This window comes from Cupressus sempervirens, chromosome 5, assembly GCF_028749045.1.
Source record: "Cupressus sempervirens isolate cs-2001-9-10 chromosome 5, ASM2874904v1, whole genome shotgun sequence".
Classification (NCBI taxonomy): Eukaryota; Viridiplantae; Streptophyta; class Pinopsida; order Cupressales; family Cupressaceae; genus Cupressus; species Cupressus sempervirens.
In genome coordinates, this window is record NC_143122.1 from 554,966,353 (window position 1) to 555,038,441 (window position 72,089).

At 35.0% G+C, this 72,089-nt stretch overlaps 1 protein-coding gene across 1 annotated transcript; it reads right to left on the reverse strand.

The window, feature by feature from the left end:
- Positions 1–10,453: 10,453 nt before the first annotated feature.
- Positions 10,454–53,279, reverse strand: LOC149557138 (ATP-dependent Clp protease ATP-binding subunit CLPT1, chloroplastic-like). Its single transcript, XM_089831854.1, has 6 exons — positions 52,873–53,279; positions 52,756–52,791; positions 43,489–43,598; positions 18,277–18,459; positions 10,937–11,064; positions 10,454–10,784 (listed from the first exon to the last, which is right to left on the reverse strand). Exons 1-6 carry the CDS (start codon positions 53,052–53,054, stop codon positions 10,722–10,724), a joined length of 702 nt encoding a protein of 233 aa, XP_089687980.1. The 5' UTR covers positions 53,055–53,279; the 3' UTR covers positions 10,454–10,721.
- Positions 53,280–72,089: the final 18,810 nt, after the last annotated feature.

A 72,089-nucleotide genomic window follows, 5' to 3' on the forward strand; every position in this document is an offset into this window, starting at 1 on the left:
TGATAGGGAACAAGTTTTTATTAGGTAGCCAGATACCATGGGTGACAGAAAAGAGTGTAGCCCACCAAGAGACAATAGGAATGAGGATTAGGAAACAAGAGAATTTTTTAGAGTAATGGTTATTAGACAAGAGCGAATGGCACAGGCTTTGCAAGCACTCACCACATGGTTGAGTGCATGAACCCACAGGACAGAAAAATTAGGAATAATGGGATAACAAGAGTGTAGTGGGATCACCTAAAGCTCATAGAACTCTTTCTAGAACAACAGATAGGCCCACACATCCTTCCTTTATTAGAGAAGATCTAGTACAAGAACCAATAGAGGAAGTTGAGGATGAGACATTTGCAGATATCTTTATGGCTGCAAATGATGAATAGGAATTATTGGCACTGTAGGTTTGGGAGAGGATGACCTTTGAACACTTTGTAAATTGGAGAAGAGAACATTATAGGTCACTAAGATGGGATAGGAGGCCTAGGGTCAAAATAGTGAGCTAAAGAGGGCTATAGGCAAGCTTACTATGCCTACATTTGATGGGAGTGGTAAGATGATAGCTCAAGCTTGGATTCATAAGCTTGAAATATTTTTGGTACTAAGGCCAATGACAAAGATTGAAGCTATCAAATACGCCACTTTACATTTGGAGGGAGTAGCACGTGATTGGTGGTACTATGGTATGGTAACACCTCAGCATAATCAGGTGACAAAGCACCAAGATTTTGTGGATAGGTTGGTTGAAAGATTTGACAAGAAAAATCCAAAGGTTTACTTATGGGAATTAGCACAATTGAAACAAAAAGGCAACTTGGAGTATTTCATTGGTGAATTTCAATGGTTTGCAGTCATGGTGCCAAACATTTCAGAGCATAGATTGATAGTTCTTTTCACTGAAGGCCTATCTGAACCATTGAAAGGTTGGATAAAATCATTTGATCCCATTTCTTTACAAGAAGCTATGAAAAAGGCAAGAAGTATGGAGCATGTAGTTCCAACAAACAAATTTTAGTCCAAAGGAGCATCTTCTAGTAAGGATAACAAACCATTTTTTTAAAAAACTAGAGAGGATTGATTTTTAAAATGATTTTAAAGATAAAACTCCAGCACCTTTTGACAGGGAAATATTAAATGATTTGAGAAAGAAAAGATTATGTTTCTACTATAAGGGACCCTATGATGCAAACCATGATTGTCCTCTTAGACCAAAGGGCAAAGCTAACAGAGTTATGTGGGCATACTATGAGGAATCAGAATAAGATAATTCAGACCAACAATCTGATATAGAGGAAATAGATGGTGAAGAAAAGGAAGACAAGGCTGAAAACTTGTCTAAAATGGACTTCAAGGATGGGGAAGGAGATGGGCAACTTAGGGAAGCTCTTCTCATTAGTATTAAGCAAGAAGGATCATTTCGAATGAGAGGAGTACTTGTTGGACAACGGGTTATAACTTTGGTTGATACCGATGCTACTCATAATTTCATTGATGTTGGGTTGGTGGAAAGGCATGGCATACAAATGGAGGAGTTTGGGGAAATTAGAGTGAGGGTGGTTGATGGCTATGTCCTTAATTCTGATCATAAGATCACTGGACTCCCATTGGAAGTTAATAACTATGCCTTTAAGATAGATTTCTATGTTGTGCCTATGGGAGATACAGATATAATCCTTGGGATGAGTTGGTTGCATGATATTGGTGAGTTCACTCTTAATCTCAAGGAGATGGAGATGAGGTTTAAAGTAAATGGGAAGAAATAGATTCTTAAGGCAATTAGGAACAATGATTTCAGAATGGTCTCTTTCTAGAAGATGGCTAGATTGATTCGACATGATTAGGTAGAGTGGGTAGTAGAGTGCATGTTAATGCCATCACAAGAGGGGTGGTAGAAAACTAAATATCCTTCTAATATTCAAAAGCTTAGAGTTAAACACTCTAAGGTTTTTAGTGACATTCCACCAAGTAGACCACCAGACAGGGGTATTGAGCACATCATTGAGTTAGAGGAGGGGCTAAGCCCATCATGATTACACCTTACAAGCATCCGAAGAGGTTGAAGGATGAAATTGAAAAAACTATAAAGGAGTTACTTGTTATGGGTCACATTAGACCAAGTAAGTCTCCTTTTGCTTCTTCAGTGGTGTTGGTGAAGAAGAAGGATGGGACATTAAGGATGTGCATTGATTAGAAGGTGCTTAATAGGAAGACAATTAAAAATAGGTACCCCATTCCCAGGATCAATGAGTTGATAGATAAGCTTCATGGAACTTGCTTCTTCTCAAAAATAGATTTGAGATTAGGTTATCACTAGATTAGAGTTAGAGAATAGAACATCGAGAAGACAACCTTTAGATGTTATTATGGCCATTTTGAGTTTTTAGTTATGCCATTTGGGCTAACTAACACTCCTGCTACTTTTAAGGCAATAATGAATAGGGTTTTCCATCCTCAATTGAGGAAATTTGTAATTGTCTTCTTCGATGATATCTTGGTGTGCAGTAGATCTTGGGAGGAGCACTTCGTTCACCTTGACACGGTGTTGGAAATATTGGGCAGAGAGTCCTTGTATGCAAAGGAGTCAAAATGTGATTTGGGTATGACAGAGTTGTTGTATTTGGGTCACATCATTACTGTAGAAGGCGTATGCATGGATCTTGAAAAGATTTGTGCCATTGTGGATTGGCCTTCACTGGTGAACCTTACAAATTTGAGGGGCTTTCTTGGATTATGTGGTTTCTACAGGAGGTTTGTGGATTGATATTCTAAACATGCACCACCCTTGACAAATTTGATGAGAAAGGGAGCTTTCTTGTGGACTCCTAAGGCATGGGAGTGTTTTGAAAAATTTAAGGAGTTGATGAATTCCTATCAAGTGTTAGCATTACCAGATTTCAGCAAACCTTTTGAGCTACACTGTGATGCTTCCAGAGAGGGCATTGGAGTGGTGCTTATGTAGGAGAAGCACCCTATTTCTTATGAGAGCAAGAAATTAAGAGGGCCAGAGCAGAGCTTCAGCATATATGATAAGGAGATGTTAGCCATTATGCATGCTTTGGCTAAATTCAAGCAATATTTGGTGGGTAGCAAATTTTGTATCAAAACTGACCATAATAGCTTAAAACACTCTTTGGGGCATCGAGATCTCAATGATAGGCAGCAAAAGTGGGTGACCAAGTTATAGTTCTATGACTTTGCTATTACATATTTTGAAGGGACACAGAATGTAGTTGTTGATGCTTTATCACATAAGCCCCATTTGAGCTTATTGACAGATATATCAGAGGATTAGAGACACTTGATCCGTGTAGAGTATGCAAAGGATGTGTGGATTGTCGGATTCATAGATGGAACTATTTAGGATAGCAGGTACACCCTTTTGAATGAGCTCATCATTTACAAAGGGCAAATATTTTTGGTTCTAGGATCAATAGTGAAGAGAATGGTTCTAAAATCTTTTCATGATTCACCTATGGTAGGACATCCTAATTTCTACAAGACATACCGGTAGATTAGACAGTGCTTCACATGGAAAGGGCTCAAAGAAGAAGTACTTCAATATATTAGGGAGTGTCCCATCTGCCAGCAAAACAAGTAGGAACACTTCTATCTTAACAATTTACTACAGCCACTTCTGATTCCTAATAGGAAGTGGGAGTGTTTATCTATGGACTTCATCACAGGATTGCCTCGAGCCTAAGGTAGGGATTGCATATATGTAGTTGTGGATCACCTTATGAAGTTTGCACACTTATTTCCAATCACTGCTACATACACTACTACATAGGTGGAAGAGTTGCTCTTCAAGGAGATATTCAGACTACATGGCTTACCTCGGAGCATTGTGAGTGACAGAGATAGCAGGTTTATGAGTCATTTTGGGCAGGAGCTATTCAAGTTGTCTGTAAGAGAGCTCACTTCGAGTACTAGCTACCATCCTCAGACAGATGGTCAGACAAAGATAGTGAATAAATGGGTGGAGGGATATCTCATAAATTATATAGCAGGGCAATAGAAGGCATGGGTAAAGTGGATTTATCTCTGTGAGTATTGCTACAATACCACTTATCACATGTCTATTTAGATGTCACTGTTTATGGCCCTGTATGGCTATGAGGCACCCAATTTTATGGATCTACTTTTGAGTGATAGTAGAGTGCCCAATGCAGGTGATTTGTTATAGGAGAGTCAAGACATTGTTAAGACTCTCGAGGATAATATAACCAAGGCACATAATCAGCAGAAGCAATATGCAGACCAGAAGAGGACAGAGTGGACTTTTGAGGTTGGAGATATGGTGTATCTTATGTTGCAGCCTTACCGTCAATCCACTCTCAAGAAGATTGGTGCTAAGAAACTTAAGCCATGATACTATGGTCCATTCAGGTTCATTAGGAAAGTGGGAGAGGTGGCTTATGAGTTAGAATCTCCAGCAAAGAGCATGGTGCACAACATTTTTCATGTGTCATGCCTCAAGAAGGCGCTAGGACATCATATTGTTCCTTCTACAGTGCTCCAATCCTTGGATGATGAGAGAAAATTGATATTGGTGCCAGAGGCTATCATTGATTTCAAGGAAAGGAAGTTGAGGCGACACACTATAAGGGAGTATTTGGTGAAATGGAAGGACCTTCCAGTAGAGGATGCGACATGGGAAAATGAGGAGATTTTGCAGCATCTAGACTTGAAGTTGCTTGAGGATAAGCAATTTCAAGGAGGGCAAACCGTAATGTCCCCATCTCTTTAGCATCTCAGTGGAGTTCTTAGCTTTGACATTCTCCGAAGGCTAAGTGGAGAAATAAGGAGAAATTGATTAAATTAATTTCTTATAAAGTCATTAAATAAATTAAAATAAAAAGGTGACTTTATATTTTAATTAATTTAATTAATTGAGAGTGCATTAATTATTGCAAAGGGGAAACTTCTAGTAATTTAATTTTATAGAATCGCAATTAATTATTGTATTGCAAGAGAGAAGCTTCTAACGAGTGCATTAATTATTGGAAGGGGGAAACTTCTAGTAATTTAATTTCCTAAAAGCACATTAATTATTGGAAAGGGAGAAACTTCTAGAGAATGCAATTATTAAATATTTTATTTCCTTCTAGAAGGGTGAAGGAAAAATATAAATAGAGGTGAGAGCTTCATTGTTTATCATCCAATTATTGTGAATTGCATTGATATTAAGTTGGGAGAAGAAACTTAGGTTTTCGATTTCAATCAGCCATTGGAGAATGTCAACTCTTCAGTGTTGCAACCATTTGAGGTGGTGAAATATCCATTGAATTTGGTATTAAGGAGAGCTTCAATTCAAGAGTTCTATTTGTGCTTAAATTGAAGAATAGATTTTGGCTGCTACAGTATGCATGCACAATGTTGCGTTGTAGTATCTATGTTTGATTCATTTCCATTCTTGGGCATCACTATTATCTGGTTCCTCTTGTAACTATTAGTATTTATCATTGTATTTTATAAGCATATGATTTTTTTGTGATAATTTAAAATCAAATTTTGGCATTACTGTAGTCATTATTGTATGTCAATTGTTTTGCATTTCATATCTAGTTTCCATGTATTTGAATTGAAAATACCAAAAGAATTGCACTTGCATATTAGTTCCTTGTAAGAGGATATTACATCGGTATCAGAGCTTTCTTGAAAAGTGTTTGACAAAATGTCAAACAATTGAATTAGTAAAGAGTTTGGTATTTATTGAAGTTATAACCCATTGGAGTTATTACATTGGTATCAGATCTTGCTTGAAAAGTGTTCGACAAAATGTCGAACTAAACTAGAGAAGATTTTGGTGTTTGAAGAAGTTATAACCTGTTGGGGTTATTACATATTATCATTTGTAACAATCAAAGTTGTATCAAGCTTTCAATGAATCTAGTATTGCTTGATAGATCAAAACAAATTGAGATTCCTTATCATGATGTTGGACACATGGTAGAAAGGAATGTGATTCAATTGGCGCATATTAGTACATGTGATCAGACAATAGACATTCTCAGCAAACCTCTCTCTAGGGTAAAAGTTGAACACTTTCAGGATAAACTTGGTATGGTTGAAAATGTAAGTTAAATTTGAGATTAAGTCTCAAATGTTATTTATTTGTACTAATATCTAAGCAAGTTTAATGCTTAAGCTCTTTTCTTTAGGTGTGTTTGTTCATCCACATTGTTTGGGAATTTGATCAACTTGAGAAAGGTAAGAACATATCTCTAATGTGTTGTCAAAGATTCCAAATATATATATATATATAAAAGCTAGATTTTCAAATAAATTGCCACAATTAATTTAAGCAATATAAACTTGTTTAGGTGCTCACCTCAATTCGATGTCATCATAGGATAGGCACATTTTGCATTTAGATTTTACAATTCATGCTTACCTCAACAATAAGCTCTCACTCCTTAGCATCCCCTTCCACAAATGCTAGCTTAACACACTCCAAGAAAAGTTATGGAAATTAAAATTGAAAGGAAAATGCAACCTTGCAACTTTGAAAAACTAAGTAAAAATCCAATTTAATGATGGATATTTGGACTAGTAGGCTTATATTACTCTAAGGGAATGAAAAATAGTCATTTCATCCTCTAAAAGTTCCTCTAGTAAATTAGCATCAAAAAAAATTTGTGCATACCATCCTAATTATTTCCTCTCCATCTCTTTGTAATGTCCTAGTAGTTTAAGTCTCAATTTATATACCTTTTCAGGACTTGTCATATGTAAACAAATTTAAAATTGACATCAAATTTTGCAAATTTTATTGTTTCACAAAATTTGTGTAGAAGTGCTATTAGAAAATTTAAATGAGTTGTAAATAATTGAAAATGCGCTATAAAGAAAATAAAATGCAGGATAAGAAAAATCAAAGGTGTTAAAAGATGATAAAGTGCACTAATTGATTTTCAACTAAAGGAATTTGATAGAAAAAGAAAAGACCAGAAGAGAATATTCTCCAAAAATGCATAGTAAAGTCATTGTAAAGGAGTTGAAAGGAAATTCAAATCTGATGTAGGAAATTTCAGATGCATCATAAGACAATGTAAATGCGCCAAAAGAATAATCAAACGCATTGTCAGGTTTGTAAATGTTAGTTCTACAGCAAATTGTGATGCAAGAATTCTATTTAAATATACAATTATGAATTAATTATTTGGGGCCTAAGGCCCCATGGTGGGTGTTATTTTGTAGTCAATTGAATGTACCTTCATGAAACATTAACTTGAAATGCAATTTGACAAAAAATGATGAACAATGAAGCAATTATAAAATTGAAAGCTTCAAAATTGCCTCATGGGTTCCTAACTAAAAGGACTAATGATGCTCTCATATTAGCACACTAGTGACAACCTCTAGAATCAAAATTTAATGAATTAGTATGATTATAGATGCAAACTTGAGCTAAAATGCACTACTTACGCTAAGAAATCACAATTACTCTAAAGAATTTAATGCAATCAAAATGCCTATAGTTATGATGCTAATGAGAATGGATGGTTTGTTGTAGAAATGCTTAATATTTATATATTTTCCCAAGCCTTAGGGGTATGGTCAAGGTTAAGTCAATTGGTAGAGTAACTTTTATTTAAATGGTTTCAAATAAGGGGACAACCATTTAAAATGAGTGATCAAGATTGCAAAGCCAATATGAGTGGGTAAGATTGCAAATATTTTGATGATCCATATGAGCAATGTCCTTAATTCTTGTTGGTTGATCAAATTTTATCCCATGTGGTTGGTGAGGGAAATTAGGATTTATAAATTCATGTAATTGATTTATTTTAGCAATGTGTACCCATGAATTGGTTTGGAATTATATTTAACTAATTAAGTGAAGTATGTGATTAATTAAAATCAATTACTTAATTACTTAATAGCTTTGATTTTCTTTAATTTATTTTTCTTTAATGATCAATAAATCTTATTTTTCTCATAATAATTTTATATTTTATTTATTTGATCACTTTGAAATGATTTATCTTAATTAAATGTCCTTGGTTTAATCCTTTATGATTTGATAATGTCTCAATTTAATATTTCTGACAGTTTTAGGGTGGATATAGTATCACACTGATTTTTTTAGTTAGAACCTTTAATATACCATATGCGATACATGGAGAAAGAATGAAAATGTTCAAATTGTTTATTCAATTCTTCATGGTGCACTTGGTTCTTCATGGTGTGTGGAGATGGTACTTCATGGTGTGTGGAGATACTTGCATGTATATATCTAAAAAGAACATGATGTTTGATGACATCATATCATTATTATCGAGAATGTCATTCATATGTGCATATACACTATGATTGTTCAATGTATAAAAATGTACTTATGGAATATTATAGTAAAAAACAAGTTCATTTTCAAACTGACATTGTCCATTTGATTGTAGACTAGAAATTACAAGGCATTACTTCCCTTATTAGTTAACATTGATCTTATTTGATGTGTTGTGTGTGCTAATCAATGGTTTATGTTCATGGGATCAAACACCACAAATTGTAATATAAGGCTTTGAGATCATTGTATAGATCAAGAACATGATATGATCATATTGATAATTGTTTCCCATTAGTAAAATCACTATAGTTGAAGAACATGATGTAATTATATTGAAAATAGTTTCCTAATAGTAAATTTCTTATTGGTTGATATTTTTAGGATGGCTCTACAAATGTGAAGTATAGGTACCCATTCTTTATTGTTGGATTTAGTTTATCACTATGTTTTTTATTAAGAAAATAGGTTTGAAGGGCCCTTGAAACCATATACAAAAGATCCTAAAGATTAAACATTAAGCTCATAACACAAAACATGATAGAAAAGAGACAGAGTCAGCATACGATCAAAGCTAGCAACAAAAAGACAACACCCCAACCACTAACAAACAACACAAAATAAACAAATAGAACAAGGACAACAACTAGGAACTAGCCCATTTTCTTCAACACCTCTACTACTTGCTCCTCGAGTTGGTCCATCTTCTCAGCAACGTCCTTAATTTGACTCATGGTTGAAGTGGCAGTCACGGCCATCTTCCTAGTGTTAGATATGGTCCTTCTCCCAGTCCTTTCCTTTCTCTCAATGGCACAACCATGATCCTCGGGAACAACTACAATAGCCTTCTCCCAAGCAAAATTTTCCAGCTTGTTGATTAGAATCTTAATGTGCTCGTTGGAAGCTTTAAGAATCTTGTAACTCTTATCAACAATGTTTTTTAGAGCATTCTCAATGTCATTTACCTTATTGTCTAGTTCCAGCACCTTTGCCTCCATCCTATAGAAAGCCACCATGTCCATCACAAAACCCATCATGGAATTCTCCTTATCAACAACCTCAAGAAACCGTTTTTCGTCACTCCTTTCCTCCACAGAGCCCACCCTATCCTTTAGATCCATGATTTGATGATTAGCCACTAAATAGACTCGAAATTATCCAACAAAGTGTTAGTGGCATTATTGAGCATGTTTGTGTTCTCCTCTTTACTATTATCACTAAAGACAAAAGCATCCATGTACCTTCTATATTGTCTATTTTCTTAAGTATGGTCAATGTACTTTTATTTAACTAATATTTTTAATGATACTATTCTCCACTGTTTTATGTATGATATTTACAATGTTCTTACGTTATTTCATCTGTATTATTGGTAATAATAAGTAGTTTTCTACAATCCATGATAAATAAGTATTATTGGTCAATTACAATATTTAAAATCTCAATCGTTACAAATGAATTTGTATTGGTGCTCTTATAAAGTCCTGATAAATATCATTTCCACTGTCTAAATTCGTTGTTGCAGAAATTAGAACTTTGTTTAACATTTGAGATATCAGGCCAAAATTAATCACGTTTCCACCTGGTGTAAGCTCGAATCACCTGTGGTAAACACAAATTCTTGGTTAGTGACTCGAAATAATAAGATGGTTGTTTGCTGCTTAAAATATTAGGCTACTGGTTGGAAACCTTTTCAATATGGAATGGGTATGGTTGTCTGTCGCAAGACAACTGTCAGTTGGCTTTAAAAACGCATATTAGTATATATCCATGACGTATACGTATCCACCTCTATTTTTCATTGACCAGCTAGCACACAAGCCCGAGACTTCCTATTAGGATGCTAAACTGAACTACTGAGCACCTATACTATCCAATCGAAACTGTAGAATATCCTTTCAACACCCAACTTCAAGGCACATTTGTCCGCTCAAGACTCCTAGTCTGCCTTTGATGACCATATTACTTACATGGTTCAGCGAGGAGTCAAACCTTCTATCTCCCATTAGCATGATAGCATCAACAATGGGGTATTGACGCCTCTGCAGTCCCAAGCATAATATGTCTTTCCAACAAATACAAGTGCATTATGGGCTTGATATGCTCTCATTGTAGCTACTACCAAACAAATGAAGAAAAACTTACAATAAATCTAATTGATTACTTTGCATGTAGTCAGAAATATTTATTGTGATTTACTTTTTTATAAAATGGCCATTGCATGTACGTAATGAAGTTTTATTTCAGCAGTTCTGAGTCACTTATTCTTTTCGCAATAAAGACGGGGATTTCCACATATTTGAAAAAAGCAAAATTCTTTGAATGGAAAAAATACACCGTACAATACTTTCTTCTAGGATCAACAAACTGTGCTGAAAGAGCATTTACTTCCGAACAAGCTAAAGTTTGCACACTTGCAAAAACCTTATTTCTTGTGACCTTATCTGGATAGGGCAGGCAAAGAAACAATTCGCTTTGGTCCTACACCCATTTCCTCCCCCATCTGCAATAAAGTCGTCAATGTTTATACAGGATTAGTGCTCCAGAAAGTAAATGATTGTCCAAAGCTATCACAACAAAAAGAGATCAGTTTAAAATTGGAATGTTTTAACATAAAAGAAATGCCTTCCAAGATGTAGAGTTATTGATACTCACAGACTCAAGTTCTTTTAGTTTCTCATCGTCAAAGCCAAAATCAGCCAATACAAGTTCACCAGCAGAACCCTTTTGAGCCCAGATTGCAAGTACCATATCAGTAGGTGTTATTACTTCACCACTTTTCCCTGTATATCGGTTGAGTTTTCTGAAGATTAACATACTTCACTCCGAAAGATGATCGCTATTCAATTCCAAAAACCATTAATATATTAATTACAAACAGAAAAAATGTGATGAAAAAACCCAAAGATAATGGAACATTTAATAACTACTGGCCTGCCTTTTTCCAGTTCTGCTTGAACAGAGACTTCTTCCCTACTTTTCTTTGATTTTGGATGTTCTTTGTTCATATGTTGTGTCATATGGAACTCCAACTTCTGTTTTTTTCCAGGTGGAGGAAGTTGAGGGTTATATGTTATTGTCATTAAATGTTGGTGCCAGCTTTGTTACGTCATTATAACTTTTAGCTTAGGTAGCATATATTATATGGTTTCAATCTACCATTATTTTGATATCAAAAACAGTATACATCTTACAAAACAAGATGGAATACAACTACAAGCAAATCTGGGTTAGTACAAAGAGATTCATTGTTGATCATCTAAAGTCTTAGCTACCACTTCAGGTATATGGTTACTAGAATACAGTACATGTATATGTGGAATTTAGCTACTGCTTCAGGTGTACGGCTACTAGAATACGGTACATTATATGTGGAATTCTTTTTTGAGTATGCGTGAAAAAAATTAAGAAATTTAAAGATTTGTAATACTAAATCATTTGATAGCATGATATTTCTGTGCTGTCTTAAAAAGTGTACACTCACTTTGTAAGACCTTTTAACCCTCCTTAGTCTGGTTTGGTACATTAGGACCTCCTTTTGCATTTAATAACATAATCTAGGTCCTTTCTTCTCCAATCTTGCTCCAATCTCTAAGTTGCCATCAATTTTTATGCATGTCTTCCCATTTATTCCCCCAACCACATAACTCATGCTTTAAATGCATTTCAAACTATTTTCCCTGCGTGTCATCATTTTTGTCCAACCCCACAACATTTCTCAGGTCTAGAACCTATTTCAAGGGCTATACACTTCCAGGTCAGGGACAAGATCATCCCTTACCCAAGTGCTTTACCCCATGACATCTCGGGCCCAATGTCAAATATTGATGTTTCTTGCCTTATGCAGTCGGCTCTTCCAATTTTGGTGCTAGAAATTGGTATAAAAGGAGGCCTTCTCACTTCGTTACATTATCCATTATTTACGCAAGCAATCTATGCTCAATCTCTCATGGTGCATTCAAGGAGTTCTCAAGCAAGGCAAGCATTTTTCTTCATCCATCCAAGTATTCAAAATCTTCATCCATCATGCATTTCTTCTCTTAGACCTACCTTCTTTCTTCGTTGGAGATAGTGGAGTTTGGCTGTCAAGAAGAAGATCCACTTCCATACAAGCATTCATCATTGAGGCATATGGCATGCACAAACACACATGAGGTTTTGTTGTACATGATTTCCTTTTGATTTTGTGTTGAGTCAAGGCGATTGCATTAGCATGCTTGATCACATATCAAGCATAATTGCATCATCATTGCTATTGTATTCTTCATTGTTGCATTTACTTCTACTACATGTTACCATTCTTTCTATCAATATTTATCTCAATTTAAGGTTGATTCCTCAAGCGGGGCTTGATCGAGGGAAACCCCTTTCCACCAACAAATATTCCCTCTCTATTGTGTGTAGCTGTCGATTTACTGGTGCTCAGATCGGATTTGCAGATCTAGGGTTTCAGCTTCCGATAGAATTTTCGAGTTTCAAAATTCTGTGCAAAACAGGTCAAGGATGACTTATAACAGGTCAAGGTTGACCTAAGTCATCCTTGACCTTGGAAGTCATCCCTGTCCTCAGGCCTCCAATTTTTTTGGGTTTGCAGACCAAGGCCAATATAGTGCAAATCTCAGATAGTTTCAGTTTCCGCTTCAATTTGGCAGGAAATTTTCAAGTTTGTATCTTGGTAAGTGTTCTTCCCATTTTGTCAGTTCATGCTTCTTTCACAAAATCAAATTACATAATTAGTCTCATAGCACTCATTTTCATCATAACATTATGATTCCGTATCTTAGGGAAAGGAGGAACAAAACACAGGTTATTCCTTACACCTAGGGAGATCACATGTTGGTACTTTCCCCTTGTACCAATCTGGTTTCCCTTGTGGAGGGATCTTTGTATTCCTCCCACATTTGTAATGGTGGATCCCATTTTCACAATTACATTTTGGTGACCCCGTCACTCTTACATTACATACCTTCTTGATTGCGTAGACGGATCCTCCTTGTGTGGTCTTTCTTTACATGCATTCTTGCACATCATTGTTTCCGCTTCAAATTTTGGTAATAGATATCCTTTTGCATTTAGATATGCTTTTATGCACTTTGTAATGTTGTGTCTCAATTTATAGGTTCTACTTTTCATTTAGATTACATTAATTGCATTCTTTCATTAACTATATTCACATTGTGAAAAAAACAAAAAAAAAAATGCATCCTACATCTAATTTATTCTTATATATTGCAATGCATTTTGTTTAAAACAATCCAAAAACACAGACATATTTCATTCATAGTCATTATATTACATTTTCAATGGAGTTTTTATCTTCATTTGCTAGTTCAATTTCAAGTTTTCTTCACGATCTTCAAGATGTTCCATTTCATTCATATGATGACACTTTTGTTCTTCCTTTAATTGATCCCCATAATGTTCACCTTCTCAACCTCACTCACACACATGAAAACATTTCAGCACAACACGAGTTCATTCCTTCAAAGCATCTCCCTCCAAAGGGTGAGATCTTGAAAAGTGATATGTTGACCTTTCTCCTCGAATGTATCTACCTCATGAAGTCAGTTTTAGTAATGATTATTCCTCTGCTAAAGTGTCCCCTGTCTAGCACAATCTACCTTTGATGATCCTATTTAGGATGAACCCTTCGATAAGGATATGGAATATTCCTTTCCTCCGGAGGCTGCTTTGATACAAGAGGTCGATAATATGATCCTTTCTCCTCATGATCAACAACTTCCTATGAATTTCATTGATGTTCCTTCTATAGTTGAGGCTTTTATGAGTTATGTTTGTCCTCCTACGAGTACCTTAAAAGTGGAGGATCACATCCTCGATGTTTTTTCTTTTTCCTTTCAAGATACGTCTCAAATCAAATTAGGGCTTTTTCAAAAAGGTGACCATGATAACTTTCTTTTCACAAATCCAACCTTAGAGCATAAGGCTCTTTATCAAATTGACCCTATTCCATCTTTGTTTCCTTCTCTCAATCTTTCTCCAATACATATAGGTGGCCTATCAACTCTTCAAGATGATTGAAGAACCTTAGATTTCACACCAACATTTTATAGCAAGACCAAGATCCTTGAATTTGAAACTCACACACCTTCATTCGATGAATGTATGCATGCAAGTTGAATGGTTCTCATTATATTTTAATCCACTTCCACCTAAAGGATCCTCTTATTTTACTAATGTGACCAACATTCCCACTGAACATCTAGTTCCACAACCCTCTTAATAAAACAATTCTTCCATTTGTATGTTTCATCAAGTTTATAGCCATAAGACTAGTGAATGTTATCATTTGCAATGTAAAATTCAAAAATTCATTGATTATGGTATACTTCAAATGAATTGTGATGATGAATGGTATCTTTTTCATGATCATTCTATTTAATATATCTACATTCCTATTATGTTGCTCATCATCATGTGACATTGCTAGCTTATTCTTTGTGAGCTCCTTGTCATCATTTCTGAGCAACATTATAAACCTTTCCCTTGTCTCCTCACTTGGGGGGCAAGGACTCTATTTCATTCTCCTATCTATATTGCATGATCCATTTTCTCCCTTTGTTGACTTGTTTTCCTTTTATATGATGACATCCTTTCCTGCACGAAGTTATTGTGTTACAAAAGGATTAACATCCCGAGTGCAATCTTATGTTTGCTTGTAGTCAAATGTCTAGTATAAACTGAAACCACGTAGGGAGGCATAGTGTGTCCTCTTCTTTTCTTCTTCAATACATCCAATATCACTTATGAACTTGCATTATTTTATAGTTTGATGTTCAATCTTACATGGATTTATGTTTAACACAAAGATATTTATATCCCATGTTGCAACCTTATGTTTGCCCGAAAGTACATCTTTGTTATGAAAGATCTCTCATTTAGGGCATATATTGGATATTCTTTCTCATTTCTCTCAAGAATCCATTCTCTTTGTTGTTCCTCTCTTGTATACTATGATGTCCTTACGTGGAAGTGCTTATCTTGTATTGAGACGATCACCAAGTAGGTATAACATGGTAGCATTTAATCTTGCTTTTCAGTTTCATATAGCTTTGCATTATTTTATGATACATTCTTATTTTTGGCATGTCATACTTTGTTTCATGCAAGATAGGATTGTCTTTGCTTCACAAATTATTCCCATGTCTTGCATTCATACGCTTATCATTTAATAATAATGGATAGTATCATCCTTTCTGTATCGTCTACTTCATATGTGATATTTTTTCTAGCATATATTGTTGTGAGTTGCATATTTTATGAGGTATCCTACCCTTACACCTGGGGGGCAGGGTTGCTTGTAAATTCTCTCGCTTTTGTCTAAGGATCTACTTTCCTTAGTATAGTTGCATTTGTTTATCATGTGACATTATTTTCCTACAAGGAATTGTTGTCTTGATTGGGATTCTCTCTTACATACAAGAGGTGTATGTCCCTAATCCCTCTTTCCTATTTGCAAAACTATGTTCATATTAAACATTTACCCTTACTAGGTGATTCAAAGTTTGTCATCCTTCATCAAAAAATTCTATTTCACATGGGAACAGGGAGCTAAATAGATGCATTCTTGTTCTCATTTCCCTTTTTGTCTTGAAGATGTCATCCTTGTTCAACCATTCCTCTTGAAAGTAGGTGTCTTATCAAGATCTTCCAGTCAAGGATCTCTTCTCATAAGAAAAATATCCTTTCACAATTATGTATTTTCTTAGCTTGTAAGAGTCGACACTCTTAGCTGAGTTTGTGGCATATATTGTTGTTTAAGGATATCTCCTTGTTGCTAGAAGTAGGTATCCTTAAATCTCTTCGTGATAATGCCTATAGATAAATAGTCAGCATAAGGAGGGGGCATACATAAGGCCTCCTTTGTATTATACTTGTGCATTTTTTCTTTTATTTTTGTTGCAGCTAATCCCTGACAGGTATAAGTGGCCCTTGTCCATCCTTGGGATTCACATTTAAATACACATATCTCTAAGGATGTAATGTCCTTGACCAAACGTTTGAGTCAATGGATTTAGCCTCTCACTTGGTCCTTGTAGGCTAATACTGGTCCTTGGATTTAGCTTGCCAAGTTCGAGGCCAGTCCAAGTCTTGTAACTATGGTTTTGAGGAATTTATGTATGGGAGGTGAATGTAGAGTGTGTGACTGTGGTTGTCATTCATTGGACAAATGGAGACACAGCATAATTGTGAATGTCTTAGGACCCGTGGAATGTCGTCTTAAATATTTCTGGGAACTATAGCAATGAAAAAATGACAGATGCAAATGACTGAATAAACTCCTATGAGGTTACACCTTCAGACATATCGAGTTTGCTGAACTCATTCAAAATAGATTGTATACAGACTACAGAAACTCCAGTTCTTTCAATCTGTACCGTAAGATGATACTGGGAATTTAAGAATCTCTAAGTCTTGTTAGCACAACAACAGGGGATGGTTGGCTGAGAGGAGTGAAGACTGAAGGTCTTGCATGCTGAAAAAACTTTCTGTGACATACGTGCTAGCTGTAAACGGAAACAGATTGGCTGTCTGGTCATTCTCTGTGTTATTGTTCAGCAATACCTTAATCAAAGCAGAAAATAAGTGTAACCATCTGAGGATGATGTCTAAGTATTTTTGGGTGTGTTCTGAATGTTTCTTGAAAAAACTACTATTTGGCTTTCATTCTATTAGTTGCAAGCATTGTTAAACTAAGTTCCGAACTATATTGTCTTCTTTCTTCTACTACTAGTATCAAACCTTATGAAGAAAACATAATATTAAACAAAAAAATGATGCAAAGGTTTTTAAGTCAGAACAGGGGTAGCCTCTACAAGCTGTGGCAATAACCATTTGACTTCAAAATAGTGAACTCAAAATATTTATTGGAACTGAACAAGAGTAAAAAAGTGGACTCTTCAACCACCATTCTCTCTCAACGTCCAGATAGTTTCAATTTTTCATGTCATGAAAAACATAAAGAGGATGTAAATTTAAAGACGTTTTGGTCAGGATAACTATCAGTTTTGGGGGTAGAACATGCAGTTGTCTAATCTGTTCTTTCTACTTTCTTGACCTTGAGTATATTTTTCAAGTTATTATTTCTAACTTATTGCAAGACAGATCCTTACTCCCTTTACCCTCTCCATGAACGGATTGACAATAGCAACCTATCATATAGATAATGTGTCATTGCATTATTCATTAGTGTGCATTTTAATGTTCGTTGTCGTATCATACTAGGATCTTGGCTTAAGCCAACTGTGTATGTATTGGGTAATTTGAATTTATTTTCTCTATTTTAAGAGAGACTAGTTGAATTGAAACTGAAATTGTATATTTATGTTTCTCTACAACCTTTCTTCTGCAGCATGTGCACCCATATTTTCATCTTCTGTTTAATATAATTTCTCATTGACACAAAGAGGAAATTACTTTAATGCTCTTAACTGCTTTTCCCAATAACATGAGGCCAAGTAAACCCATCCCCTTGAAAAACTGAACTTTTAACTTGTATAACTTGACTTGCAGGAAATGGAAACAAAAAATGAGCAGGTTACCCTTCAACATCCTAAATGTTCTCAATATACATCTCAAGTGGAAATAAGCCACCTACAGATATATATTAGATGAACTCCGCATAGGCACATGTTATGAACTGTTTTTCCTCTCTCTATAGTCCCACAACCCAATAATATAGAGTAACAAGTGAGTTTGGCCCTGTTAGTTAAAAATGAGCTTTGATCTGCTAAATGGACTGCAAGGCTGTTTCATTTAAATAATAATTTCTAAAGAAATTTGAATTAAAATGGGAAATGAGGATAGCAATGTCAAATATAGAACTACATAAGAAAATTAGAGGCAAGTGGATTAAAAATGGGAGATTTTAGCACCTCGATAATTATTCAAATAGAAACTAACAAGCTAAGAAAAGAACATTATTGTAACAAAGAAACTTCTTTAAATGCAAAATCTTTGCCAGTCTTCATTACCTGATTTGATCTTCTCACCAATAGCCCAGTCTAATGCCATCTGGGCAGGTTCAGTTAATTGTACCCCTTTTCTTGGGGTCATATAACGCGAATCAGCTTTTCCGAGCACTGATACTACTTTTTCTCGTAAAGTGAAGAGATTCACTCCATTTGCCCTTAAAAACTTGGCAGCATTACTGTTACCTAAAGGTGACACAGCCATCAGCACAATCAGCTAACTTGAAAATTGGCTGCTTCAAAGCTAGTGCTCTGCCAAAATTTCCATGATTGCATGAATTGATTAAAACCTTAGTATTAAAATGCACAAATGTCAAATAGGTTACATCTCTACCGTTCAAGAAAAAAGAAATGACATAATATACTTTCAATGCTGCTTTTCGACCTATTTAAATTAGAATATATGTGGTCATATTGTACTCAGTTATGCATTAGTGGACAACTACAAGTTTGTTTCTCAATTCAGTTGGTAAGGAGTAATAAGAATGTAATACAAAACTAGCCGTTACAAGTGAAGCATTGCTCCTCTATATGGCCCAACAATGTAGAGTATTAGTAACACTCTGGTTTGTGACTGTTTAAGTTTGTTTCTAAATTCAGTTGGTAAGGAATAATAAGAATGTAATACAAAACTAGCTGTTACAAGTGAAACATTGCTCCTCTATATGGCCCAACAATGTTAGAGTATAAGTAATACTCGTATTGGTTAGTGACTCCTATATTATAGACTAGTTCTGTTCTATGTTGCCAATTCTGGTTTGGTTTCTTCCATGTGTGTATGCATATATATTAAAAATTTATGTATACATCATGCATGTTCAGACATAAAAGTTATAAATATAATAACAATTTAGAAGTGTAATACTCATAATTCATAATTGACAACAGAATTATTAATAAAATAATACCTCATATATCATATTCATAATTTGCATAAGTCTCAAAATGTCATTCCACAAAAAAAAATCAAATTGCAAACCATATTTCATATTTAATACTCACTGCTATATTCATCTTCATCATAGAGGCATCAAGGTCAGCATTTGGTTCAACTTCATTCTAACCACACTCCATGCCACTTGCACTAACTATGTATGTGTCATATGCAAGAGCTGCCTCTTGTTCATTTATAGAGACATGGACAGTTCTACAACTGTGGCATCTAAATCATCATACTCATGGTCTAGTCGCAATTACTTGTCACACCCTCATCATAGTCTAGTTTTGTATGTGACAATAGGCGAAGGTTGGAATATACGTGGAGTCACCAAATCCTTGGCTTTTTTGTACCCAAACGATTGCACTTAACCATGTGGATCAAGGAGTATGTACTCCAATTCCACTTAGCTAAAGAACTTGCAACCTGTTGAGTTTGCATGCAACATTTAGTATTTAATTTTATGATCGTTGTTCAAGGATCAAAACTAAGTCAAAAAGTAAATTATAAACTTAAAATGTTTCGATAGGATAGCATCATGATCAAATAAAACACAATAAAATAAGAAAGAAGATAAATACTTTGGAGAGAACTTTGATTGCAAAAGACTGTTGTACGACCTTAGCAACAAAGCATATGCTAAGAGATGTAAGGGGTAGTCATGTTGTTCCCCTAGTCAACAATGATTCTTTCCACAACTTTGAAAAATGTATTTGTATGTTCCTTATCCACTATTATTGGTTTTATGTTCTCCACCATGGTGTCCATGCCATCATAAATTTCCCTCATCATCAAGGATCAACGCTTTTAGTTTATTCTTTTTGTGTTTGCCTACCTCTATACACTCCACAAGGTATTGATGACTATTCCACTTAAAGCATGTCACACCTTCACAAGTCATCTTAAGATGATTGTGTCAGATGCAAATTATGCTTTGGCAACCTAACACGACATAAAAAAATTAATGTCATATATAAACTACTAAAAAAATTAAAACTATATAAAAAACTTAAACTAACTTTAACAACTCCAACGTGGAGGTCTTGAATATGGCTTGTGACATGTGATGATTAGTCACAGAAGTTTGAATCTCCTCAGCCTCCATGTAGACTTTATTCACCGATTCAATTTGTGTGCTAATCTTTGGCATGATCAAATTGACATGTGGATTATACATGATGTCCAAAAAATGTGATTACTTGTGGCCTCCCTTATAGCCACAGCTGTCATACAATTTTTAGCATTGTCTGCAATGACTTGGGCAACATTTGTAGCCTACACCATCTCAAGTGATTGTATGATGATATTGGAAAAAACTTGCATCTTTTACTTGCCCCTCACAATCCACTGCCTCCAAGAATATCCGTCCCTTTAGGAGACATTAATATAACATTGATCAATGGCCTATTTTCAAAATCTTTCCATCCATTGGAAAAGGACACACCTGTTCCCGACTATGTAACCTTGATCAATCTCTAATCTGCTGAAGCTGAAGTTTTCTCCTTCACCAATTAGGTGGTTCACAAGAGATATTTACCGTCTCGTTCAACCAAGGTGCTCTAAAAATGTTGAACGGAAGCCCATTGGCATAAATGAAATCAGCAACACTCTGAGCTGCAACCTCTCTAATTTACATTTTTGAAGGCCCTATTAAATGGGCCACTTTTCATGTAAAATTATGGTTCAGAAGGTGATGGTATTGGCATAAAAGGTGGGCCAGACGAATTTTCCCCAAGTCACAAGGAGGCCTCCTCAAGCTTGTGTTGGCAAGGGAATTATTGGTCTTTGCTTTGTTCTTCTCCTATCAGCTTTCTGTTGTTCTTTAATATATTGTAGGATTAGACACTTTGGCAGTCCTTTTTTATCAGGCCACTGACAAGGTTTCGTTCCTTTTCAAAGGATGGCACAGAAGTGAGCTTTCACTTGAAAGTATAAGCTTGAATACTCTATGTTGCAATGGTTAAAGCACAAAAGATAACCCCCCACCACCAGGTTGAGCCTTTACTCACTGTTGTATAAACCCAAAGTGTTGAAGCTACATCAATGTTAAAAGGGTTCTCTTGGGCAACTGAACTAAAACTTCCCCTTCTAACCCTTGTGTCTGAATAATGAACATATAAAGGAGGACGCTATTGAAAAAAAAGGCATTATAACCCCATAAAATATAGATACAAAGTATAAAAAAGTGTTCAGAACTTCTTTAAAATAACTTTAAACTTGAAATTTTTTTAAAATATCTTGAGAAGATCATTAAAATATTAAATAAAATGAAGATTCAATCACCTACAAATGCTAGATCTGCAATCTCCAATGATTTCTAAGCCTTTGGAGCATGTCACACTCCTCAATAGCATTCACCTTTGAAGAAAAATGCAGCATATGTAAAACCAAGCTAAAATGATGAAAAACGCTTGAAAGAGGAATGAAATGACAAAAATGACCAAAAAAGAGGTTAATAGGTCGAAATTGGGGTTGCAAGGGATTTTTTGACACAGACAAACACAAGTGTGCCCAGATTTAACCCAAGTGCGTCTTGGGCACTCAAGTTCCCTATGGATGCCAATATCGTGAAATATTCAATCATCAAATAAATAAATCATTTAATCATACTAACCAGAGTTTGAAAAATTGCTTGGCATTTGCTGGGAATCACGAGACTCGTGAGTCTAATGGCTCTCCAAGTTAACTCTCCATGGACTTGCAAGTTGTGTCTAAAACGAGTCTTTCCCCAAAATGCCTAAGATTTCGACTACACCCTGTGCACTGTTGGGTCAAACTCGAGAGTCCTGGCCTAGGGACTCTTGTGCATGTCTGGAAACGCCCAACCACTTCAAAACCACATTTTTTTCACCATTTAATTATGCTCTCTGGTGCCTAAAACAGATCTACATTGTGAAGTAGAGTTTGAAAAAAGCGGGCATATGAGATCAAAGATTCAAAAAACAAGTAGCAGAATTGGAAGCAATGGAGGAGCACAGAAATAGTTTTGATTTTGAAGAACAAAAAGAAATCCTTGTTTTGAAACCATAGCACATACTAGTTTGAGGCCTCAAATATTGAGCTACATTAGGAGAGGAAAGAGATGTAGATTTTACTTAGTTGTCCTTCTCATTGAAATTTCAAAAACTGACTGTTTGACGATCATATGACATGTAATGTTTTAATTACGGCTCTTATGTTCTCTGTATGCATTAATTTCTTTTGGTTTTTTGTACAATTCTGATTTTCTTCTTTGTTGAGTCCCAAGTCCGAGTCCTCTTTCACTTGTAGAGTCCACATCTAGTCTGATTTTTGAACTTTGTACTAACATCAGTCATTCAACAACATTCAATCAATCAAACAATTATACAATCCTGAATCATTCAAAAACAAATCATTTAACTACAGTCAATCAATCACTTATTCAAGTATCAAACGTTCTAACATCAAACATTCGTGCATCAATTCAAGCAATATTTATGCATTCATTCATCTACTAATAAGCTAAGCATCAATTCACTCAAGCAACTCTTAAACATTAATTCGTTGAAGAAATATCAGCAATAATCCACCAAATATATCAAGATATTAATTTTGAAGACTAGTTAGTACTTGGAACCTAGACATACTTTGGGCCCACATGGTGGGCTAAGCTATGGAAGGGCAGGGTCTTTTCCTACCTGCTGTGAGGTTTACACACCATCGCACCATTGCAAATGGGGACCAAGTCTTTTTGCTTTGACTATCATTAGGTGTTAGTTTAGGAGTAGGTTAGCAACAATTTGAGAGTCAAGCCTCAAGTTGGTTGTGGTGTCCAAGTCATGAAGGGTAAACAGCGAGATCAGGTTCTGTTATGATCAAAGTGAGCAATGGGCAATCCATGAGACAGTTGCAAAGTGGAAGATCAGGTCAAGCCTGAGAGGGCTTGACAATTCCAGAATCAAACTCAAGATAGATTGAGTGCTATCAAAGAGTGCTAAGTTGATTGGATCAAAGAGTGCTAAGAATATTTAAGTTTGAATAATTCATGTTTTAGGTTTCCATCACTTTTATGCTGTTTTTTGAGTAAAATTGACTTTCGTCAGTTTTGGTTGCTCATTATTGCTCCATCACTACTCGTTATTGCTCCAGCCTCAGTCCCTATTTGTTAATTCCACAAATTTGCAGCATGTGTGTGTGTGTTTAAGAACATTTTAAGAAATTTATATATTTACAAATGTTCGACAAAAGTGTCAATTTGCCAATTTTTTCCCCGAGTTTTTGCTATTTCCTCCGTCCCTAGTCATAAATTCCACAAATTTGGTGCTTGTGTGTGTTTAAGAATATTTTAAGAAATTTGTATATTTACAAATGTTTGATAAAAGTGTCAATTTGCCATTTTTTTGCCTAAGTTTTTGTAATTTTGCAATTTTCAAAAATTTCGGGTCGGCTTAGAAATTGTTGTTAGAAATAGAGAATACTAAGAGGGGGGGGTGCATCAATGTTCCAACACTTTTTGACCAACAATAGATTCCAGCACATAACCATATACTTGCATAAATGAGTAAACTAAAAAGTAAAGTACATAACACAATGAAACTCATAACACCATGTTTGTCAACTAGGGAAACCTTGGCCAAGGGAAAACCCTGGTGGGGATGGAACCCACAAGATAGTGTACTAATAAAAAATACTCTATTAGGAGTGTTGACCATGTTAGGAGTCTATTACATTCATTTAGTGCATTAGTCCTTGTTAGAAGACTAGACATTGTTAGAGGTCTCAACTCTGTTAGGAGTTGTATTACAAAAGGAGTTCACTGCTCATACAATGTTATACAATCTATACAAGAGATATGTGTTAGGATTAACCTCAGACAGAAATAACAGTTACATGCAAATATAACCAATATCAGAAAATAATAGATCGCACATAAGAAAACACAAGACACCAAGATTTAACATGGTTCACCCAATCCCTGGGCTACGTCCACCAACAGCAGGTCCAATATTATTATGATCCAATGATTACAACTTGATTACAATTTGTAAACCCTTACAACTCAATACCACCTCAAGAACCAATTTTCGCATCACACATTATGAAAATCCCTAAACCTAAGCCTTTTTATACAAGCTTTTTGCCGCTTACAAAATTAGGGCTAGAATAATATACAAATAGTAGCCAATGCCTTTTACAATATAAGGTCATTTTGGCTTCGGGAGTGCTTCCCCCAAAAAACCCCGCAGGGGCGTTGCCCCTCGACTCCACCTTGTATTGCGACAGGGAGCGCACCTAGGGCACTACCCTAGGACCCCGCAGGGATGCTGCCCCTTAACCCCGTCTTGGGGACGCTACACCTAAACCCCCATAGAAATAATCTGGAGGGAAATCGCGCCAAATAAACCTCTAAGTCTACTTAGGCTCCACTTCACAAACAATCTCCCACTTGGAGATTAATCAGACTCCACAATAATAACCTCCCACTTGGAGACTAATCATAGCACTGCTAAACATGTAGCTCTCACTGGAATATCAAACCACTCGGACTCTTGTTCTTTTATTTTGTTCAGTCTAAAAGACTAACTGAAGTTGAAGAGGAGTTCAGCTTCTCCCTTGTTACTACCTTGGGAAACATATCTCTTGGATTATCATCTATATGTATCTTCTCCAACTTTAACTGTCCATCATCCAAAACTGACCAAATGAAATGGTACCACAACTGTATGTGTTTTGTTTTTAAATGCAAAGCTAAATTCTTTGCAAGATGAATGGCACTCTAGCTATCGGTGAACAAATAGTTATCCCTCTGTGGATGTCCCAACTCTTCCATGAAGAACTGAAGCCCTATCATCTCCTTGGCTACCTCTGTAGCAACAACATACTCTGCCTCTATAGTGGATAAAGCATTAACCTTCTGTAACCTAGAAACCCAGCTCACAGCTGCCCCACCAACAATAAATACATAACCTGTAGTACTCTGTCTGGTATCAATATCCCCTGCCAAATCTGAGTCAACATAGCCCTGTAAATCAATAATAGAGCCCTCAAAATGTAAACACTTTCTAGATGTTCCTCTCAAATATTTGAGAATCCATTTAACTGCATTCCAATGCTCAATTCTTGGATAACTCATATATCTGCTAACAACTCCCACTGCATATGCAATAGCTAACCTTGTACATACCATAGCATACATCAAGCTTCCTACAGCTGAAGCATAAAGTACCATAGATATCTTATCCTCCTCTTCTTATGTCTTGGACACATCTCCTTAGTCAACTTCAAATGACCAAATAAAGGTGTGCTAACAGCTTTAGCATTCTCCATAGAGAAACGCTGCCACACCTTCTCAATATAATCAGCTCGAGATAAAGTCAATTTCCTGTTCTTCCTATCTCTGCAAATCTTCATACCAAGGATTTGTTTTGCTGCCCCCAAATCCTTCATAGCGAATGCATGTGCTAACTGGCGTTTCAGCTCCTTAATGCAATCTATGTTAGACCCAACGACAAGCATATCATCAACATATAAACATAAAATAATGTAGTTGTCATTATCCAACCTCTTGAAATAAACAAAATGATTTGAATGACACCTACTATATCTATGCTCATGCATAAACCTATCACATTTCAGATACCATTGTCGAGGTGCTTGCTTCAAGCCATATAAACTTTTCTTTAATCTGCACACAAAGTTCTCCTTACCTTTGACCTCAAATCCCTGTGGCTGTGTCATATATATCTCTTCATCCAAATCACCATGAAGGAAGGTTGTTTTAACATCAAGCTGCTCTAAATGCAAATCTTCAGTAGCCACAATACTTAAAACAGTGCGAATAGAAGTCATTTTAACAACAGGAGAAAATATCTCATCAAAATCAATGCTTTTTTTCTGTGCAAATCTTTTTACCACTAACTTGGCTTTAAATCGTTTCTTAACTCCATCATCTTCTTTTAACCTATAAACCCATTTTTTCTATAAGGTCTTTTTACCTGCAGGCAACTTGCATAAAGCCCATGTCTTATTTTTTAGCAAAGAGTCCATTTCTTCTTTCATTGCAGACTCCAACTGAATCTTCGTATCCACCTGCACAGCTTCATCATAACATTCAGGTTCACCAGCATCAGTAAGTAAAATAGAATACAAGGAGAAAATCTTTCTGGAGGTTCACTTATCCTTGTTGACGTCTAACATTCTCTGGGGTGTGTGGTATTTGTTTTTGTTGTTGTTGCACATAATTAGGAATTGTTGGAACATCATCTTTTGGAGTGTCATCCAGCACTACATAATCATCTTCTTTCTTCTCATGTTGTTGCAACAGATCTTTGTACAACACTTTTTCATTGAATATGACATCTCTGCTTCTTAAAATTTTATGATTTTCAAAATCCCAAAGCCTATAACCAAATTCATTAATGTCATATCCAACAAATACACATTTCTGACTTAGCTTCCAGCTTGGTTCTATTTTCAAAATCTATATGAGCAAATGCTTCACAACCGAAGGTTTTGAGAAAAGAATAATTCACCTTCTTACCAGTCCATGCTTCCTCTAAAATACCACAACCCAAAGGAGTAGAGGGACCTCTATTAATCAAATACACAGCAGTATTAACAGCCTCCACCCACATGTTTAAGGGCAACCCTGCATGCAACCTCATGCTTCTTGCACACTCCATTATAACCTTGCTCATGCGTTCAGCCACTCCATTTTCCTCTGGAGTCCTTGGAACAGTTTTCTGTCTACTAATACCATTAGCGGAGCAATAATCTTCAAATTCATGACTACAACACTCACCACCATTATCAGATCTAAGACATTTTAATTTCTTTCCAGTCTCATTTTCAACCAAGCATTTCCATTTCTTAAAAGTTTGAAATACATCAAATTTTTGTCCAAGGGAATAAACCCATACTTTTCTAGTTGCATATCAATAAATGTAACATAATAATGAGAGCCACCAAAGGAAGATACCTGAGTTGGTCCCCATAAATTTGTATGCACAAGCTCTAATTTCTCACTTTTATTTTCTTTCTCGGTATTCACAAAATTCACTCTCTTTTGTTTTCTATACACCACTTTCATAGAAATCCATATTGACACATTTCAATCCTAGTAAAACTTTCTTTGAATGAAGTTCATACCTTTCTCACTCATGTGCCTAAGTCTATTATGCCACAACGCTGTATCAAAATATACAGCAGTTATTTGTTCTCCCTGCTCAACTACAACAACTATTCCTAAACATTCATTTTTCTCTGAAACAATCAAAGTAGAAGGAACAATATGACTTGTACAAAGATATAAGGTACCTACTTTCACACCTTTTGCTACTACAAGAGAATCTTTTGAAACCTTGCAATATTTATCATTAAAAGTAACTACAAAACCCTTGTCACCAAGTTGCCCTGCTGAAATTAAATTTCTACTCAACCTTGAAACATGTCTTACAACCCTCATCACCGAGTTGCCCTACTGAAATTAAATTTCTACTCAACCTTGAAACATGTCTTACCTTATGTAGTAGCCAATGATTCTCATTCTACAACTTAATCTTAACTTTTCCCTTTCTAACAATCTGACAGGGTTCATTATCCCTCAAATAAACAAGCCCAAAATCCCCTTGGACATAATCTATAAAATAACCTCTATGATGAGGTGCAGCATGAAATGAAGCACCAAAATCTAAAACCTATGAATCATCAATACTTTCTAAAGACAGAAGCAAAGCATCCTCTTTAGATTTGTTATTTACCACATTTGCCTCCTTGTTCCCTTCTGGTTTATCTTCTTCATTGTTCTTTTGAGTCCAGCAATCTTTCTTCTTATGCCTTGTTTTACCATAGTACTAGCAATTTCTCGATCCTCTGGATTGAGACCTCTTCCTCTTTGACTTTCCTCTTGATTTCCCACGATTTTCGGAATTATTTCCTCTCTCAGTCGTTCTGCCTCTTCTTTGTGCATTCAAAGCACTTCCTAATATAGATCCACTTGAAGTTTTCCTACGAGTTTCCTCACTCAAAATAACACCAATCACATCATCATATTTTAGTGTATTAGATCCAAAAACAAAATTACTCACAGCCATTACCAAGCCATTCCAGCTTTTAGGCAAAGAACACAAAATCAAGAGAGCCCTAATTTCTTCATCAAAATTAATACCCACAGAAGATAACTAACTAGTAACAGTATTAAACTCATTTAAATGATTTGCAACAGATCCACCTTCTGTCATCTTCATATTAAATAAACGCTTCATGAGAAATACCTTATTTGAAGCGGAGGACTTTTCATACAATTTTGCTAGGGTTTCCATCAACTCTTTCGTCGTCTTCGCTTTTGTAATGTTAAATGTCACTGACATAACTGAATGCTTCCAAGTGCCTTTTTGTCTAAAATCTCTCATTCCTCATTTGTCAAAGTTCCCTGGTTTTTAGTTTTTCTTTCTAACGACTTCCATAAATCCTTTTGATAGAGATAGTCCTCCATTTGCATCTTCCATAACTGAAAGTTTTGCCCATTAAACTTGTCAACCCTCAGCTTACCCTCATCTGCCATCGCTCCCACTCAACCGTGAAAACTTCCTACAGAGGATCGCTTAAAAAAATCAACGATCTGGTTAAAAAGAAAAAATGGCAATCATCTGGCTCTAATACAACTTGTTAGGATTAACCTCAGACAGAAATAACAGTTACATGCAAATATAACCAATATCAGAAAATAATAGATCGCACATAAGAGAACACAAGACACCAAGATTTAATGTGGTTCACCCAATCCCTGGGCTACGTCCACCAACAACAAGTTCAATATTATTATGATCCAATGATTATAACCTAATTACAATCTATAATCCCTTACAACTCAATACCGCCGTAAGAACCAATCTTCGCATCACACATTATGAAAATCCCTAACCCTAAGGCTTTTTATATAAGTTTTTTGCCGCTTACAAAATTAGGGCTAAAATAATATAAAAATAGCAGCCGACGTCTTAGCCAAGCCAATTCGATTCCTTAGCCAAATTATCCTTTCTTTCCCATATACTCTATACTCTGCGATAATAAACTGCCTTCACACTTTTCATCCAAAACATATGTCAACTATAAACTTAATACCAACGAACATACTTTTATCATCTACAAACTCTATATTACCAATATCCAAAATTATGGCCATATATATAACTCCAGTGAAGCTCGCTAACTAAAAGTGTGCTTTTGCTAATTGTATTCTTTTACGTCAGTTTTATTATTAATCAAAACCAAAACTGAAATTTAACTCCATGTGATCTTACCTTATGAGATTGTTACCACAAATGACAACATCTGTGCATCCATACTTGCCAACTTGTCAACAATTATCTAGTAGGAGTTTTCAACTTTGCATTAAACAATGAGGACCCTTAAAATCATCAAGGAATTTCAATTTAAACAAGGAAGTCAAGTAGCTTGCCCAATGAAGCTGATATCTCTAAAATTCTTCAAGTGCTGACCTAATCCCATAGGAAATCACAAATTGTCATGGTGTGTTGTGCCTCATTAAGCATCAAATTCTGATCTGGATATGATGTTCGCCCCATAAGGCCAAGAATTCCAAAATCCATCCTAGAGAATTTGCCAAGTGCACTCTTGAAGTCTGAAGTGGGATGATGTTTTCCCAATGAAGCCTAAATTTTTCAATTAACTTAATGATATGCTTGCCCAACTTGATATAAAATTTCAAAAATCATTTGAACTCACTCAATAGGGCTTAAATTTCAAACATTGATATGAGAATCTCAGCCAATAAGCCTTGAAATCCCAGTCCGAGGAAATAAAATCTTGCCCAACAAGCCTTAAGATACAAATTTGTGGCTATGAGATTCACCCTGTCAAGTAAAAAGTTTTGAAAGTGCTATAAGAGTTGTGTTGTGATGTGGAGCCTAATCAAACTTGGAGGTTAATTTTCTCTCACTTTATTCAGCGTGGTTTCCCCCAAACTATTACTACAGAAGTTTGGAGGCAGTGCCCCCAAGACAAGGTCAAGGGGCAGCGCCCCAAGTGTGCTCCTTGTCACAATACAAGGTGGGGTCGAAGGGCAACACTCCCGTGGGGGTTTTCGGGGGCAACGCCTTCGAAGCCAAAAATGAATTTACTATTGTGAAAGGCGTCGGCTGTTATTTTTCTATTGGACAACTTATTCTAGCCCTAATTTTGTAAGCGGCAAAAACTTGTATAAAATGGCTTAGGGTTAGGGAATTCATAATGTATGATGAGATTGTAGCTTCTTGTGGCAATATTGAGTTGTAACGGATTGTAGATTGTAATCATTGGATAATATAATATTGGACTTGTTGTTGGTGGACATAGCCCAAGGATTGGGTGAACCACTTTAAATCTGTGTCGTGTTCTTTTCTGTGCAATTTATTATTTTCTGATATTGGTTATATTTTCATGTAATTGTTATTTATGTCCGTGGGTAATCCTAACAAGTTGCCCCATCACACCTAAACTCCAAAAATGTTCAAGGGCTTGAGAATTTCGATTTGGAGATGTATAGGTGGTCAACCTTGAAGATTAAACAATGAAGTGACGACGATTAAACACTAAGCAAGCATTAATCGTTGGCAATTGAATATTTAACGACCATCCATTTTATTAATTGCCAATAAAACTGAAGGGCCAGGAATTTAATATGTGAGGCCCCAATTTTTATGAGAAGAATGTTTTAATTTAAAATTTGCTCCTTCAAAAGTCAAAGCGGCCCAGTTGGAGCAACATGTCTCTTGAACTTTAAATGCATATAAATTGGGTGTTGAATCCAATTCAACACCCAATTCAAAATGATCTCTCAAGTGCAGATCGAAGCAAAGAGGAGCAGAGTGAATTTCTTCTACAGCAACAGCAAAAACTTTATTAGTCACTCAAGCTTTGGAGAAGACAACACTTATATTTGGAAGCCAATTCAAAACACTCATAAATCTTGGCAAATTGGAGAGTTCAAAATCAAATAGAACTCAGGAAGTCGGGCTTAGCAAAGTTCAAAGTCCTTGCAGACCTGAGTTTTGCACTCAGAACCTGATCATTAACAGCAAGGTTAAGTGACTTTCTCATGGTATATGTGAGAGGATAGAACGATTTATATGAAATGAAAGATGAAGATTGTGTTTATATTTTCTAAACTTGAAGCCTTCTTTCATCTATTTGAAATCAAATTTTAGAAACCTTGTTTTTTAAAAAATTGTTGAACATCCTTGTTGAAGGCTTTGACTTCTCAAATACTAACTCGCTGGTTTAAGATAAAATACAGGCGCTAATAGAAGATGATATATGACAGGTTAGGACGTGATTGGAGCTAAAGATGGTGAAGATTAAAAGTCAAAAGCTAAACTAGCAAGGGATGAAGAAAGTTCAAAGGCTAAAGCAACAGGAGCAAAGGATGGGATGAATGCAAAACAACAAAGACAAGCACAACACAAGTATGATATACAAGAAATGAACAAGTTTTATGTCCAAGTGGAGCAAGATTAATGACAGAAATTTGGGGTCCTTCAATATGAATGTAGTGAGTGATCATATGTTCGAATTTAATCCATCAGAGTGGACAAAAAATGGTCAAGAGTGGTATAGTGCAAGCAGTCGTCTTCCCACCAGCAATTCAATGGACAGAGCTAGTATTAGAGTGTGCCAAACACTATGATCCACAAACAAGGCAAGTAGTCACTGAAAACGGGAGTGATGCAGTTTCACTTATGGCAGAAGATATAAGGGTTAGCCTCTAATATCCCCTATCACAACATCAGTACCTTCAAGACAAAATATGAAGCAATGAAAGACTTTGACAAAAGATCCAGTGACTATGTAGATCTTTTCAACAAGGAATGCCTAGCAGGACCGAGAAGACATCATGCCAAATTGGCCATGTTGATAAAATCAGATGTGAAGTAAGATATTAGAGATCTCATCATGATACTAAACAGAGTTAAGGGAAGCCAAGATGCAGCATCCTTCAAACCATGGACGTGCTATTTCATTAAAAGTTCATCAATGAGAAGGAGATGTTTGATTGGGCACTTATGATTATTGATAGTATTAATCAGCAGTTGGGAACTATAAAAAACAGAAAATATTCTACATGAGTTCATACCTGTTGTACATGATAGCGTGGGCTTGCAAGTATAAAGGATTGAAATGCCTAAGAGTAGTTGGGAATGAGCCTGGACAAAATTATGGTTATTTATTGCTAGCGACAGTTGGATCTTCAATAAAATAAAATAATTGAGATTACAAATGATTTCTTTGGCATGCGCAATGTGAGGATACTACAAGGGACTTCTAAAAAAAGATTATCAAAGGAAGCAGATGATCTAGTGAAGAAGTATGGACTGTGGCATACCCAGTTTTCCAAGTTCACCTATATCTGAATATTAGGGAGTACAGTGCGCCTGATGAAGCTCTGAAGGTTTTCACCGAGCAAGTTAGTGCTCATTGAGGGTGAAAGATAGTTGACTTCATATCACAAGATTCAGAGGCACAAGCACAGACCAGGGATTATATTTCCATTTGGTCTTGATAGTGAGATTTGCCCATTCCTTCTAGTGGAAGAGCAGGCAGATACAGAATTTGAATACTATTCTTTAGGGATACATGGTAATAGGCCCAACTTTGATCCATACCATCAAATAAGACAGCTTATGGGGTCAGGTATAAGCATTTGGTGCACATTAAAGACCAATGAACAAATGAAACTGATGATCAAGAAATAAAGAATAAGTCATTTTCTCAGATGGCAGTAGCATTCGTAGGGCAATCAAGTGGTTCCAAATTCCCGACCAAATTGAAGATGATGAGAAGTGTCTTCAAGCTGACTATGAGACAAGGACTCTATCCCTGCTATTGATTGGCTTGACAGAAACGAGGGTAGCTTTAGTGCAATTATGATGGCAGTTAATACTTTCACTCTATGTCACAAAGTTCGCCTAATTTTCAGCTACAAATTCGAAATTTCACAAATTTGAAAAAAAATTAATATTATTCGTATAATGTTCATTGGAGTCTGTTGAAGGGTAATTTTTTTATGGCTGCAGCCAGTTGAAAAGGAAATGTCTACAGCTGCGGCTAGTGCATAAGAAATTTGCAGTGGTCTGAATGTGTCTGCTTAATGATGAGATGTTACAGTCTTGACATGTTCATAATAACATGTCCATGTAAATTTCTATGGCTGTAGGTAAGGCATAAAAGATTTTCGGCCCTTACATCTGCTGTACAATCTGGACATCCCCTGTATAAAGCATTTCGATTTAGACTGCCATGACAAGGACGACCAGCATATGAAGCTTGAAACTCGCATATCATTGGGGATATTCGTGTTTGTTTTCTATTATATGTATGGCTATAGGTAGGGTATAACAGATTCTCGGTCCATACATCTGCTGTACAATCTGGACATCCCCTGTATAAAGCATTTCGATTTGGACTGCAAGGACAAGGATGACCAGCATATGAAGCTTGAAACACGCAAATTATTTGGGATATTCGTGCTTGTTTTCTATTATATTAGGCTCCCCAAAATCCACTTTGGAGCATGTCATGTCATTTAAAGGCAAAAATAATTTTTTATTTTTGCATTTCCAATAGTAAAAATGTCACATGTTTTAACATATCGTTTTTAAATAGAATAAATTTTGGTATTTTATTTATTTTTTAATACAATATATATTTTTATTATGTTTTTTACTAATAATATTTTAGTGTTTTTGTATTTTGTGGTTTTAAAAATTGAACTTAATTTTGTTTATTTTATATGGTTAAAAAAATTTAAATTATATATTTTTAATTCCTTTTCAAAAGAACATTCAGTGATTATTTAATTCATTTCAAATATATAATATTTTATAATATTAAACTATTTTGATTTTTTTGGATATACTATTTTTTTTTTTAAATTAGATTTATATGTGGTATGTCAAACTTTTTTCAATTTTTTACTATGACAAACTTTATCCAAATTTTATTGTTGCCGTACTCAAACTCGAATTTGAACCTTGTGACTTAGCTTTTCTCAAGCATGGTTAGATAAACAGATGCAAAATTACAAGCAAGAGGATTACCATTGACTTATGAGTAGATGAAAGATATGGAGAAGAGTCGTCCAAACAACCAGAAGAGATGAGCAATGGATTGGAAAGTCAAGCTAGCAAGAAAGCACAAAGCCTCGCAAACTAAGGGAAAGAAAGAAAAGAAGTTACAGGTCAAAAACCACCTCAAAAGAAGCAAAAGTCTCAAGCAGTTGGTATCCTCAAGGCAAATGAACAAGATATTCTCATCACAAAGTGAAGCGTCAATTCAAGTTGCTAATGAACCAGAGGCGAGCAAAAGTCATTGTTCAAGTTATGTTCCTTTGGATCGCAATAAGTAAGAAGAGGATTCTCCTCAATAAAAATAAAGAGCATAAAGATGAGAAGAATGAGATAACTAATATTGAGGCTATTTCAAAGGAAGTTGAAGTCCAGCTTCAAGATGGAGACACAAATTAAAATCTCAATATGAAAATTTAAAATCAAATTGAAGAGAGAGAATCAGGAGGATGAATTCAGAGAACTTTCTACCCAGCTTGGTTGTTAGAGCAAATGATGAAAAGAAAAGAAACAGTTGCACGGCCAGTTGAAAGTGTGGAGGAAATTGTGAAAAGGAATGATAATGAAACGGATAAGATGTCAACCAAGAAGTTCTATAAAATTACAAGGGGCAATTCAGATGCACACACTGCAGAGGTTGTTATCCCAAGGGTGCACAAAGCTAGAAATGACATGGTGCCACAAGACTATGATATTGAAAAATTTGAGTTAGGGAAAGCCACCAAAAGAAGAAAGTTGAGAAAGCATGTGAACCTATTCAGGCTTTAGAAGAAACAGTAAACAGGAAGTTCAAAAGAAATGAAAAATGCAAGGAAGAAGCCAAGCGCTTGAAGGAGTACAGCAGGCAGCTGATAAATCCACTTCAGCAAGCAGATCAGACATTTGTTCCTCTAGTTACATGTTCCAGTCAATCGATGGATGGATTGGGAGGGATAGGATTGACAAGGCAGGAAGCAAGGAAATGGGTGGCAGGGGTATTTGATAAAGCATGTGAATTTGTTGGAAAATCTGTTAATTCACTATTGAAGGAATGTGAAAAAATTGACTCTTTCTTGGTCGCAAGCAATAATAGAGATACCACAGCGTACATTGATAAAGGGTCAAACATTGAAGAAAAGACAAAATGTTGATTTTCCAGCAAGGCATAAAATGTTCTAAAGCAGTTAGGAACTGATTTTTCAGCTAAAAGAGTTGCAGTCTTGGAGTCGAGAAAAAGATACTAATGTGAAAATTGTATTTCACTTGAAGGTAGAAGATGATCAAAAGCTATGTGTTGAACAATTGTAGGAAAAGGTGAACAGTAATTACTTCATGGAAGGAAGTCCACTCATGATCGACCATTTGGAGAAGGCTTCAGAATTTTTGAACATCATGGCCATATGTAATGCAGCTGGTAGGAAGAAGACAAGCAGCACTTGTACAAGTGATCTGGAAATTCATGAGTATAGGCTCAAATTCGCACCAAGTGTCCCCATGGAGGAGCTCATGGAGTAATGCCCAGATTCATTGAAAACCAGTGTTACACGGGGACTCACACCCCCTCCCAAACCTTGGAGTACCCATCGCCGCATCGGACACTCACGTACCCAACTACCCCCACCTCCACCATTCCGCAACCATGCTGCCACAAGTATGGAGACTTGGATTTTTATTTGACTTTTGTTTTTTGAATGTTACTATTGGGTATGTAATATGTTACTATGTTGAATGTTCAATGGTTCTAGTTCATGCTGCAATTTGGGTATGTTCAAGTATTTTAATTTGGTATGTTCTATTGAAACATCATTTCATAACAAGCATTTCAAGTTCTATAGGTATACTATACAACACTCCTCCTTGCCCCGTCCTCCCCTAGCCATCCCCTTGCCATCCAAAAATGAGGCCCATTTTCCCCCCATCCCGGAAACTTGTTCCGACGTCCCGACATACCCCAGTATTGGGGTAACATTGTCGAGTACGGAAAAGAAGGATAAGGATGAAGGTAAGGAGTTAGCAAATGATGACTTAATGTAAGCCCATGTGGCATTGTATTTTTCATTGGTCCTAGATAAGTGCTTCATTTTAATTGGCTCGTTGATTGGTGCCCTTTTGTTGTAGACTTCTACCTAACCTATTTTTTCATTGGCTCTTGGAAGCAATGTAATTTTCTTATTGGCCTGCATAATGGTGCTTTTATGTAATTGGAAAATTATTTAATGCTCATAACTATTAGTTAGATTAGGGCCTTAGTGGATAAATCTGGGCCATTGATCGTGGTTTATTATTGGCCATACATTATACTAGAGTTCTCTATATAAGGCTTCCTCTCCTCATTTGTAAAGGAAGATTTATTGGAAAATTGTTGCTATAATACTACAAAAAATTTCCTTCTTCATTGTTGGTTTTCATAGTAAATGTTGTGACATTTCGAGTATTGCATGGTTTCTTATATTCCTTATTTAGAAAAGAAAATTTTCTTTCACATCCTTAATTTTAGAATTTGCTTCGAGTAGTTTATAGATTGGATGAAAGTAATCGTGGATACATCTTCCTTGAACTCACTTAGACCAAACTACTAGCTATTTGTTGATTGTAAGTTTGCCTTGTATAGTTGAATGGCACATTAAGAGCTTAACTTCAATTATTTCTTAAACATTGATATGCATCAATCAATGGTGTTAGTGTTGTGGTAGTGATTTGAAAATCATTCATTCACCATAATAGATTGCACTAGTTTGGTGGAGTTGATGACAAGACCAATATTAGTAGAGTCATAAGGGTATTCATGATCTCTTGCATCCTAGAGTAGATGTAGAAGTAGCATTCCAGATCCTTAAACCGAGTTTATTTGCATTTTACTTTGCAAGTTGGCAATTAGAATCGTTTATTGCACTCATAAAAACTTATCATTTGTGAAGTCAAGTTGAAAAGTATAAGTGAATCGGCGTAAGTCCCTTTTTGATACTCTCATGAGCCCTAATTGATGTATGAATAAGACAAATATACTTCTAAATACATATATATATATTGTTCAAATATTGCTAAAAGCTTTACTTAACCACATTAATCAATATTAATAATATCATCAATCAATATAATATTAATAACTAATCCTATCAATAATATTTGATTGATAAATTTATAAACCTGATAATTAATAATATCGTAATATTAATAATGTTATAATGTTAATGCTTTATCCATGACTCTTATGTTGTAACATCAGGTTCTTATACAACTACAAAATCAACTGAATAAATTATCTATTGAGAAATATCTATACTAAAGCTGAAGTTAACTTAAATTCTAAATCTATTTTTAATTACTGAATATCAAAATTCATTCTATCATTTGAAAAATCCTGATCTATTTTATTGTAAAGAAAAACTGCAAACCATCATATTAATAAGATTCAATTTATAATAGATCTATTTACAGAGAAAGAATATTGCTTTAAAAAGATAAATAAAATAAAGATACGTACTGATTTACTTGAGAGACTTATCCAATTAATTGACCAAGCTCTGACTTTGGTGAGAGAAGAAGCATTAACGTAGGCTTAACCTCCCAACAGCGGACCTTTTTACTTATCCCCACAAGTTCTAAATAAATAGAACGGCCCTCCCTACCCTGAGGTCAGGCTTGGGATGTTCATCGATCTAGTCATCGGAGTACTCAGGTGGGTTGAGGTCCCAACAGCTATTCGATTGAATAGCTGAAGTATCAGGACAACAACGCGATCTTTTGTTGTGGCATGTTTGCCCTTTTATCGCCCTGGCCAGGGATTTCAGAGGTGGGTTTTTATAACCCGATCTCCACCACTCAGCTTGACAATTAGTTTTCAAAGTGGACTTACATGAGCTAGTCAGATTATTTTGATTATAATTAATTATTGATATTTTTCTTGTTTTCCTTGTGTCAGGTTCATCTACACCTCACACCATTAACAGATCTTGAGATCGGTGATTCTTCGGTACCTGAACTCGTTATATCTTATTCATAAGATTATGATTCTTCATTCTCAAAAGTTCTTGGTTTTTCAGAATTGATCACTATTACTGATTTCGGTTTATTGAAGCAGAACAGTTCATGACTCAGTTCCACAGATTTATAACATGGGTTGGTAATGGAATAGTTCTATATTCAAAAGTATTGTAGATCGAAGTGGTAATATCAAACAGATTAAAATGAGATCAAAAGTCTTAATACTATCATATACATTATCTACTTTAATTGCTAACAATGATTACAAACTCTGTTGGTTTTTCTACAATTCTGATGAGCTCAAGTGCAATATTATGACTCAACCTTTATACAGAACCCTTCACTCTGTTTCAACCCGACTCAGAAAGGAAGAAGACATAAAAGATGGTAACCCGTGAGCAAAGGAAAAGAAAACGTTTTAAATACACTCTTACTTGTTTACAGTTACTGAGCGCCCTGTTGGTGAAGTCTTCAATTTAAGTTGAATCCCGACTCTTAGAAAACGTGCAAGAATCGCTTTCACGTGGCTCAGATGAATGATTTCGTGGTTAACCAAAACAGGTTGCAGGCAGTGAATGTTTGGCAGGAAGATCACGGGATCTTAAAAGGAAGTCTAGCACAGACAACGCACGGCAGGGAGAGAGAAACTCACTTAACACCACTCTCGGATTATTGGTAGACAGTACCTGAGACCATTGCGAAGGCAGGAACAGGCGGAAACATTTGTTACTGTCCTTTGAAAACGACAAAGGCAGAATTTAAAAGATATGAATCGACTATTCATCTCCTGCCGTTACAAGATTGATTGGAATTCCCATCGATTGGAAATATAAAACGTTGGGACAATGGGTGAAAAGTTTTATTAATATAATTTAATGTTATATTATTATTTTGGTTAGATTATAGTTAAGTATATTCAAAGTGACATTGTTGTATTATAGATCCTTTTATAATAGTGCCACTTTGCAAATATTTAATTGTGATTCTAAACAAAATAATGATATAATATTAAATGATATTACTTTTTTTTTTTAAAAGGTAAGAATTTTATTATTTAATTTAATAATCTTGTATTATTATTATTTTTTTAGCTCATGTAACTTTCCACTTTGAACTTTTATTGTCAAGCTTTAACAACCTTGCCATGGCGTCTTTTTGATCAAACCTGATATTCCTGATAACTAGGTCACATGATAGTCCCATTTCCGAATGACCTCATTTCGTAATGCTTCCCCTCCTTCTTGAGTCTTTATCCTGCAACTTTCAAAACAATCATTCTCGCCAAAAACATCAATTTCATAATTCATAATTTGCTTAAATAATACTGTTAGGAATTTCATCATACATAATAACTGATTGAACAATGGTTAAAGAAAAATTATATTCGTTTCACATGAACACAACGGCTATAAACTATATTCATTTCATATGAACACAACGGCTTTAAACTATATTCATTTCACATGAACACAATGGCTATAAACTATATTCATTTCATATGAACACAACGGCTATAAACTATATTCATTTCACATCGGCTATAAACTATATTCATTTACATGATCACAACGGCTATCTTTTAACTAAATAGAAATTAGGGCAAAAATTGGGATGTAACATATGTTCAATCAGAAGATAGTGATTCAACAACAAAAGTACAATCAACTAGGTTCTAGTTAGTCAATGCTCGCATAATTATATGATTTCCCCATTTAATAAAGAGGCTATTAGAGGGAATATAGGAAGCGTAAAAGAATAGGAGTCGACACTAACAAATACAAGGACAATAACTGATATCTGCTATCCATTTGAAGAAAGCATAATAGATTAGGGGGGAAAAGGATAGAAAACATTTTTGAGGACAGCAGATTAAAATGTAATACCAAAGGCATCGAACATGAAAACAATGAGTACACTTTTAATAAATTGATATAGGTGATTAAACAATGAGCATTCCTACTTGAATATCACTGTCTGTAATATACTTCTATTTACGCAAGGAATTCGATGTAATAATGACATAATCTGATCACTGATAGGTCAAAGGAATACTCAGTCCCAAATCGCCATTATAGTGGATATCTATATTAAAAGAGATTTGGTAAATACCTGGTATCGCTGTTATAGGAGTACATCTGAGGCTAATAAGCGAAAGTGAATAAAGATTATGAAACATGAAATAGCAATGACGGTCTTTGAGAAGGATTTGACTAGTAAATAAAAGAATTTATGGTGCAATTGTATTATATAATATATGGCTCACACTTTCACTATTAGTAAGGGGTGCTGGGAACAATAGGAGTTGACCCATCTATTTGTTATAGGTAACATTAGGTTGTGTGCATGCACTTCATTTATATTTATTATACATATATAAAGATAGAATAAACTCATAATTCATATACAAGCATGTCGATAAAAATGTAATAATAATTCCATATATATAGGTATAGGTAGTAAATGTATATGTATATGTATGTAATGTCGCCTACTGGGACTGGACATAGTCTGGTGGGAAGTAGATGATCTTTAACACCGTCCACAATTAATTTCATGCCTCTGATATTATCATTTTCCCATTTCTCCACTTCATCACTCCCTCTGGGTGGTTGGTCAGATTTTTCAATGAATTGTTTTAGACCCTTCTCTTTCAAGGTTAACCTCATTTACAATTTCCATCCCACTAAATTTGAGTCACCTTCAAGTCTGTCCTCTGGTCTTATACCGCTTACCATTTTGACATAAAAATTTTAAGAATATTTGAGTGCACTAGATCGGTAAGTCTGATCTGGATTGTCTCTCAGACCTGCTCTGATACCATGTTAAAATCAGACTTCCTTACAGTGATGAAATTATAATACTTCTGGCCTATTCTTTTATCAGGAGATGAATATTAATATCAATATATTATATCCAATATATATCCTCAATATAGCTGAGTAATGGTATTAAGTCAGGCTTCTATTACTTTCAGTTTCAATGAAATCAGAATGTTAAAGAGACAGTAAATTGAAGACTGCTCCAAATGTATGTGCACGTTGTGTTTTTCGAAAGACTTGAACGCTGCAAGTATATATGACTTGGGAGTCACGCACGATTGGCGTGACTCGATCAGGAATCACGTCCTATCCTGATGTGGCTCATAGTCATGTCTAACCATTACTAAACAAACCGACAATGAGATTGATCACAGATTTAGTAAAGTAACACGGCAAAATTTGACTGTCGTTCTCATTAATAATTTGCACAGATTTATATTTATATTTATATGTATATGTGTGTGTATGTAAGTAATAAACAAAAAATATGAACTATATTTAATGTGCAAATATATATAAACAAATAATAAATATTTATTGATCTGACTAAGGTATCCTTTAACACTGATAAATGCACATAGAATTGGTGATAAAGGAAAAACATGTAGCTTTGATTGTAATGTCAATCTGTGTATTATATGTTTTTGATTGCAGATTGTGTTCTGATTGCAGATGTCTGTGAAAGCATTATGGAGATTGAAATGACATTTATGAAAACGTTTACAGTCAGATCAATATGTGTGCATATCAAATCTGTTGTTGTGTTTGGAACCATTTATTGTTTCAAGCAAACTTGTTATATCTGCGAACTTATTACTAGAGTTTCATAGAAATGAATGTTAAGGCATTGACTATAGAGACTTCAATTATAACTGCATTCAGTTGTAACAGTTTCCTAAATCCAGTTGCTAATAGAAAACATTTTTTCTACTTTTGCTTAAAGATTGGTCTAGAAGCAATATGCAAATGCGTTCCTTTTCAGCAATCAAAGGTTGCGGATTAGTTCTGTTCATTTAAAGGTTGGTTGTAACTTGTAACTAACAGTGAACTATCAACTTTACAATTCTAATTGCAAACTAACTGCAAACTGTTACAAACAGTTATTAACTGTTACAAACAGTTATTAACTGTTACAAACAGTTATTAACTGTTTTAGAAGCTACACAACTTATGGAGAGTAAAAGAGTTCTATCTAATGATGCTAAGGTTTTATGATGTTAGAGCAGTAAATGTGCATAATATGAAGCATTTCTGATATGAAGTAATGAAACAGAAAATGTAAAGGAAAGAGTTGTCTTGTCATGTGCAGATAACTGAGTTTGTAAATCTGAGACTGATAGTGAATGCTCTTGTAAAATGAGCCTGTTTTGTAAAATCTTAAAATATTATTGTCAACTAAGTGTGTGTTTTGTAAAGACTGAAAATGAGTCTATTTTGATTTCTATCAGTCATATTTTGAGAAGAATGTTTGTATCACATTCGCAAATTAGAGAGGTCTGAAAAGACACAAAGTATTGTAATATTTAGAAGGTTAGAGACACAATGATACTGAGTCGGTGCTCAGTTTGAAGAAGTTGGTGCTCTAAAGTGAGGGATTTGGTAATTCCTAAGGGTTGGTGCCCTTAAAGTGTTGTACACATTTTGATTTGTGAAGCTGGATTAGGACAGTACATCCTAGCAGTATTTCTTACTGTCCATTTTCACATCCTAGGTTTTCCACATCCATCAGGTGTTGGGGATTCTGTGTGATTTGCTCTCTTTTCATTTCAAGTTTTTTATTTGCATTATCAAAGTTTTAATTGTTTAAGGAATCAGAATCAAAAATTTATATCTTCTACCGATTCCCCCCTCCCGCCACTTCCAGTAGAAGATTTATGTTCTACAATTACAGCATGAAACTCAATTTTCAGACTCCTACGATGAGCTTGCTATCATGATATTGATATCTTAATTAATAAAAGGGTTTTTTAATACCCTCAAAATGAATGCAACAATATTGTATATACCAACTTAAAAGTCACACACCCATAGAAACATGTCATCTAGAATAATTATTTTCCTCAAACATGAAAAAATGATCTGAATGATGCAAATTAAAAATAATTATTTCACTTGATTGATTGAATTTGTCATATTGGCATCCTCGCAAGTTGGATATGCCACCAATATAATTCTCTTTAATACTATGAAAGTATTTCCTAGGAATTAAGATGCATATCTGCTACATCAACCCAAAGTAACCACCGGTGTGCTTCTAAACAATGGGTGATATGCCACCAATATAATTCTCTTTAATACTATGAAAGTATTTCCTAGGAATTAAGATGCATATCTGCTACATCAACCCAAAGTAACCACCGGTGTGCTTCTAAACAATGGGTGAAATCAACCTCAATGGAGCAAGTCATTCTACCTTCTGTTAAAATGCCCATAAGAAGAGATTCTGTCCCAATCTTAGGGTATTTCATCCTGCGAGCTTCTGTCTCTGCCATGGCAAAAGCTTTAATAGCTCTCGGAGACCATCTGCACGTCGGTAAAACATGAAATCATTTTGGAGAATAATTAAATATAATCCACAAGAAGGCCCATTATTATATATGACATAGTTCTTGCAACCTAACTAATACAATACCATATCGACTGTTTACTGCAGACAAGTAAAACATAAATGCATCTGTCAACCATTGCATGTAGCTCTGAGTTTTTAGCTTAAAACAATGTTGATAAAAATAAATTCTTACAAACTAAGAAATTTTCTTTAAACCTTAATTAGTAATCACCGTGAAACAAAGGTCATCACGGTCTGGTAACGCATAGTAATATACATACCAAAACTTGACAAAAGGTTTCTTTGATTTGCAAAGATGTAAAATTTTATACATAACAGAATGAATAAAACTGCCACAAATTAAATAACGAGTGCACAAACAATCAAACAATCTAACAATAGTTGTCGATCCCTCTATGAGAAAAAGTGCAGGCCGGGGGTTCAGATATATCATAACAGCAATTTTCCCCCAGTTATAGGTATGTGGTAATGTGTGTGTGGATGTAAACTTTGTTGCCAGATTCATTCCTGAAACACTAGAAGTCGGGTTTGATTGGCTCCTAATTTGGGTTCATGTCAAATTCTTCCCAAATTCGGCCAAAGGCCCTGAAATTTGCACTAAATTCTATCAGACAGATCCAGGCAGAATTTGGACAAATTTGCAACGAACTTTTTGCCTAGAAGTAGAAACCGGGCCAGCATTGAGCTCAGAACAAATTTCGTTGACTTTTTTAATGTGTTGTTTTATGCCTGATTTGGTCTATTTGGCCCTCCAACCCATTTAGAGGTCATTATATAGTTTCAAAAACTATCATTATATAGATTCTTGTAAAATCTTTCAGTATATCTAGTGTCTGTGAGATGCTTATAAAACCCTATATTTAAGTTTTATCAAATTTAGAGTGTGAGACTATTCAGCTTCAGAGGGAGCTTACGTGAAAAAAGGAGATGTCCAACCCTTTGAAAGTTTATGCAATAGTCAGCTATCTTATTATGGTGTTTAAGGTTGTCCCTACTGAGAGGGAGTGTCTATTAAGGAAAAATCTCAGTTATTAACGCATTTTCCTCTAGGAGAAGTTTGAGGTGAAAGCCCTCATTCTACCCTCTACAAGTAGGTATGGTGGACCACCCTCTGCGAGTAGGCATGGTGGAAATACATTCTTCTCTAAGAGAAATCTGAGGTGAAAGCCCTCGTTACACCCTCTACAAGTAGGCATGGTGAAAGTCACATGGGTGACTCCATGACTCTAATTTTATGTGCTTATAAAGTAACTATGGTGAATTGCGTTATGCTGAGATAACATGTATTATATGATGAGAATATATCATTGACATTTTTAGTTGCAACTATGTGTGCCTGCTTCATTAAAGACCTCTCTCTTGCTAAGAGGGAGTGTTGAAGATGGTAGCTGCGATAAGAATCTTTACCTCTGATCTTATGAAATGGAAATGTGTTTGTTATGACCATTATGGTCATCTTCAGCTGAAAAAGACAATTGTGGTATTACTTAAGTTAATATTATATAAAAAGATATGTCATACGTCATGGGAAGATGCATGTGTAGGGAAATATGAAGTGTTGAATATTTGGAAATATGAAGGGTCTTGTATTAGAAATTTGAAGAGACCTTCGTGTGTAATCGCAGGAGTCTTATTTCAATCTATTTAGGTGATTGCTCAGTATATCGTAAGCAATCAAGTGGAAAAGCCTTGTACTTGAATATTTTTATCAATAAAAGAGTTATTTTATTGGTGTGCTGGAGCTTTTCCCTGCAAGTGGAAAACCCGTATGGGAGCATGCAAATGAATGTCACATAGATAGCATGGTGACTTATGTGTGTAATCTTTCTTTCAGCCCACAAAAAAATTTGGCCAGTTTTTTGATGACGGAGAAATTTCAAAGAACATTCAAATATTAGGTGTTCTATTTTACAGAAAAGAGAATTCAAAACCTATGGAACTCTCCACTTGCTTCTACAATGGTAACTATGTTGAGATACAAAAAATGGGAAAGGAGACTTCACTGGTGTAACTGGAGCTGCAGGATCTACTCGAGTCCTCCCATCAAGTGGACCTAATGGAAGTCTAACTCCCAAATCATGAGCCTTCACAGGCTGGTCTACTAGATCAAAAACAAGAGAAACAGGCATGAATGGTCTCTGTTGCTCATCAAAGACTACATCACGACTGTATAGGAGACGAGATGTCTCAACGTTGATTAAGCGGTAAGCTTTGTGAAGACTGTTGTATCCAGCAAGCATGAGTTTCTGACTCTTGGCATCCAACTTGGTGTGCAACGCATCAGGGATCCAAACAAAAGCAAGGGAGCCAAAAACTTACAATGGACTGATTTTGGGCTTGCGCCTTGACCAGACCTCTTTTGGAGTCTTACCTTTGACCACCACTGTGGGTGACCAATTCAAAAGATGAACTGCAGTGTTAATTGCTTCTGCCCAGAATTTCTTTGGAACATGTATATGTTGAGCATGGAGCAAGCCATCTCGGTGATTGTTTTGTTCCGACGTTCAACTACATTGTTCCGTTGTGGTGTGTAGGGTGTGGTTAACTAGCATTTGATGCCATGAGTATCCAAGAAGCTAGAGAATTCATTAGAACAAAATTCCCCCCCATTGTCTAACCTACGAGTAATAATAGATTTCCCAGACATTTTTTAAACTAAAGGTTTAAACTTCTAAAATATAGGAAATGCATTTGATTTCTTATTAAGAAAATATACCCACATTTTTCTAATGAAATCATCAACGAACAAGATAAAATAGCTAGACCCAAGAACAGAAGGAGTGGCCATAGGGCCACAGATATTGGCATGAACAAGCTTAAGTACTTGAGAAGCTCGCCATGAGTCGCCACTAGTGAAAGGTGTGCAATGTTGCTTCCCAACCTAGCATGCATCACAAACTCCACGCTACTAAGTTGGATGACACGAAAAGATTTGTTGAAAATTTTATCCAAAAGACCCAAAGAGATCAGCATGAACAAATTAATACCTTTGCTGATTTGCAAATAATAAAGTGCACAAAGGAAGAAATGGAATAAGCATACTTTCACATGATCAAAGATAGAGATACGGCTACCAAATTTGCAAATGAGGCTTTATATATATACAAATAAACAAAGATAAAGGTTGATAAGCTCATCTATAAGCTTAGATCAGCTAGGACCACGTTAGTAAGCACTCAAAGAGCATTACTTGAGGCAGAAGAACAGCTTGGTACTATCACAAAATTCAGGGAGCAAGAGAACAAAGAGAGCTCTAAAAATCAAGGTGATTGGTGAACTTGACAAAATTCAGGAAAAATTTAAAACAGGGCAGGGTCCTAAAATCAAGGTGATTGATGAACTTGACAAAATTCAGGAAAAATTTAAAACAAAGCAGGGTCCTAAAATTGCACATTCAGATATAGAACAATAGGAGGATTGGTTTAAACTTTAAATTATAGAGTGGGAATAATTTTTTGTCTGTAGGTAATCAACTCTGTGGCATGCATGTGAAGTCAACCTCTGATAATCCACTTTTCATGACGCATGTTGATTGCGATTTTGAAGAACATCAAGAGATAACTCATGGAATTCAAAGGAACAATCTACTCATGATGAATTATCCTTCGTTAATTAACTTATTGTGTTTAATGATAAGACTTTATCAGATTCACAAAAACTTGATAGGCCACAGCAGGATATGGGATGCAAGGGATTTTTTGGAACACCTAGGATTATAACCCATATGGGAGCATGCAAATGAATGTCACACAAATAGCACGGTGACTTATGTGTTGTAATCTTTCTTTCAGCCCACAAAAAAATTTGGCCAGTTTTTTGATGACGGAGAAATTTCAAAGAACATTTAAATATTAGGTGTTCAATTTTACAAAAAGGAATTCAAAACCCACAGAACTCTCCACTTGTTTCTGCATAGTGGTAACTATGGTGAGATACAAATACAGGAAAGGAGACTTCACTGGTATAACTAGAGTTGTAAGAGCTATTGGAGCCCTCCCATCAAGTGGACCTAATGGAAGTCTAACTCCCAAATCATGAGCCTTCATAGGCTGGTCTACTAGATTAAAAACAAGAGAAACAGGCATGAATGGTCTATGTTGCTCGTCAAAGACTACATCACGACTGTACAAGAGACTAGATGTCTCGAAGTCGATTAAGCGATAGGCTTTGTGAAGACTATTGTATCCAGCAAGCATGAGTTTCTGACTCTTGGCATCCAACTTGGTGTGTGACGCATCAGGGATCCAAACAAAAGCAAGGGAGCCAAAAACTTTCAGGGGACCGATTCTACTTGCAACCTGACCAGGCCTCTTTTGGAGTCTTACCTTTGACCACCACTGTGGGTGACCGGTTCAAAAGATAAACTGCAGTGTTAATTGCTTCTGCCCAAAATTTCTTCGGAACATGTCTATGTTTGAGCATGGAGCGAGCCATCTCAGTGATTATTTCATTCCGATGTTCAACTACATTGTTCCGTTGTGGTATGTAGGGTGTGGTTAACTGGCGTTTGATGCCATGAGTATCCAAGAAGCTAGAGAATTCATTAGAACAAAATTCCCCCTATTGTCTGACCTAGGAGTAATAATAGATTTCCCAGACTTATTTTAAACTAAAGGTTTAAACTTTTGAAATTTAGGAAATGCATCTGATTTCTTTTTAAGAAAATATACCCACATTTTTCTACTAAAATCATCAACAAACAAGATAAAATAGCTAGACCCAAGAACAGGAGGAGTGGCCATAGGGCTGCAGATATCGGCTTGAACAAGCTTAAGTATCTAAGAACCTCACCATGAGTCGCCACTGGTGAAAGGTGTGTGATGTTGCTTCCCAACCTTGCATGCATCACAAACTAAGTCTGAATCTCTAGCAAACCAAGGACAAGCTCTTCCTGAGCAAGTTGAGAGAGATAATGCACATTTAAGTGCCCATATCGCTGATGCCAAAGTGTGCTAACAGAAGACCGTTGAACAGCCATAGCTAAGTCCCGAGAATCACCAGAATCGGTAAGTTGGAAAAGACCATGATCCTCAAGACCCACTGAAACAATAGACTAAGCTGCCCTATCAGTGATTGTACACTAACGTGAACTGAAAGTGACATCCAACTATGGAGAATGTCGTAGCAACTGACTAACTGAGAGTTGATTTAGTTTCATCCCTAAAATGTAGTACAACTCGAAGAAAATGAGATTCCTCCCAACAGACTGAATCTAAATGTTGCCTTTGTCGACAACAGTGTACTCTTCTCTGCCACCAAAAATAACAGAATCTGTGTTAAGGCTAGTAGTCAGTGAACCAATCTCGGCGATGGGTGAAATGACGAGAGGCACCTAAATCAATGTACTAGGCAGACGACTTCACATGATTTGTAAGTCTTTTAGCCATGAAGGCATAAAAGGTTGATTATGTCTGCTCAGTGTGCTCTACACTATTCGCTTTGGGTTGCAAACCTGATTACTTAGATTGGGCAGCTAACGTTTCCAACATTCAACCTTCATGTGACCATAATTGTGGCAATAGTTGCATTAAATGTTCTTCTTCCGAGAGCCTTCTGAATCTAGAGCAGAGGATTTTTGTTGAGAAGACTACTAAGACTTACCTTTATCCTTCTGAAAGGATTTAGCAGCAAAGGCTTGCTCTGAGGAGGTGGAGCCGGAACTGCTACCGAACTATTGTTTCCGTCAATCTTGCTAAAGCAGGAGTTTGCAAAGATGCGTGAATTTCAGATCAACACCAGAAGAAGGGATGGTTAGAGTCTCAATAAAATGCTCATAGGACTTGGGTGAACTCTTGAGAGTGATGAATGTCCTCTTCCTCCATCTTGCGACCAATGGCAAGCAACTAATCACAGATTTCTTGAATCCTATTCAGGTGAGCCTGAAGCGATGTTCGCCGATCCATGATAATAGAAAACAGTGTTCTTCAAGAAAAAATTTTTGCTTTTGTCAAGAAGTCTCATGAAGGTTTTTGAAATGTGCCCATATATTGGCAGCTGTCTTGCCAGATGGAATCTGAGAGAGTTGATCATCAACTACAGATAATTTGAGAAGCATCACTGCCTCCCGATTATTCAGATTCCATGTATCCTGATCAGTACTAAGGGCAATCAGATGCTATGTAACACCCAGAACAATCTGATCAGTATTCTAATATTAAAAAATTGCTATTATTTGCTGCTTCCAAGTGCCATAATTCTGACCATTGAATTTTGAATTGCTCTCAAGCGAAATATTAGTCAAAGATGCCATAGCATGTTTTTCAATGCAAAAGCGTGAAAATCTATGAAGGCACGTACTTCAAGGCCAAAAATAGAAGACCCAAAAAATTTGAAAGGGTACGCACAAGAGAGCTTGAAAACCCAAAAGAATAGGTTGTCAGTTTCTAGATCCGTTAGCTCAAAAATTGAGGCACCCAAAAAAGACAGATGACAACCTAGTTGAGATCCTGAAAAACCCACCAAGACTGTAAAAAAAAATTGATATAGTACAGAAAATTAGAGTTTTGAACAAAAACATCCCTACTACAAAAAAAACACAAGAAATGGCAAAAATGTGCAAAAAAAATAGACGGCAGTTGCAGAAAAATGGTCGTAAGAAGCAAATATCACATAAAATAACTTCAAAAAAATTGCTCTGATATTTCAAACAAGAAATAATATTTTTCAAAAAAATTCAAAACATTGGTTCTGATACCATATTACGGTAAAATAATGAATATGTTATTAAACAACGATCGTGAATGATCTATATATACAAGATATAAGCGAATGTTTCTATAATGAACAAGGGAGAGGAAATAGAAACATTCTTGTAGAATGAAAAAGAAAGTTTCCATAACAAACATAAGGAGTTAATGGAAATATTATAAAAAGAGTGACCATTAGAAAAAGACAGAAGAGGGAGTAAATAGAAACTATCCAATATCATAATAAAAACTAAATTTTAAAAACATAAAAGAGTAAAAAAAGCATAGGTACAATTGGGAAAATTCAACCAAGCTAGAGGATATAAGAAAAAAACTTAAGAAAATATTAGATTGGTAGAAAAGACCAGCTGAAATTTATAAGATCGGCAATATTGAGCACAAGCGATAAAAAAAACAAAATTAGTAGAATAAATTAAGCCTTGTAGTGTGAATTATTGGTGCGTAGAGCTGCAAGCCTCACTAACAGAATCATCATCAAGTTACCATGCAATTAAATACAAAATCTTCTCTCACGGATTTGTATTGGTAACACGACCCTTACACTGTATACTATTGGCATAAGTGATGCTGATGAGATGAGGAAGCATGATGCTAGTTTGATGATGTGTTCTATCAATTCAGTTGTTGTCATTGATGTCAAACTTTCTATTCTTGGTTGACTATGTTCTTGATATACTAAGTCATGATAGATTAGGTGAAGTGAGAGTTAATTATGGTTTGTTTTCATGCACATAGTTTCTTGAGGTGTTTATTATGCTATCTCTATGATTGCACGTGTTCATGATAAGTTTGGTGCAAGGTACGGTCAGTTTGGTGAAAACAAGAAATTGGTTCACGGTGCAAGAATAGGAACAGATAAGAAGATTTGATTGTTATGCTCTGCAAGAATGGAATCAAGTGTTCTGATTGTAGTTACTTGATCTTTGTGATGCTATTGGGTTGATGTTGCAATTATGACAATATTTGTGATCCATGGACAGAGTAAAAGGATTCTAATGTTCTGACAGTAAAGCAGTGAAGAACAGTGAGAAACAATTGATTAGATTCTTGCTCGGTGAAGGCAGATCAGGTTGTGGAGCTGACTAAAGATTGAAGGATATGTAATGACGTGTACACAATGACATGGAATTGTAGGTATGATTCTTATTGGTCAATATGATCGATAATGCATGAGGATGTGCATGAAACTAGGGAAGTTAATACATTTTGACTCTTGTTGTCAAATCAAAAAGCGATTGGATCTTGATGTCAGTGAGAACTGAAAAACAATTTCAACTTACTTGGAGGACTTCTAAGGAGAGAGATTTGAATTTCATACGAAGTGTTGAGGTGGTGAAAAACCCTAATTGATGAAATGTATTAATATCATTTTATGTGTGAATGAAGTGTGAGAAGGGAGTGCAGAGATCATGTGTGTGGTGATGACATATCATAAATCAAGTAGTGCGATTCAAAGAAGAAGCTAACCTGCATGTGAAGAAGAAGTGTGAGCTTAATTAGATTTGTACAAGCAAGGAATTGATGTTATTTATCAGGTCAACCTACTTGTTGTTTCCTAACAGTTGTAGCAAGCTAAATCACTTAATCAGGTAGATCCCAACAAATCTTTACTGTAAATCCTTTAATGGGGTGACATTTTAGCTAGTGTTTGAAGTCCTCTCACAAAGCTTACTCTTAACAAAGCTAGAGGTAAATCCCTTAATTGGTTGGCTCTTAATAGGGTCAGTTCTTAACAGGACTTATTGTAAGCTCCTAACAGAAGAATGCATTTATATTCGTAGGCATCAATCCCACCATGGTTTTCAACCAAATTAGGTTTCCACAATAAAAATCCTTGTGTCATGTATTGAACTGGATGGTTATTTCTTGTTGCGTATTACAAGTAAAAGTTGAAGATTCAAAGAAAAGTTTTATCAGACCTAATTTTTTATTTGTGGTAGATTATCGATTCACCCCCACCCCCAGTAATCTTAGGGCCTGATTATTCCAACATATATATGGTAGCCAACTAATTTTGTTAAATATGCTATTAATAGTTTTTTCCGCAAAATATTTGCCTAAGAGAATCCCTGCTATGGACCCATTCTGATTTATGAATTATTAAAACTACAAGTCCTCTTACAAAAGCATTCACCATGATTTTGTCCTCTAAATCTCAGATGTTATTAACAGGTTTCTAGTATTTACAATTACCAAGAAAAAATTGTGTCATTACTTTCGAAGAGAGGAGACTTATTTGCGGAGGATTAGAAATAAAATATTTTTTAAACATGTCCTCATAACCAATACTAATTTCTAGGGCCTGCAAACGTAAACAACCCTAAAGAGTCACAAAACGCAGAGATTTAGGGTGCCCTTCCACCCAAACTGAAAAGAAACGAGAGAGCTGACTCAATTAACTTACTTTGGTTTTTCGTCCAGGGACGCATATTCTGGGTTTCTGCACAAATAGAATAGAACCCCATTCGTTAAAAGTGGCAACGAAATGCAGTAGAGCAAGAGAAAGAAAAAAGATGCTTACGCTGTAGGGAGACTCATCAATATCAATGCCGGCCTAGCCCGAGAAGAGAGACATACTGGCTTCCTCGCTCTTTCAGAAGAAGTGCTTACGAATGCTACTCTTCTGCAAAGTGCAAGAGGCCGCGATTGTCGCAAGCAAATCGCGGAGGGCAAGCAGAGCTTTTGAGCAGCAGCAGCAGCCATGCCTCACCTTCCCCTCTCCTCTTCAATCTAGTTTTAGGCCGATATACTTCTATTTTGGGTAAATTTCTCTGAGGCCAGGAAATACTAGAGTCATTGGGACTAGAGAGATTCTAGCTATATCGTTGAAAATTTGTACTTCAAGTACGCATTTGGTTTCGTTTGACAAAGCGAGGCATTTGGTTTCGTTTGACAAAGCGAGACCGTCTCTACTTTGAGGGTCTGTTTGGTTGCCAGCGTAGGAATTGAGAATTAGAACAGAAAATTTGAACGAGAATGGAGAATGAAGGATAGGAATGGAAAAATGCAATCCAATCTTGTTCATCTCTTGTTTGGTTATGCAAGTTTAAATTGGAATAGGGTTAACTTGCAATCGGCGCCATTTGAAAATATTTTTGAAAATGCAATCGGCACCATTGAAAAATCGTTGAAATATTTGAAAATATTGAAAACAAAGCTCCAGCGCTCACCCCAGGTCAAAGCGGATTTGAAAATTTAATCAAATTTGAGAAAGTTAAAATGAATGCAAGAATAGCAATTCCAATTACAGGTATTTTTTGGAATGGACAAAAGCTCATTTTGGGGCTAAAATGAGAATACGTATTCCTATTCCCTATTCCTATTCCACGCACCAAACAAAGAATACAAATCGTATTCTAATTTCCTATTCCTATTCTGGTTGTATTCCAACAACCAAACTGGCCCTAAATGTGCTGCTTGGAATGAATGAATCTAAAAACAGATTATGGGACTCCATAAGTAGTATACAATTTTAAGTAGTATAGATTTAAGGGTAGGGGTGATGGTCTTAAGCACTTTGAACTTTTTAAAATTTCCTCTTTCATATTGTATTATGATTATAAAGTTTGTTATTGTATTTATTTGTGTTTCTCTAAATAATTAAAATGATTGTATGTTGCATTCTATAATAATATTTCTACTAAATTTGTATTGCACAATAAGTATATTTTCTTTCTTATTGTTTCTTAGAGTTCATTCATGTATCTATTTCACACCTCAAATGGTGAGAAGTAGTCTAAAGTTGAGTTATGAACATTTTTACTCTCATTTTATATGTGCTCAACTGTATGTTCTTCCTCGTGATCTTTTATGAGGTTAAATTCTTTGATATAGTAGGCTCTAAGTCTATTTTGCTTTGACCATATGATATTCTTAAATTTTTCTCTCGCAAATTTGTTTATTTCCTCCTTATTTAGGCATTCTTGTATCTTAACACTCCTTTTTTCATTCAATTGTTGTTTTGCTTCATCCATATTGTATCTAATTTTCCCTCCATAATAAATTAGGCTAGTAATGTTTTCTCGTATTTTGTATTTTCTTTATGTAACTTAGCAATCAGACAATTATCGAAGCCTCTAACAGTAAAATACTTGCTTCTACTAATAAAATATGATATGGGGGGGTAGCCTTAAATTTGAGATTGTTGATGATTAGAAGTTTTTGAATTCTTTGTGCTTGTCTCCATTTCTAGTCTAACATGTTGTTGCCTCAAATCTCACTTCTGTAAAATATCATTTTCACTATAATCATTTTCACTCTCCATTTGACATATGCTCCTATGTATTTTTTTTCCTCGTGATCTTCTATGGGGTTAAATTCTTTGATATAGTAGGTTTTTTATGTCCATCTTGCTTTGCCCATATGATATTCCTAAAAAATTTCCTTGCAAACTTTTTTATTTCCTCCATGGTATTCAAGCATTCTTACATCTTATCATCTCATTTTTTTCATCCATTTTTGGCATTTTCTATTATCCTTTGTTCTTTCTTCTATCTAATTTTTCCTCCATAATAAATTAGGCCAGCAATGTTTTTCCATACTTTATGTTTTCTTTATGTAGCTTATCAATCAAACTATTATAGAAGCCTCTAACAGGAAAATACTTGCTTTTGCTAATAAAATATCATAAGGGGGGGTGCTTATAATTTTGAGGTTATGGATGATTAGATGTTTTTGAATTCTTTTTACTTGCCTTCATTTCTAATCTAACATGTTGCTCCCAAAATCTTACTTCTATAAAGTATCATTTTTACTATGATCATTTTAGCTCTCCATTTGATATGTGCTCCTATGTATGTTTTTCCTCATGATCTTCTATAGGGTTGAATTCTTTTATATAGTAGGCTTTTTACGTCTATTTTTCTTTAACCATATGATATTCTTGAGTTTTTCCCTCGTGAACTTGTTTAATTTCATCCTTCGTATTTAGGCATTCTTGCATCTTAACATCTCATTACTTCATCCATTTATCATTTTGTTTCATCCATATTTTCTTTCTTCTATCTAATTCGTTCTCCATAATAAATCAAGCTAGTAATGTTTTTTCATATTTTGTGTTTTCTTTATGTAGCTTAACAATCGGACATTGAAATCTCTAATAGTAAAATAGTTGCTTCTACTAATAAAATTTCATAAGAGGGAGTAGTTTTAATTTTGAGGTTGTTGATTAGATGTTTTTGAATTCTTTCTACTTGCCTCTATTTTGATCTAAAATGGTGCTACCCCAAATCTTTCTTTTGTAAAGTATTACTAAGGTGACCAACAAACCAAAACTCATTTTCTTGGTTCTCTAATCCCTTAACTTTGCATTCCTACATTTGTTTTGTAAGATATATAGAGCTTTCCAGCCTCCCTAAATTATTTTTACTCTTTATATTTCCGAACTAAGTTTGTTGTGAAAATTAATCCCCAAATATTTGTACAGACTCATTGTCTGTAATGAATTGCCTTTAAAAGAAAAGTGTTTTGCAACTCCTTGTTTCTCTTCAGGGAGAAGATCATCACTTTGTTTTGCTAGTATTCATTTTCATCTCAACCTCAAGAGGAAATCTTTCAAGGGATTTTAAGTGTTGATGTAATCCATCAATTGTTTTAGCAACTAGGATAAGGTAATTCATATATACAAGTAATTTTATCACATATTTAGCTAATTGAACCCCTTCTCCATTATTTATGTTTAGCTAATCTTCTAACTTGTCAATTATATCCTAAATAGAGTTGGAGAGAGTGGACACCCTAGTTTGACACCAATATCGTTGCCAAAACATTCTAACATCTCATCTACCATTATGATTTTGGCTTTGACTTGCTCACAAAGTCTATGTACCACAACCTTAAGCTCATTAAGAATTTCCAGCTCTTGCATTCTATCCCAAAGTTTGTCATGTGTTATAGCATTGAAATCATTTGTAAAGTCTATAAAATAGGAAAAGGCCTCATCACCTTGAATATTCAATATTTTTCTAATAAAAATTCTACATATCACATTTTGATTAATAGTGTAGTGTTTTGGTCTAAAACCACTCTACCCCTTAGCTTTTTTACCTTCCCTTCTACCCATTGTTTATTTTTTTTTGTGTCATGCTACTAAAGAGTTTCCTTACGAGAGGATTAACCATAATATTATTTTAATTTGATGGATATTTATTACAAATCATTTCAAGATTATATTGTGTAAGTATTTTTAATCAAAATTTTGGATTGCACTTTGTGATCCATCATCAAGATGAAAGAAAGATAACAATGAGAAACTAGGATAAGTAGTAGACTAACAAGATAAATTGAGAAATCTATTATTTCATCCTAATGATGGATCACATATTGTGATTCGATATATTGATGCAAAAACATTAGTTACACAATCTAATCCAAAAATGGTTTGCAATCAACTTCATGGATTGTGGAAATCTATTGGCTCTTATAAATTATTTATGTTATCACTTTTGTGGAGGGAAATCACAACATTGATTGTATAATATTCAGGAAAACCTTCTTCATTGACATAATTGAATATTTGATTGATATGAGATGTTGGGACATCAATGCTCCATTTCAAATGTTTCTCTTCTAGCCCATCAATATCTTGGGCTTCTCCCCTTGCCAACATATTTGTTCCCTGCATAATATCTTCTTTGGGAAAAAGTCCATTTGTGCCCTTGATTATTGGAGGCTTGTGTTTTTCCTATCCATGCTCATATAACATCTTTGCATGTTCAATCTATTAGAGCATTGTGATGTTATTCTTTATTTACGTCCTCTTTTGATGAAACTCTTTCCAAAAAAGTTTGAGATCTTATTTTCCAATCAATCCCAACCTTCTCATGCTCACATTTTTATTTTATTTTTACCTCTTAGCATCTTTTCATACTCTTCCTTTTTCCTTTTTACTCTTTCCCCCTCTTAGGTTTATTTTTGCTTTCTTTTATTCATCGTCAAACTAGAAACTTGTTGGGAAAGTATTTTTCCTCTCTTTCAGGTGCCCTTCTCTTACTCTTTTTAACGCCTTATATATTAGAGGAACTAGAGTATCTTTATAGATACAAGGGGTTGCCTCATGTAATATGAATTATACATGGAACTTTTAGTGAGTTATTCAAGAGCATCTATGAAAAAATTGTATTTTTCATGATTCATTACTCTTAGAATGTGGGGTTGATATTATCCATGTTGTTGTCATTAATAGTTTAGATTGATATCAATAATGTTCCAACCCCTTGATATATCAATTGGTGTGTACCAATAGGTATGGCATCTCAGTTGTGTATTGTTTAATGTTCATTGAAAAGCTTGGTATCAACTAATGCATTAAACAATGGATGTGATTTAAATTGTGTATCCATTTATACCTTAGGGATAGATCGTCTTGATAGATCTACTTGACGTCCAACATATGGTGGATGTATTTTTTGGTCATCCAGGGTGAAGTGTGTCATTTGTGTTTAAGTCCCAATAATTGTTTTGTAACATGTTCATCATTACCATTGACATTAATGATTGTTACATGTTGGATGATTCGAGGAGTATTGTTTGGTTGGGGTGGTCTGTGTCTCATTCCTTTTCCACTACAAGAATGTCTTGGTGTGACCTATTTCAAATATGTTTTGACCAAAAGGTTTGAGGGTAGCAAGTAGTATAAAAGGATTCAAAATTTTAATTGGCATGTGTACTGCATTATGCTTGTATGTGAGATATATGCAATACAATTGTGAACCTATTGAGACTATTATTATGAGTTGGTACAAATAGTGGCTTATTGCAGCATATATGTGATTATGTTCAATGGTGGATTCAACTTTTATTTTTTATGTTCTAACTACAAGCCTAATTGTATTGTCAGTGAAAAGTCAATATGGATAGTTAGAAACATTGGTAGTGATTCTACTAAAAATGACCTGAATTTTAGTGAGAAAAGTTAATGGCGAATCTCTTATAAAAATGGCCATGACTAGTGTTACCCTAACATGTGTCTCATTTCATGAGAATTAGATTCTCTATGGGTTTTTTTTAGTTTAGGTTTCCATATAAGTCTTGGTGTTCTTGTACTTTTCATATTTACATTTTTTGCGGATGTTTAATATGCTTAACTTATAGATCATAAGTTTTTATTAATTATGTTTATAATATTCCCAATAAAGAAGAAGTTTTCTAATTTTTGTGGGAAAAAATAATTCATCCCCTTCTTAGTTAGTCAACTTGTTCATCAATAGGTAATCAGAGTTTGATTCCTCAGTAGAGATCTTAACCGCTTGAGATAGATTTGATGACACAAACTAAATGTACCTATCTTTGATGCATTTGACTAAAACTCATGGAAAGATGAGCTGAAAGTTTATTTGGTTTTGGTTAGTCACAAAACTTGTAAGCATGTGGAGACAAAGTATGTGTTCCTTTAAAATGACTTGAAAACTCAAGATAAAATTGAAGCATATGAGGATAATGAGAAAGAAAAGTATGCAATCATTAGAGATTTATCAAGGACATAATTACCTAAGGTTGTTTCTTTGAAGACTATTGATGAAGTTTGAGAAAATTTGAAATAAATTTGTGAAGGAATTGATAGTGTCAAGTTATCTAAGAAGCTAACAATTAAAAGACATTATGAGAATATAAGGATGAAACATGCTGAAGACACTAAAATCTAATCTCAAAGAGTTGAACATGTTGTAAATGAAGTCTAGAATCAAGGTGGCGCTATTTACCACTGAAGACTTCATTGAGGAAATCTTGATGGAGTTTTCTGATAATTATAGTGACAAGATTTTGACTATAGAGGAGGTTTATGATAGGAATAAGTCACCAAGGAAAATAGTTAGGAATCTTAATGAAAATTAAGCCAAGGAAATTTGGTAGAGATAAGAAAAAATCTAAGTCATTTTTTATTTTTTTTTGGATTGGTAATCACTTTTTACTGGAGCTATGAACCAATGGAGCTACAATTGGGTGCCCCATCCTATGGTAATTCTTGGGTATTGACACCTCTAATATTTAGTTCTGAATACACCTAACTTTGCAATCAACCCTAAAATCACATCAGCTAAGAGTCAACACCGTCAAGATTGCCACTCACCTTATCACTCCAATTATATCTCCTTATACCTCCCAATCCCTTATCACTCCATGGTACACAAGACAACAGCGACAACTTCATGGACATGTAAACCCCAAGGAAGAAGGGTGTGAACCAACACCAAGCATACGAAGCGAGCACAATTAGCAACGAGCACGGTGGGACCAGTGGGAATGATGGGTGTTTCAAACCCAAGACCTTAATCAAATAAGGCTTGTGACGTTTAGTGTCACATTGTGGGGTAAACCCCAAATCTAACTCAACTTTTAAGGAAAATAAATCTGAAGAAGAAACTAGTAGTGACAATGAAGAAGAGTTGGAAGCAAACTTTGCAAGAAGAATAGAAGAAGTTACCAACAAGTACAAAGGTATGTTACTCCTAAAGTGTTTTAGATATGGTGAGATTAATGATTTGGCTATTATATGTCTAGAAAGAGGTCCTAGACACAAATTGAAGAGGCTCAACAAGAAGGAATACAATGTGAATGAAGATTCTAATATTTATATGATGAGCCAAAGGGACAAGATTATTTATTTTATGTTGAAGGAAAAAAAAGGAAATTATAAATTGATATTTATAATATCTATGTTGAAATTGGTGAAAATATTTAAATTGTTTCCTATGTTAGAAGAAACACGAGTAAATGAATGATTTATAGTGGTTGTTCTCATCATATGAATAGAGATTAAAGTAAGTTTGTATCACTTGACAAATATGATGGTGATCCTATTAGATTTGGTGATCATACAGAAAGATATAATGTCAATAAAGGACCAATTTTACTTTTGATGAAAAGAATAATACTAACAATATTTTCCATGTGAATGGTTTGTGCAATAATATTTTGAGTATTGGATGGATGGATGATAATGGTTATGATGTCATATTCAAGAATGAAGGTTTTGAGATTAGAAGAATAACTTGAGAAATAATTGCAAATTGGCAAGAGGACTAGTAGAAACATGTAACAATTTGAAGGAGCTACATAGGTGTTTGATATCTTGGATTGATGATAGTTGGATTTGGCATAGAAGGATGTGCCACATCAATTTTGATAACTTGGTATGAATAAGATCATCTCGGAGTGCTAGAGATTTACCAAGGCTAAGAAAACTAGATAACACATTATGCAAATGATGCTAGAAAGATAAACAGAGGAGAGGGTATTACAAAAAAAATCATATGTCTACTAGTTTACTAGAACTTGTGCATACCAACATTTGTGGTCCTAACAAAAAAAACTTGAAGATAAGAGATACTTGTACATTTTGTTAATGATTATTCAAAATATATATTGGTTGTAAATCTAAGAGAAAAATCTGAGGCATTTGAGAAGTTCAATATATTGAAGGCCAAAGTTGCAAATGAATGTGGTAATAGGATTAAATGCTTAAGCTCTAATAAAAGAGGATGGTTTAATTCTAATGAATTTTAAAAATACTATGAGAGAAATGGAATCAAAATATAATTATGCTCAACTAGACCACAATAGAATGGTGTTGTGGAGAGAATAAATTGAACAATGCATGAGGCAAAAAGGACAATGATCAAGAGGCAAGTCTACTAGAAGTATATTAGAGAAAAGTTCTACATATTGTCATCTACACTCTAAACAATGTTTTGAACCAAAAGAGATATGGTAAGAATCCATACAAACTATGGCATGGAAGAGAACCTGCTATACTTCAAAAGAATTGGAAGCAAATGCTCTATTCATAGAGATGAAAATAACTTGGGCAACTTTGATAGATGAGTTAAAGGAATATTTTTGGGTTACTCTACCAAAAGAAAAGTGTATCAGTGTTATAAAAAAAGGTTGAATAAGATAGTAGAAAGTACAAATGCGAGAGTTGATGAAGATTTTTAGAAGATACTCAAAAATAATTTTGACAATGAATCTGATACGACCAAGAAGGAAGACAAGAAATAAAAGAGACTAAGCTAAGACTTGTACCTACAAGGAAGACACCAATATATGTACATAAACATCATTATGTAAATCATATTATTGGTGATGAATAATAAAGGAGTTATCACTAGGAGAAAGGTAACACAAGAACAAGCTTTATTTTTTCGCTTATCATAAATTCAACATAAAAATGTAGTAGATGATTGTAATGATATGAGTTAGATCAATACAATGGAAGAAGACATCGATCTAATATAAAAGAATAAAACCTGGGAACTAGTGCCCAAAGTGAGAGACAAGAATTTGATTGGTACAAAGTGGGTGTACTAGAAAAAGCTAGATGAAAATAGAAAGGCAGTAGGAAATAAGAGAAGACTGACATATAAGGATTACTTTAATATTAAAGGAATCAACTTTGATGATACACATGCACTTTTTGCTTGGATGAAGGCTACTAGGATATTATTTGCATTTGTAGCCTTCAAAATATTCAAAGTTTTTTTAGATGGATGTCACGTTTGTATTTTGAAATGGAGAACTAGAGCAACAACTTTACATTGAGAAAATGAAAGTATTCATATATAAAAAGGATCTTGATGCAATATGTAGATTGAAGAAGGTATTGTATTGAATAAAAAAAGGTACCTATAGCTTGGTATGATAAATTAGATAAATATCTAATCAGACAAGGATTCAAGAAGGTTGATTAGAAAACACTCTATTCTTCAAGATATACTCAGACAAGATTTTGATTATTGTTTTATGTGGATGAAATTATCTTCAGAGACAAAGATGACCTATGTAAGAAATTTATTCAAGAATTGCAGAAGGAATTTGAAATGTCCTTGTTTAGTGGGTCAGATGTTTTTCTTAGATTGCAATTGAATAGGAATAATAAAAGTATTTTATTTCTAAATTCGAGTATGTGAAATAATTATTGAAGAAGTTCAATTTAGATAAATCAAATTTTGTTTGCACTCCTAATTTATTGGTTGTAAGTTGATTAAGGACGAAGATTCAGTTAAAGTGGATGCAAGTAAGTATAGATCAATGATTGGAGGATTGTTGTACCTAACTACTACTAGACCAAATATTATTTATTCACTACACTTGGGGACTAGATGTCAACAAAAATTGGAAGAATTACATGGTACAGAAATAAAAATAATTTTTAGATACTTGAAAGGTATTGAATATATGGGTTTATGGTATCTAAGGGAATACGACTATACACCAATAACATATAAAAATATAGATTGGGAAAGTTATTTGGATAATTGAAGGAGTACTATTAGGGACCTTATTTTCTTGGTTCTCCCTTAGTTTCTTAGTCAAACAAGAAACGTGATTGTGTAACTCTGTCAATTTTTAAATTAGAATATATTATTGTATCCTCATATTATACTTAGGTATTATGGATGAAACTGATCCTAAAAGATATAAGAATTAGTTTTGTTGAAATAATCTTTTTAATGTGTGATAGTACCAATGTTATGAGTATGCCAAAGAATCTAATAATGCATTTCAAAATAAAATACTCACATCAAGTGTCACTTTATCATAGAGAACGTTGAAGACGGTGAAGTTAAGCATGGGCATAAACCCATAAAGGAGAAGATTCCATACATATTTACTAAACCTTTGTGCAAGGATACTTTTGTTGGAAGCATGAATGCTAATGATATTCCTATGGGGGAATTATTTTAGATGATGATATGTTACATTCATGACTATGTTTGTCATTGATACCAACATATCAGTTTTTTGTAGTATCTAACAGAAGAACAAGAAGAAGATCAAGTTGGTATGGACGATTAGTTAAGTATTCTCACTATCCAAGGTTATGGGAGATACTTTTGAGTATCTAGCATATGCAGTTAATGTTGGATGAAGAAATGTTAAGTCTGGAAGAAGTTATGTAAGTTTTGTGATGTTTGTTCTGAGATAGAGTTTACAGAGCCATGTTCTAGTAAACTTGCTATATCCCTTAGTAGAATTGTTATTCTAAGAATCAAGGTTGAGGATGTGTAGAATACATGTTGATGATGATGTGGTCAAGCTCGCTCGTCATAATATTGCATGTACAAAAATTTATTCAAGTTGCAAGGCAGAAGATTAATGATATCACCAAGTGTAACATGTTCTTAATGTGGTCCTATAATAATTAATTAAGAAGGTATAACAACCAACTCAGGGAATTTTTTTATGGATTTAGTATAAAGGAAGGACATTTTCCTTTATCAAGAATGGAATGGAGAAGTACTTTGTAAGCGGCACAAGAGTGGAATGCGAAGTTGAGCTGAGCAGATCAAAAGTGAAGGAAACTTCATTGCCAAAGTTTTATTGTGTGATCTAAGGTTTGATATTTGGATTTGAGGTTTGTGACTTGGTCTACAAGGTTTGACAGTGATTGGTTCAGTTGATAGAATAGAGGAAGGAGGAACTTAACAGTAGATTACTTGTTTGAGTAGTGAGCTCTTCTTGTAATTGAAATTGCATGTTTGGGTAGTGGGCTCTTCTTGCATACTTTGTAGTACAACTCCTAATAGGGTTGGAATCTCCTAATAGGGATTCAAAGTCTCCTAACAGAGACTCTATGTACTAATGTTGACATTACAGTCATGTTTGTTATTAGTGACACACTCTTATTCAGACATATAGTATCTACCAAGCTTATTGTATAGTTAATAATGTTAATCAAGCATTTCAGACTCTACAAAGTTCTACAGTTGCTACTAAGATCAAGGAACAATATTTAGTTTGTGCCAAGCAGTTTCTACCATGATGGTGATCTGTAGTGTAAACTGAGTCTCTGAAGATTTACTAAGTTCCTCAGTGCAAACCATGTTAGATTGTGGTGACTGATCAGGAAAGTATTGTACATACTTCATAAATAGTGGGGTAAAAAATTTTGGGCCGTGGCCGACATGGTAGCCGACATATTATGGCCGACATATGGGCGACATGTTATAACCCTAAAGCGGTTTAATACTTGTATAAAAGGGCTTAGGGTTGGGTATTTTTCATTATGTTGTGATGCGAAATTGGTTCTTGCGGCGGTATTGAGCTGTAAGGGATTACGGATTGTAATCAGGTTGTAATCATTGGATTGTAATAAGATCAGACTTGTTGTTTGGTGGACATAGCCCAAGGATTGGGTGAACCACATTAAATCTTGGTGCCTTGTGTTCATTTATGTGTGTTCTATTATTTTTTGTTATTGGTTATATTTGCATGTAGTTTTTATTTCTGGCTGTGGTTTATCCTAACAAGTGGGAGATTGTATTGCTACAGGATCAATCTCCAAGTGGGAGATTGTTGTTTAGTGTGGAGCCTGATCAGTCCCCAAGTGGGAGATTGTTAGATTGTGGTGACTGATCAAGAAAGTACTGTACATACTTCATAAATAGTGGGGTAAAAAATTTTGGGCCGTGGCCGACATGGTAGCCGACATATTATGGCCGACATATGGCCGACATGTTATAACCCTAAAGTGGTTTAATACTTGTATAAAAGGGCTTAGGGTTGGGTATTTTTCATTATGTTGTGATACGAAATTGGTTCTTGCAGTGGTATTGAGCTGTAAGGGATTACGGATTGTAATCAGGTTGTAATCACTGGATTGTAATAAGATCAGACTTGCTGTTTGGTGGACGTAGCCCAGGGATTGGGTGAACCACGTTAAATCTTGGTGCCTTGTGTTCATTTCTGTGTGTTCTATTATTTTCTGTTATTGGTTATATTTGCATGTAGTTTTTATTTTTGTCCGTGGTTTATCCTAACAAACCAAGTTGTGTAGTGCTTACCAAGTTCACAGTTATAGTGATGTGAATCTAATGTTGACCGAGCCACTTATTGTTAACTAAGTGATTTAGTTTGTATGGCGAGTTTCACAATATTCATTGATTCACTAGTGTAGATCAAGTTCAAACTACTTGGAAGTGATCAATATGGACCGAGCTTCTACATATACCGAATGCATGATGATGTCGAGCACTGACTATGGATGTCGAGTATCAGAACCTCACTGATTTAGTCTTCAAAACTCGAGTTCCTATAGATTGGTCCAACTTTGTGTATTTTGTGTAAACTTGTATTGTAGCTAACTTTATTGTTTTGTAAATTGGATTGGTATATATGTAATGTATTATATCACATCCAATGAGAAGAATGAATTGAATATAACAAGTAGAGAAGAGCAAAAGTGTGAAATAAAAAGGCTACAATATTACAAGGAGCAGAAAAGATTTATCTATCATAGGAATGTGATCATTACACTCAAAGAAATCTCATTCAACAAACCAAGTTGTAGATTAGAGATCAGCCATTGTTTCATCCTAACAGGTGGATCAGTTAAATCCTTTCACAAGGCAGACTTAATACTCTTTTGCAAATCTCTTTACTGAGTGCATACTTCATTGTATGTTTGTAAATCCTTTTGCAAGGTGGTCTTAGCAATCCTTATTGCTCCTAATAGGGTAGATCATCAGAAGTGATCATTGTAAGCCTTAACAAGACAACTTTATACTATAGTACTAAAGCTTGTGGGTATCATCCCCACCCCAATTTTACTTTCTATTTGGAAGGTTTCTGGGTCACCATATTGTGTGTCAAAGTGTTATGAATGTTTTATTACTTGCAGTTTCTTATGCATAATTAGAATTCACATGAAGGATTAATTGGTAATTAAAGATTAAGCTTTATAAGCTACTGATTTACCCCTCCCCTCTTAGTAACTTAGCCTATTATATATTTTTTCAACAATTGGTATTAGAGCTTTGTGGTTCTTAGAGAAAAGTTTAACAACTTGAGCAAAGATCAGAGGCTATGGAGGTATTCAAACTTAACAAGGTTATTGACAATGAAAAGTTGGATTTGGAATTGGCTATTGGAGAAATCAAGAAAGCAAAGGGGAAACTCTCTCAATCCTTGAAAAGAAGAAAAGATCTTGCAATCCAGATGAGTGACGCACTCTACATTGAAGAAAGAATTGAAGACATTCATTCAGAAAGAAATTCAGATGAAGCTAATGAGGAAATCAAAGAACTATTAGAAAAGAATGGTACACTTCAAGAAGAAGTAAGAAAATTGAAAAGAGAACAAGAAATTTAGTCAGTAAGATTGTGTGAATTCATGAAAGAGGAAAACAAGATAAGATAAGAGATCGAAGGAAAGAATAATGAAATTCAACACCTATCCCTTCAACAAACAGACTTCATTGATTAGCTTATCAATGAAAATAAAGAAATCATGAATCTAAGATCAGAAAATGAAAGATTGCAGAATGATCTAAACACTGAAAGGCAAACCAATGGGAGGATGATAAAATCTCAAACAAACATGAATCAAAAGAATGAGCAAATCCAATACAGAAAAAAGGAAAAGCAAGAATTGGATATATTGAAGAAGGTGAATCATCCAAGCAAGGAGCTCAAAAGAATCAAAGACCTACTTGCAGTCATTGTGGTAAGATAGATCATACATCAAACAAATGTTGGAGTAATAGGAAAGCTAAATTTAATGGAAATTACTACAATTGCAATCAACATGTTCATAAAGCTAATGAATGCAAAGAGAAACCTAAGTTTGAAGGCAAATGTCACAAATCTAAGAAGCATGGGCAGAAATCCTTAGAATGCAAAACTAAGATGTTGAACCCAACATAATATATTGTAAAAGTTATATTTGGTTGGGAATATAACACTTGGTGCAGATGTCAGTACTGTGAAGAATTTGGACACATTGGAATGAATTGTGTAAAACATCACATGAAGACAAGAGACACTACCAGAAGATGTTTCGTTTATACAAAACTTGGTCATCTTGCCAAGAACTGTATGAATACTGGAAGAATTGAAGATGAAAAGAAGGCAAAGGCTAATAACATTAGAAAGAAGATAAGACAACAATGGATTCCAAAATCTTCTAAGAATGCAATTCCAAGAAATGATGAACATGTCACTAAAGAATTGGGTGACTCAAGAATTTTTGTTTGATCTCTCGCAAGGAGAACTGGAAGTAGGATTTTGAAGAAGACATCTCACATTAGTTCCAGTCAGAAAAATGAAAGATCCATATCAGCATTTAAGATGCAAAGGGATCATTGAGCATTCAAGAAGATGCCAGTCATTACTGAGTGAGGTCAAGTTGCAAACATTATCAAGCAAGGTTGGTTTTCAAGACCCTACCAAGAAAGGTTGGGAGTAACTCCTTATTGTGTGGAAATTGAGTCATGGATGACTTTGTCAAGCACGTAATGCAAGTGAAGTGGAAGACAGTCTATCATTTAAGCGAACAATCGTGCTAGGCATTTATGGTGATTGAAAGGAAAAATTTGATAAAGGGATGAAATCGAAGTCATTTATCACTGCAAATTTTTCAGAGCTATTTGTGCAAAGCAATTTCTTAGTGCATCCGAGCAATTTGAGCAAATCGTTGTTGAAGATTTTCATATTCTCTCAAACCCTACCAAGCAACATGACATCCACTAGCAACAAATCAAAGAAATGATCTGATATGTTGGTTCCAAGCATGGAATTGAAGGCACTAGACTTCAAGCTGAGTCTAGCTATCACAAAAACCCTAGATGTGAGCAAAGCTCAATCTCAAATTCCATCAAAGTTATTGTTGATTAATGATATTTGTTCACATTTTTGGTGTGCTATTCAAGATATTGGAACTCTAGAAATGGATGAATCCTTGAGAGAATTGTGTGTAAATGGTGTGTTAAAATCAGAGCATCAACATCTTAAAACGAAGGGTTTGACTCACATTTTGCACATGCCACAAGACTTTCAAATCAAATGGATGAGATTTATTCTTAGCCATGTGTATAATGGTCTATTATGGTTGGAGCAATCTATTGTGATAACAAAGAAGATGATCCATAGGATCACTGGTCTTCCTATGTTGGAAAAAGCAAAAATGACTAAAACCCTAAGTCAAGTCAAGATCAGTTGTGTCACAGATATGAAATTAAAGTTTGGGATACATGTCATTGTGCAGAAAATATATAGCTCGAGCAAACTCAATAGTGTATCATGCAAAGTAGTGGATCTCACATACAAAGTGGTCAAGAATAGCATGTCACCTGACCTTGCCAAGTTGATGTTGAATCAGTTCAAAAAAATATATGGAGAGTGTAAGAACTTCAAAGAACAATCCTTGTAAGTTCAGTTCACTCTTAACTTGTCTATTTTTCTATGTACAAAAGTTTTTCCCATATAAAAGTACAGTCATGTGGAGGAAAGATGTACCTATTCTTTATCAGATTAATGAATATATAGCTGAAATGGGAAAAAACTATGTTAGTATTATGAATAACTACTTTGATGTATTTAAGCACAAGATGAATAATAGATTCAGGATCCCTAAGAAACTTGTTGTTGATTACAAAGATGATATTTGTTTCATGGTTGATAGTGATAAAGTATCTATACAAGCAGTAAGACCGAGAATTGTATGGGTCAAGCCTCTAAGTTATGAGGTTAACATAGATGAAACCAAGGACATTATTGAAGCACTGATCAATGAGCTTGTTGACCCAAAAGCTGCATACTTTGGAACCTATGATGAAGCTAAGGCAAGAATAGAACTTGAAATAAAACTCCCTCAAGCGGTCAAAAAAGGGAAGAAGAGGATAGCAAAAGTGAAAACTAGCTCCACTCTTCTATTGACTGAAGGTAAAAGTGATGAAATTAAGGATGATGAAGTAGAAGATGAACAAGAGTCAAAGGAAGGAGAGATAGTAAAGAAGAAAGTTAAGGTTATTATAACCAAACCTACCAAATCATCTATTGTAGTGTTCACAAGAAGGTCATCCAGGAAGAAATTTGATAAAGGAGGAAATGTGATATTTAAATGACCTCCACCCACCTTTCAAGAAAGGTTGAAAGAAATAGATTCAGGAGCAACATAAAAAAATTTAGATCACTAAGGTGTGAGATAAGAACTGTAGAGGAGCAAAAGCAAGTAGAAGACATGATAATGTGTAAGATGGGTAAATGGAAATATTCTCCAGACTAGCTTGCTCAGTAAATTCTGAATGATTTAATGGAGAAAATCAAGCCAAGATGGGACTGTTAAAGATATTTATGAGCAGACCCAAATGCAACTAATGCCGACCTTGAATGACAAGGAGGTAAAAGATTCCATTAAGTAGAATGAAGAAAAACTCACCTTGAGATTCAACACTTGTCTTATATTGATGAATGACATTGAACATGTGGTAAGGAATGTCACCAACACATGGAAGAACATATTCAATCTTCACAAGAAAAGTGAATTTGTGGTTCATGTCAGTGACAAGGATGAAGATGATGGTGAACATGACAAGGAAGAGGAAACTAATGATGAAGAGGTAACACATTATGATAATATAGATGATGAGGAACAGGGATAGGAAGCTACTGAGGAAGATGTACCTAAAGTTCAGAACATTTAAGTAGAATGAAGAAAAACTCACCTTGAGATTCAACACTTGTCTTATATTGATGAATGACATTGAACATGTGGTAAGGAATGCCACCAACACATGGAAGAACATTTTCAATCTTCACAAGCAAAGTGATTTTGTGGTTCATTTCAGTGACAAGGATGAAGATGATGGTGAACATGACAAGGAAGAGGAAACTAATGATGAAGAGGTAACACATTATGATAATATAGATGATGAGGAACAAGGATAGGAAGCTACTGAGGAAGATGTACCTAAAGTTCAGAGAAGATTGCAGTAGCGGTCATAGCCTTACGTCCTCATTCTCTGAGTGAAATATTGAAAACATCAAGCTCAGAGAAAGCTACTGTAGAATTGATTGTGTCAAACATTGATAGTACAAGCACTCAATCAATTTTTTGCACCTGCTTAGCTCAGTATTTCATTGACATAAGTGACAAGCACTTCATCTACCGAGCAATCAACACTTCCTCCTCCATCAGTTTTGGTTACTCAAGGTATTCCTTCAATAAGTGTAGTATCTACTTTTTCTACAAGTCCTACTATTTCTACTATTGTTTCCATTCTGAGCATGCAAATAATAAGTGCAAGGACAATTGAGACCAAGCCTCAAATGAGTACAAATTTTTTGAGTAAAGGCAAAGTGAAGGAAGAAGAAATTGATCTTGATGAGGAGATTGTTATTCTGAATTGGGACATCTCCAATCTTAATCCTTGATCAAATGCATATATTTGGAGAACTTCTTCAGAAGAAAACTAAGCAGTAGAGGCTTAGAGATGAAAGAAATAAGGAATTTCAAGTGCTTGAAGATGCAAAGAATATTCTAGTAGAGGCACTCAGCATGGAGGTTGACACTTCTCAACCAATTTTGGCTTAGTTAGTAGAGGTAGTCCAAAAATTCAACAAAGATTTGAATGGATAGGAGAAATTGTTGCATAGAGCAGAGAAGAAATTTGAGAATAAGGTTTTGAAGCTTATTGCTCAAAATATTGCAATCCATTGAGTAGACTTGTCTACTATTCTAGGCTCATTGGAGACCTCTTGCAACAATGTGACTTCATTGCTTGGTAAACTCTATGATACTTCAATTTTCACCAAAGAAATTAAGGAAAAACTTTCAAAGATTGATGAAGATATGAAGGCAAGTGCACAAAAGTTGCAACTTGACTCGAGTTATATCTCTGCCCACTACACAAAGATCATATTCTTAACTAATATGCAAGCAAAATTGCTAAGAGAAGAAACCAAGATAAGAGCTAGATTGGTAGATATACAGGGCATGATTCTTCAAAACATGGATGCATTGCAGAAACATATTGCACATGCTAAAACCCTCATCCATGACAATAACTTCTCAATTGTAGATCACATGACAGAACTTTCAGAAAAGTTCAAGTCATTGCACACATGCAAGGTGTTGCAAGAAAATTGGGACAAGACAATGGCATTGATTCTAAAGGTGCATTCAGATTTCTTGTCACATTTTGGCATTACTATATAGTATATAGCATACATCTTTGGCATTAGTGTCAAAAAGGGGGAGAAGATGTATATTGTAAAGGGGAGAAGATATAATATAAGATGTAGTATACATAAAGGGGGAGAAAATGTATATAGCATATGTGAAGATGAGAAGATGTAAAAAGGTGTAAAGTATATTGTATATATATGTATGGGGGAGCATTATCATATTATATATGTACAGATACTCAGAGATACCTACCAAGTTGAAGACACAAGGTGAAGAATAAAAAGTGTTTTGAATTTTTTGAGTATTCAATTTTGACCGATAAGTGTTTTTGTCACTAATGCTAAAGGCGGAGATTGTTGACATTACAGTCATGTTTGTTATTAGTGACATACACTTATTTAGATAGATAGTATCTACCAAGCTTACTGTACAACTAATAGTGTTAATCAAGCATTTTAGACTCTACCGAGTTCTACAGTTGCTATCGAGCTAAGGAACAATATTCAGTTTGCGCCAAGCAGTTTCTACCATGATGGTGATTGACAGTGTAAACTGAGTCTCTTAAGGTTTATCGAGTTCCTCAGTGCAAACTGAGTTGTGCAGTACTTACCAAGTTTGCAATTATAGTGATGTGAATCTAGTGTTGATTGAGCCACTCAATGTTGACCAAGTGATTCAGTTTATATGTTGAGTTTCACAGTATTCACCAAGTCACCAATACAAACCAAGTTTAGACTACTTGGAAGTGATCAATATGGATCAAGATTCTACATCTACTGAATGCATGATGATGTCGAGCATTGACTGTGGATGTTGAGTATCAGAACCTCACTG

Excerpts from the sequence above, each read along its gene's own strand:
- LOC149557138 (XM_089831854.1), bottom strand. The coding sequence starts at position 53,054 with ATGGCTGCTGCTGCTGCTCAAAAGCTCTGCTTGCCCTCCGCGATTTGC. Across the intron at positions 52,792-52,872 it reads TTGATGAGTCTCCCTACAGC|AAACCCAGAATATGCGTCCC; the intron begins GTAAGCATCTTT and ends CTATTTGTGCAG. Across the intron at positions 43,599-52,755 it reads TCCCTGGACGAAAAACCAAA|ATGGTCTCCGAGAGCTATTA; the intron begins GTAAGTTAATTG and ends ACCGACGTGCAG.